Here is a 72,089-nt window from a genome sequence, read left to right on the forward strand (position 1 = left end):
CGGAGACAACTGTCCGGCTCCGTACATAGCATAATGGGCCATAACATCCGGTGCCCGGAGATAGCCGGAGCGGCTTAACGGTGCGGGGTCCGTGTGTCGGACCCGCACCGATGATATACTGATGACGTATCCGGTGGATAGGTCATCAGTTGTTCAGTAGTGGACAACCACTTTAAGTCCTGGTGGAAGACTATAACTTTCGCCTTCTTTTTCTATAATCCATATTACAGATGGATTTCATATCCAAAGTCCATAGTATGGAGAAAGTGCCAGATTATCAGATTATTGAGCCAGCGTTCGTAACTTCCAGAACTTCTTATCATCCCGTTGGAGTTCTCTGTAGGTTCCTGTTAACTGATCCAGCTTTTTTGTAAACTGTTAAGTTCTAATACTTAAAGAGTAAGTGCATTTTCGAAAAACTTTTGGTATGTCATAGAGACATATCAAACGTTTTTAACGGCTAAGACCCCCACCGTCGCTAAAACGATGCAGAAACGCTCAGCTGAGACTGTGATTGGCTCTTAGCTTTAATCTGAAGACAAGCTTATAAACGTTCTGTGAGCCATCTTCAGCCTAACAAGCGCAGCCAAGGGGCAGAGTTCTCAGTTGAGCACTCCCGCGTCTTCGTTTCAATGATCGTTGGGGGTCTCAGCACCCAGACCCCCCACCGAACAAAACTTCCGATATGTCTCTATGACATCAAAAGATTTTTGAAAGTGCAGATACTTTTTAGCTTTTTTTCTTGGGATGTTGTTCATCTTCAGACTATCCGGTGCCTGATTTAAATAATTGGTCCCATATTGGACATATTTCAAACTGGTAATAATGCAGAAATGTTGGTATGTCTGAAATGTAACTATATCGTAACTCGAACAATAACTCCTATCATTTCAGTACACTGCAGTCTGACCTCTGGCCAAGCTTCTTGACTTCATATGTGTAAATGAACGTGGGTGATCACTAGTAGCATGGTTTCAGTACCGAAACGATGGACGATCGTGAGCAACATCTTCGGTCTGCCATATTAAAAAAATGTGATCACACTACTAAAGATTGCTCCAACGCATGTTAACTAGAAAATTCAGCAACTTCGCATATTGTCCTGATTAAAAATAGTCTAGAGTTTTAGTGTTCACAGTTCCTATGCAAACCTATGTGTCTCCATGGTTACAAACTATAAACAAATCCTGTGTGTAGTGTGATCCTACAGTCATATGTTACTTTATTCCATCTGCCTGTTAGATTAGTCCAAAGACTAGGCAGAGAGAGCAAGGCCTTACTCACACGAACGGGTGGCAAAGATTTTCACCTGTGCGGGACCTGAGTTCACAAGATCCCTCATAGACTTGAGTCTATTGAGGGATCCGTGAAAACAGGCAAAAATAGAGCATGTCCTATTGTTTCATTGGCCATTCACACGGTCCTTAAAAAAAACGGCCATGTGGATACAAGTGCATTCATTTTAATGCAGCCGCGTGACGGACGTTAAAGAAATGGCCGCCACACGGCCGACTATAATTGCGCAGTCTGGGGCGATATTGCTCTAAAAAATACCCGATCTCGATGGACTCATTAAAGTCAATAGGGTCCATCAGCGTACAACGGAAAAAGGATTCGTACTGGCTTCCATTATAAATAAAAGCCATGATGCTATATTTTTTTCCGTTCCAGTTAATAAAGACTAGAAGAATGAGATTGCGCTTCACAATTTGCGCTCCGCCTCTCAAAACGTTTTTCTATTATTTTATAAGGGAGATGATGATTAGACAACTTTAATTCATTTCTAAGCGTTTTATTACGTTCACCTGTGATGTCACATGTAAATATTTGTATTTTCATAAAAGAAAAAAAATCATATATCTGGAATCCAGCAAATTTTCTTTTCTTTTTTTTTACTTTTTTTCAGGTTATAAAAATAATAAAACCTCTGATTTCTGTTGTTTACATTCGTGGAGATCTTTATTATACAAAAATATAAAATGACATACGGAGGGCTGCAATGTATTACAGCAAACTTCCTGTGACCACTTCTGCATATGTAACTACATGTAGGGAAATTGTAGTCTCCCATACAGGATGTCAGGTGGTTGCTAGGCAACTTAAAGTATCACAGCCTGAAGACTGCTACAAGAAGAAAAATATAGTGCTATGGAGCAATAGAGTTAGACCTCATTCAGACAACCGAACTTAGTAGATGATCATAGGGTTCAATGGTGATCTGAGTTCCGGTCTTGTGGCCATAATACGGACTCTAAAATGCAACTGTATTAGGACCATCAGAATGAGGCATATTCCAGGCAAGACAAAGAAAAGATAAATTAACCATGCTACTCATAGAAGCCTATAGAGCTTTGTCTATCATGTCCAAGACTAAATTATTCCCACTTCTGGTAGGTTTGTCATGCTCCACCCCTTTTGTCCTAAGCACTGTAAATAATAATCTTTTCTTCCCTCCTCCCTGCACAGACTCCGTGTTAAGGCCCTTTTACACTGGGCAATTATTAAACAAAATAGCAAACGCTCGATCATCTGCTGGTTGTATCGTTTTAAAAAACTGAAATAATATCGTTGTCGGCAGCACATCGCCCTGTGTAAACGGAGAGGCGCTGCCGACATAATAATAATTTATGGGGACGAGCGATCGGAGTAACGTATGCCGCGGATGACACTCCGCGGCCTTTCCATGCCGTAATCACGGACCGTAGAGACCGCTACTGCCGCGCGCAGGAGGCCTAAGGCTTGTCATAAGTCTATTATTGGACAGTGGGGTAGTCAACTGTTTTATTTATCAATCGAAAATTATTTTGCTCTACTGTTATGTGTATAGCCTTTAGGGATGTGCAACGTTTTTGCACGATTAACCTCCGGGACCCGACTGATCAGCTCGCTGAAGGGGGCCACGGCATTTGCAGTAATGTAGCTCATCCAATTCACTATTGTCTTTGGCTGCTGTGCCTATGTAATAGGGTCAAACTGCAGTACCAGGTACAGCCACTCATCTGGATGAGCCACTATGCCTTTGTAAACAGTGAAAAGGATGAGCGAGCGTCACTGCTCCTTCATTGTACTAATCGTAAGGAGGTCCCGGAGATCGGACCCCCACAATCAAACTTTGGTGGCATAACCTAAGGAGAGGCCAACAATTTTAAAGTCCAGGTGAGCTTCTTTAAGTTTACATAAATGTAAAACTTGCATGATTACATAACACTTAAAGCGCCAAGACCTAAGGCTCTGTTCACACTGGCGTTATTCGCTGTGGGCCGGTATTTTTTACAGTAAGAATAATGTAGTCTGCAGCACTATTCAAAAAATACCAGAAACCTGACAGAGCCAAAATAAACCAATGGGTTCTGTTTTAAAAATGATCCGCCATAGCTGTCATGATTTTGTTATGAACAGAAGCCATGTGTTTAATGTGAACAGAGCCTAACAGAAGAACCTAACCATATACAAAACTGGAAAAAAAACTACTATAAGTTTTGATTATTTTTTAATGTTTTGTACAAAGAGAAATTCAAAACCTAGAGCTTGTCTGTTCAATGTTACAGCAAACCTGGCACAAACAGATGAATAAAACATTCTTAGATGTCCCACTGAACATCAAACCAAATACAAGTCAAAGCCTGCTGACAAAAGAACCATAAAGGAAAACTGCCTCAGAATACAAATGTTGCACTGTTTAAATGTATGTAAAATGTTAAACATTATTGTATCTACTTTACTTATCTTCTCCATTAATGTCTAAAGCTAAATTCAGGGTTTTTCATGTCACCAGAGAGCAGTGCATTGTGGGAGCTCAGATGACAGACAGAACAAAAAGCTGTTAAGGTCACATGTCTGATGACAGCAGATAAACTGTTGTCTGTTTCGAAGGGCAACCAGCAGAATGTTGAAAGCAGCGTATATGAATGGAGAAATCAAACACAACTCAAATGGGTACAGCAACAGCAAAATTACCCAACTTTCTAAGTAGTAATTTTGTTATAAAGCTGAAATAGGCAGTATGGCAGTGGTTCAATAGATTTTCTGTAATCTGATTTCCATTTATGAAAACTAGTGTTGACGGGAACTGGAGGAGTAGCATATAGCAACCAAGCAGATTTCAGTTTTCATTTATCCGGTGCAGTTGAGAACATTATATCCATTATTTGTTTGGTCGTAATGGGCATCTCCATATGTCCAGAAACAGGGTATTCCTTCCCTTACAGCTTTGGTCTCAGTGCAGCACTTGATGACCAAACTTTGGGCACTACATGTACTCTTTTACTTCAGCTAAGCTATAGGATCCCTTTTAAAGAGGATCTGTCCTCTCTCCTAACATGTTTTAGTAAATACATGTACTGCCCATAAAGTAACAATTCCGGAGCATCTTTTCTTTGAATTCCGTGTTTTACCATTCCTCTGTTATCCCTCCTACAATTTAATGAATAAATTGACAACTGGGTGTTACTAGTTGGGGGGGGGGGGTGTCACCACATAGTTGGACACTGTCCAATCATAGTGTGTCTCTGTAGGGACACGCCCCTTTGTTGAGAGGAATAGTAACTCCCAGTTGTCGATTAATTCATACATTTTTAGGAGGAGTAACAGAGGAACAATGCCGAGTTCTAAGAATAGAGTCCCCAGAATTGTGATTTATGGGGAACACAGGTATTTACTCAAACAGACATGCTAGGGGAGCTGACAGGTCCTCTTTAAGGAGAGCGCCAGCAAAAAGTTTATAACATATTTCCATGCCAAATTATCAGCGGATGAAACTTCAGGACACCTGTGAAAAGTAGTTTGCTGGTTTGCACATCTGACAACACTTCTGGCAACACCTTCCATGTGCTCTATGGGATATCCTCAAATCATGACCTGTTTGAAGTACTAGAGGTTTGGAGTTGAGAAATTTTAGACTATCACTCCTTGTGCCCACTGAAATACGTGTCCTACTGTAATACATTCTTATTGCTGCAGACAAGGACCCACTGTGAACGCCTATGAGCAGTTTCCACGTCTTGTCCGTCCAATCTTCCTATGAGAATACTTTTGTCATGTCATTGTCATACCATCTAAAACTTCTTACATCAACCGTTGATAACTTGGCAAAAGATAAGATGTACATTTTCAAAATATGCTAAGAAGGTTCAGTTGTCCATTAATGTTAAGATCCTATATTTCTCATGGCTACCAGACTACAGCTTGGTCAATTTTCCATAAAAATGTCAGTCGTCCAAGTAATACATTGGACAAAAACTATTTCTATATTGTTTATAAAAAAATGTAGGACTTATTACTCAACAAGTGCAAAAGACAAAGGCCAAATTGTCCACGTTGGACTCGGTTGTCATCACTTCTGTGATCTTCAGAAGGAATCTAGTCGTCTTTGGTGGTTCGGAACTCTGGCAGACTCCAAACTCTTCGAGTGGGCTCAACTTCTCGTTCCACATCCTCAGATATGGTCTTAATGTCACTCATGAATGGGTAGATCCTGGCTCGAGACTTAAAGGTGCTGAGGGACAAGCTCATAGCTCTCCTTGTGTTCCACTGCCTGGCAAGTTTCTTTGCATCTTCTTCTTCTTTCATTTTCTCAGAAGCTTCTTGAAGAACTGCCCGGAAGAGACGGGGAACCTCCTGCACATCTGGTTCATACTCTGTAACCATCTGCCGGAATCTGTAAAAAATTGGGATCATTAGGAAAATCCATCAATTCTGGATCTTTTTGGAGTCATTTAAAATTAATTGGTCTGCATTTTTCCCAAAAATCCTCACCAATGGATTGTGAAAAACTATCCATGTGTCCATAAGGGGAGCTTAAAGGGATTGTCCAGTTTGGACAACCCCTTTTAAAGAGAACCTGTCATAACAGACTTTACATCAGATCAGTAGAATGTCCCAAAAGCGTTATACCAGTAAGTGTAGTTTCATCCATTGTAGCCCCCCTAAAGTGCCAACCAGAGGGTGATTAAATTAATTCACTTCCTTTTCAGGGAGGTATCATGTAATAGACCATGTGACTTCACAGACGCCGGTAATGCCTTCTCTGAAACCCCCAGTTTGGCACTTTAAGGGGCCATTTACTGCATGTGGTCATATTCATTTGTATATTTCTATTATGGTACCTTACTGGTTTTCCTATTATCCTCATAGTGACATTCTTTCAAGTGAATGTCCATCTTTAACATTATGTTGTTTTTAGGCCCAACATTCTTTGCTAATAGATTTCTCAATAAATCTTTATAAGTTTTTACTGATACAGAGCTCCAAATCCTCTGCATAGACATACAATTAAATGACATAATTCTATCTGCCTGCAGCCACCACTAGAGGGAGCTTAGGAGCTAACTGCATACAGTTTTGTTATGAGTTCAATATACAAACTTTATGCAGTGAGCTCCTAAGCTCCCTCTAGTGGTGGCTGCAGGCAGACAGAATTATGTAATTCAATTTTAAGTCTATTTAGAGGATTCGGAGCTCTGAGCGCACTAAAGATATATTAAGAAATTAATCAGCATAGAATTTTGGACCTAATTTGAAAAAAAAAAATAATGTTGAAATTTGAACAACATATTACACATATTACCAATTATTTAAGTTTTGGTCTTCCTGCTTTGCTATCAGAAGGCTACCGCTTATAAACGGAGTGATTTGAATAAGGCTCGGGAATTGTTATGTATGCATTCCCTAAAAAAAATGTGTGCTCTTTTGCTAAGCATTCAGTCTCGTATGTTGCTTTTTTTGATGTTGTGTAGCACATGAAAGCGAGGATCTGATTCTCAGAACAAAAACACGATTTGTCATTTGCATCAAATCTCATTAAAATGCCTAAAGGTGTTTTTGTTCTTTTGATCAATATACATCATTCTTACAAGTTCCATGATTTATGAGACTTTCATGTATTGTTCATCTCTTGAGATCTTAAACGTTAATTAACATTTCATTGAATGCATAATAAAATACATGATACAAACGGTAAAAAAAATTGCATTGAATATACAGGATCTTGTGAATCTGCCATTATGCAGATGATGGCAATAAATTCTGTGTTTGCAGAACTATGACTGTTGAAACAATGTCCTTCACAAGGATTCATTTATGTATATTTGATTAAAAAATTTGTTCAAAAGTTGAACTCTGATCGGATCGATCACAGATCGGATCGATCACATAGATCGGATCGATCACATAGATCGGATCGATCACATAGATCGGATCGATCACATAGATCGGATCGATCACATAGATCGGATCGATCACATAGATCGGATCGATCACATAGATCGGATCGATCACATTGATAGATCATAAAGCCGTATGTACCACAGAGGCCTTGCAGCTGCTGTAGGTTCCTTAGAGAGAGAGAGAGAGAGGGAACCCTGCCCTGGTTTATCCCATCCCCTCAGCTTGGGTGTAGCTAGGGGGACTACTGGGGATGCCAGCAAGTTACTTTGCCTTGGCCAGGTTATTTAGATACAGGGATAGGGGCAGCAAACGCAACCTTTGCCCCAGATGGACAGCCTAATTATGGCTTTGCCTTTGCTACTGGGTGGTGGAAACCTGCGGAGGACTCCCCTTTCCACAGGAACTGCATTTTTAACAAAGGAGTGGGAAACTGTCCAAAGAGTCATGAAGAGGTTGTGGGGGGAGAGAAACATACACGAGGCTCTTTTGTCCTAGATGTCATGACCAAGCACTGTAATGGGGGACTCATTTTGATTGATCAATCAGTTTTTACACATCTCTGAATTGCACTGCTTTATGCTTTGGTGCAGTAGCAGGTCGTCCATTCATGTAAATGCAGTGCTGAAGCTGCCAATGTCTGGGTCATTAGGTGTCATTTGCTCCCAGTTTAGAAAGCTGCGTGGCCTCTCTCTACAAAGCATGTCTCATTTTATATCGTATTTTCCTAGGCTTTCATAAAAGCTTCTCATTAGCAATTACTTTCTCCAGTGTCCTCACTTACAAGTGCTTTATAGCATGGCGTGCAGATACAAATCTAATTTAAAAAAGATATGGGGAGCCTGTGGGTGTTAAAGGGACAGCTGCCCAATTGTTGTAAACTGGAGCTTACACTCAATAGAATCACTGGGGAGAAAACAATATAGATTTAGTCGCCTTTTTAACCTGTTAGGGCTCCTGCACATGTAGCAGATTTTTTGCAGAATATCCGTCTGGATTTTCAAGCAGAATATCCACAGCGGAAGACTGTTGTAGGCAAAGGGATGAGATTGAAAAAATATCATCCACATGCTGCAAAACATTTTCTGCACAGAAATCCGCATCAGCGCTCAGTGACTGCAGTGTAGAGACGAGAGGCAGCGGTAATGATGGTGCCTTTATTGTGCCCGGCAGGGCTGGTTTTAGACAGTGTAGCCCTGGGAAAAGTTAAAAGTGGGTCCCCAAATGCTGAATGCTCAGTTGATTGCGCTATTGATTCCGTCCAAAACACGGTAATGTTACGGAACGGAGACAAACGGAAGCCACTTGCAACGGAAACATTACCATGGAAATCAATGGTAAGTAAAAGGAAAAGCTATGGTTTCTGTTTGGTTTGCATTCATGGGTTTCCCTGATGGAAAGGTCTGACGGAACCCATGAACGGAACACACCCTTACTGTATCAATAATGCAGTCAATTCAGAAGGCGGTGTGCAGAGAACTGCATAACTGATTTCTAGCGCGTCCAGGAGTGTTGCAAGCCCCAAAGCATATATCTCCCCTCACACAAAAAAATTATCTATATACATATACAGTTATTACATCATACCACTATACCAGATGAAATATTACCTGCATACCGTTACTGAACACAACTCACAATTCTAACAATTCTAAGAACAATATTACCAATAATAACACAATATAAAGGTCCAAATAATACTGCCACACCATAACCACATAGTGACTGAATGATACCCCCATACTATTACTGAATAATACCGCCACACCATAACCACATAGTGACTGAATGATACCCCCATACTGATACTGAATAATACCGCCACACAATAACCACATAGTGACTGAATAATACCCCTATACTGATACTGAATAATACCGCCACACAATAACCACATAGTGACTGAATGATACCCCCATACTGATACTGAATAATACCGCCACACAATAACCACATAGTGACTGAATGATACCCCCATACTGATACTGAATAATACCGCCACACAATAACCACATAGTGACTGAATGATACCCCCATACTATTACTGAATAATACCGCCACAAAATAACCACATAGTGACTGAATGATACCCCCATACTATTACTGAATAATACCGCCACACAATAACCACATAGTGACTGAATGATACCCCCATACTGATACTGAATAATGCTGCCACACAATAACCACATAGTGACTGAATGATACCCCCATACTGAATAATACTGCCACACAATAACCACATAGTGACTGAATAATACCCCCATACTGATACTGAATAATACCGCCACACAATAACCACATAGTGACTGAATGATACCCCCATACTGATACTGAATAATATCGCCACACAATAACCACATAGTGACTGAATGATACCCCCATACTGAATAATACTGCCACACAATAACCACATAGTGACTGAATAATACCCCCATACTGATACTGAATAATACCGCCACACAATAACCACATAGTGACTGAATGATACCCCCATACTGATACTGAATAATACCGCCACACAATAACCACATAGTGACTGAATGATACCCCCATACTGAATAATACCGCCACACAATAACCACATAGTGACTGAATGATACCCCCATACTGATACTGAATAATACCGCCACACAATAACCACATAGTGACTGAATGATACCCCCATACTGAATAATACCGCCACACAATAACCACATAGTGACTGAATGATACCCCCATACTGAATAATACCGCCACACCATAACCACATAGTGACTGAATAATAACCCCATAGCGTTACTGAATAATACCACCACACCATAACCACATAGTGACTGAATAAGGGTATGTTCACATGCTGAGTCAAAAACTTCTGAAAATACGGAGCTGTTTTAAGACCTGCACTTCTTTATCGTGCGCCCGTTTTTCAAATCGGCCGCGTAAAAAAGCGGCCCATCGGAACAGAATGCTGTTTTTCCCATTGAAATCAATGGGCAGATGTTTGGAGGCGTTCTGCTTCCGATTGTTCGGGTGTTTACGGCCCGAAAAATGGCCGAAAATAAGCCGTGTGAACATACCCTAATACTGTCACACCATAACCACAGTGATTGAATAACACCCCCATACTGATACTGAATAATACTGCCACACCATAACCACATAGTGACTGAATAATATCACCATACTGTTACTGAATAAAAACTACTATACAAAGAGCAATATTACCACCATGTAGTGACCATATAGTGGTAGATGCCAGTTATACACAGGAGCTCTGCCGACGATATTGTGATTACATCGCATTTATATCTAGTGACTCACAGGTGATGTTTCCTCTGATTAGAGTCGTTCACTTTCCCTTTTGTTCTCCAAGCGGCCCAGAGCACTGTGACAATTTATTCCAGCCATGACCCGTCACTGCAGAATTTGACACAGACATGTTGGTTTCTCTCTTTTTAAGCATCCTCCACACCTATACCCCATACTCTAAACAAACTCGTAATTTACAGTCCCCCAGATAGTAATAATGATCCCTCAGTGCTGCCCCCACAGTAATAATGCCCCCTGTGTACCTCCTGCAGATGGTGCCACACACAGCCCCCCCTTAGTAGATAGTGCCACACAACCGCCCCCCCCTTAGTAGATAGTGCCACACCGCCCCTATTGTATATAGTGCCACACAGCCCCCTCCCGTGTATATAGTGCCATATAGCCCTCCTCCCTTGTATATATATGCCACACAGCCCACCATCCCTTGTATAAATATGCCACACAGCCCCCTCCCTTGTATATAGTGCCACACAGCTCCCTCCCTTGTGTATATATATATATAGTGCCACACAGCTCCCCTTTGTATAGTGCCACACAGCCCCCCTCCCTTGTATATAGTGCTGCACAGTCCCTCCTTGTATATAGTGCCACACAACCCACCCTTTGTATATGGTGCTACACAGCAATCCCCCCTGCATATTGCCACACAGCCCCCCTCCCGTGTATATAGTGCCAAACAACCCCCCTTGTATATAGTGACACACAGCAATCCCCCCTGTATATTGCCAAACAGCCCCCTCCCTTGTATATAGTACCACACAGAATCCCCCTCCCTTGCATATAGTGCCACATAGCCCCCCTCCCTTGTATATATTGTCACACAGCGCTCCTCCTTGTATGTAGTGTCACAAAGCGCTCCCCCTTTTATATAGTGTCACACCTCACCTCCCCCATTGTATATAGTGTCACACCGCTCCCCCTTGTATATAGTGTCACACAGTGCCCCCCCTTGTATATAGTGCCACACCGCGCTCCCCCTTGTATAGTGTCACACAGCAGTCCCCCCTTGTATATAGTGTCACAAAGCGCTCCCTTGTATAGTGTCACAAAGCGCTCCCCCCCTTGTATATAGTGTCACAGAGCGCTCCTCCCTCCTTGTAAAGTGTCACAGAGTGCTCCACCCTTGTATGTAGTGTCACACAGCGCTCCTCCCTTGTATATAGTGTCACTCAGTGCGCCCCTTGTATTTAGTGTCACACAGCGCTCCCCCTTGTATGTAGTGTCACAGAGCGCTCCCCCTTTTATAGTGTCACACAGTGCTCTCCCCTTGTATATAGTGTCACACAGCGCTCCCCCTTGCATATAGTGTCACACAGTGCCCCCCTTGTATATAGTGCCACACAGCGCTCCTTCCCCCCTTGTATAGTGTCACACGGCGCTCCCCCCTTGTATATAGTGTCACAAAGCGCTCCCCCCTTGTATATAGTGTCACAGAGTGCTCCTCCCTCCTTGTAAAGTGTCACAGAGTGCTCCACCCTTGTATGTAGTGTCGCACAGCGCTCCTCCATTGTATATAGTGTCACTCAGCGCCCCCCCTTGTATATAGTGTCACTCAGCGCCCCCCCTTGTATATAGTGTCACACATCGCTCCCCCCTTGTATGTAGTGTCACACAGCGCTCCCCCCTTGTATGTAGTGTCACACAGCGCTCCCCCTTGTATATAGCGTCACACAGCGCTCCCCCTTGTATATAGTGTCACACAGCTGTCCCCCTTGTATATAGTGTCACAAAGCACTCTCCCCTTGTATATAGTCACACAGCGCTCCCCTTGTATATAGTGTCACATAGCGTTCCCCCCTTGTATATAGTGTCACACAGCGCTCACCCCTGGTATATAGTGTCACTCAGCACTCCCCCATGTATATAGTGTCAAACAGCGCTCCCCCTTGGATATAGGGTCACAAAGCGCTCCCCCCTTGTATATAGCATCACAGCGCTCCTCCATTGTATGTAGTGTCACACAGCGCTTCCTCATGTATATTGCCACACAGCCCCCCCAAAAGAAAATTGTACTTACCTTGCCCTGTTCCTGCGACAGACGGAGCGATGCAAAGCCTCGGGGCGAGGTGCATGCCCAGACCGGTGTGATGCAGTGATTTCATCATGCCGACCTGCGCAGGGATTCTTCACAGCACCTTATAGGCTGCAGGCCTAACATGGCCTGCAGCCTATAATATTAATTTGTATCAGCGCCCTGAGGACGCACATACAAGTAAATGTAGCTGTCGCTAGCACCGGGACCCCCTCCAGTGCTAGAGACGCCAACGGGCATGAGGGGGCCCATGCCGCCCGGCCCATAAATGTTATGGGCCGGGTGGCGCGAGCCTCATACCAGCTGCGGGCCCTAAGAGGATGGGGGGCCCTGGGGAGTTGCCCAGTTTACCCCCCTAATGCCGGCCCTGGTTCCCAGTGATCACGACCCAGGTCAGTTCTGCCAGTGACTGATGGGCCCACAGCGGGCTGTTTTCCCCTATACCTGGAGCTCGTATAAATGGAACACTGCATAATAAATACAATATACCTCTATATAGATAACACAGGATCCACCATTCATAATAGACTGATCCTTCCTGTTCTGTAGAGATCACTTCTCAGCATCATCTCATTATCATCACAGGCAGGATTACAATGACAGGAAACACCTCTCTATAGAAAACAAAGGATCCACCATTCATGATAGACTGACCGTTCCTGTTCTGTAGAGATCACTTCTCAGCAGTCATCTCATCATCACAGGCAGGATTACATTGACAGGTAACACCTCTATAAAGATGACACAGGATCCACATTCATAATCGACTGACCCTTCCTGTTCTGTAGAGATCACTTCTCAGCAGTCACCTCACTATCCTCATAGGCAGGATTACACTGACTGGTAAAACCTCTATATAGATAACACAGAATCCACCATTCATAATAGACTGACCCTTCCTGTTCTGTAGAGGTCACTTTTCAGCAGTCGTTTCATTATTATCACAGGCAGGATTACAATGACAGGTAACACCTATATATAGAGAACAGAATCCATCATTGACAATAGGTGACGGACACATCTCCCCTCCTCCTCCTCCTCCCTGCACAATGACCTCTACACCGATCACAGAGCATGCCTAAAAAACTCTTCCATAGAAGTCAAAGGGTCAGCTCCTGTTCACAGGTTTATCTTGTCCTTGTGGCTGCTGTAAAGCATATCTCTAAATGCTGTTAACAGCAGCTCAGGCGAGATGGATGCCACCATGATCATGTACAGAAAACAATAAAAAAAAAATCTAGCAAAAAATAAAAACAGATTATAAAAAAGAATTTGTGTTACTATCTGGTTTTAATTAGGAAAAAAAATGTAAGTGATACATTTTCTTTAAGAATTATATACTCCAATATACCTATTTTTGTGCAAATTTATCAATTTACACTACCGTTCAAAAGTTTAGGGTCACTTAGAAATTTCCTTATTTTTGAAAGAAAAGCACAGTTTTTTTCAATGAAGAGAACATTAAATTAATCAGAAATACACTCTATACATTGTTAATGTGGTAAATGACTATTCTAGCTGCAAACGTCTGGTTTTTAATGCAATATCTACATAGGTGTATTGAGGCCCATTTCCAGCAACCATCACTCCAGTGTTCTAATGGTACATTGTGTTTGCTAACTGCATTAGAAGGCTAATGGATGATTAGAAAACACTTGAAAACCCTTGTGCAATTATGTTAGCACTGCTGTAAACAGTTTTGCTGTTTAGAGGAGCTATAAAACTGACCTTCCTTTGAGCTAGTTGAGAATCTGGAGCATTACATTTGTGGGTTCGATTAAACTCTCAAAATGGCTAGAAAAAGAGAGCCTTCATGTGAAACTCGACAGTCTATTCTTGTTCTTAGAAATGAAGGCTATTCCATGCGAGAAATTGCCAAGAAACTGAAGATTTCCTACAACGGTGTGTACTACTCCCTTCAGAGGACAGCACAAACAGGCTCTAACCAGAGTAGAAAGAGAAGTGGGAGGCCCCGCTGCACAACTGAACAACAAGACAAGTACATTAGAGTCTCTAGTTTGAGAAATAGACGCCTCACAGGTCCTCAACTGGCAGCTTCATTAAATAGTACCCGCAAAACGCCAGTGTCAGCATCTACAGTGAAGAGGCGACTCCGGGATGCTGGCCTTCAGGGCAGAGTGGCAAAGAAAAAGCCATACCTGAGACTAATAAAAGGAAAAGATTAATATGGGCAAAAGCACACAGACATTGGACAGAGGAAGATTGGAAAAAAGTGTTATGGACAGACGAATCGAAGTTTGATGTGTTTGGATCACACAGAAGAACATTTGTGAGACGCAGAACAACTGAAAAGATGCTGGAAGAGTGCCTGACGCCATCTGTCAAGCATGGTGGAGGTAATGTGATGGTCTGGGGTTGCTTTGGTGCTGGTAAAGTGGGAGATTTGTACAAGGTAAAAGGGATTTTGAATAAGGAAGGCTATCACTCCATTTTGCAACGCCATGCCATACCCTGTGGACAGCGCTTGATTAGAGCCAATTTCATCCTACAACAGGACAATGACCCAAAGCACACCTCCAAATTATGCAAGAACTATTTAGGGAAGAAGCAGGCAGCTGGTATTCTATCTGTAATGGAGTGGCCAGCGCAGTCACCAGATCTCAACCCCATAGAGCTGTTGGAGCAGCTTGACCGTATGGTACGCAAGAAGTGCCCATCAAGCCAATCCAACTTGTGGGAGGGCCTTCTGGAAGCATGGGGTGAAATTTCTCCAGATTACCTCAGCAAATTAACAGCTAGAATGCCAAAGGTCTGCAATGCTGTAATTGCTGCAAATGGAGCATTCCAAGACCAAAGCAAAGTTTGAAGGAGAAAATTATTATTTGAAATAAAAATCATTATTTCTAACCTTGTCAATGTCTTGACTATATTTTCTATTCATTTTGCAACTCATTTGATAAATATAAGTGTGAGTTTTCATGGAAAACACAAAATTGTCTGGGTGACCCCAAACTTTTGAACGGTAGTGTATGGTTTTTACACATTTATTTGAGAAGTAGTGTTTTTTAGTAGTATTATTAGGGAATCCTGTTCATCGTATCAAGATTGAGCATTTTTAATATTTTTTAAATACTAGTCCTTGCATTTATGATGATGAATATAAAATAAAGCGCTCATAGCCAGGATGTTACTGGCAGAAATTTAATTACGTGTTCGCGACCGGCTCTTGGTTGTCATGGCGATGCTGGCAATTTATAAACCACAATTGTCTTGATGATTTGCAAGACAGATTTTTAAATCAGAGATTGTTTACTGGAGTCAAAAATAGCTCAGTATTACTAAGGCGTTCATCATAAAGTGGCGGGTGATGTATGATTTTTTTTTTATGTCTGAAAATACATGGAGTTTACCACTTATCCAACCAGTAAGGACTCTATGATCATTAAAATGGGGGACCCTCTTCAACAGGATGGTCTGCACATGCTTAACCACCGAACCATAAATTTCTCTCCCACCAAGGATGTTCTGATGGGAAGGGAAGAGAGACTTGACCTGGTTCTAGCGAAAATTTAGTGTCCCAGCAGTTGGAATGAATAGAGCAGCCTGCAGTGCTATTCTTAAATCAAAATGATGGATAACTCAACAGGCCCCCAATGGACCACATTATAGGTCAATAGGGTCCGCCGGATGCCATTTGGATCCGTCTTACGATGGATCCGGCACTCTCTACCACCATGGATGTGCTGATGAGGAGGGAAGAGGGAGTTGACTCGTTCTAGCGAGCATTGGGTGTCCCAGCAGTCGGCCCCCTACCAGTCTAGCAGCTCCATCACTGTTGATGGCATGAATAGAGCAACATGCCGTGTTATTCTTAAAGTCAAAATGATGGATAACTAAACAGACCCCCAATAGACCCCGTTATAGGTCAATGGAGTCTGCCAGTTGCCATTTGGATCCGTCTTACAATGGATCCGGCACAGTGTCATGGCTTCCATTATGAACGAATGACGCAAAAGTGAACAAAGCCCAAATTACAATGGCTTCTGCCGGTGGTTGAGAGTTTTTACCTGAGGATAACTGGACCACAGTACGATGGATGAACTGTGCTGCATGAATCCTCCAGCTGTAGCCGCTCTACGGGGCTGATGTCATAGTTGTGCTTTGGATAACTGACCAGCCAGCTGTAGTCCACTCCAGTCTTAATCTTTCTATATTCATTCTCCTTCTCTCGCTGCTGTTTCTCGGCCTGTTTCATTTGCCAGCTCAGCTCCATCATTAATGTCTCCACCACCATGTCGGCAGGATTCCTCTGGGAAAGTCTTACGTTAGGTTCATTCCACCTGAACCAGGACGTCAGCGCCATATCGCTCCAGAACCTAGAATAAGAAATAGATTAAAAAAAAGTGTTAGCAATTAATTTATTTGGGAAATCTCATAATGGGGTTAACCCTTTCAGGCCTTCAGATGCCTAAATGTCCACAGCAACATTTCCCCTTTTGGAAAGGCACTTTCTAAAGGTGAATAGAAATAGTTTTTTCACTTTTATTTGTGGCACAGGTGGGGCTCTAATGTGGTACCAAAACCAAACCAGTAATTTTTTTTTCCGTTTTATATTGGACAAAAATTTTATAATTACTTTAACCCAAAAACGTTAGAACACAATATAATCCTCACACTCTCCCGTGTTTAGCAATACCAAATATGTGTACTTTGCCCATGTATAGGGCAATACTACTAGTAGACCCTTAGAAAGGTTTGGGCCAGGGGTTAAAGGAAAAGCAGTCACTACAACGAAGAAATGAGAGGGGCGACAAGGCTGCCTGATGCCCTGCTGTGCCGGGGTTAGTTCAAAAGACCCCATCAGTCAGGATTCAGCCTCCCTAAACAGTTTAGATGATTTACACAATAATCACTTACCCACCCTAGACCACCAGGGATATACTCATTAACCACTTTACTGCCCAAGACGACCACAGATCATACCACCCTGCTGCCACTATTGTGTAAGTGTGTTATACTGGTGCTGTTTATATGGGGCACTCACCTGGCACTATTGTTTATGGGGGTATTGTGTTTGCAATCTCTAGTGCAGGGTGCCCTCTGCTGGCTTTGATGGTGCTATTAATGGGAGTATTTTGATGGCGCTGTTATGGGGCACTCTACTTGTCATTATATGGGCATGTTATTTGTGCACTGTATAGGGCCATTATTTGTATTGCACCATTATTGGGGGCATTTGTTATGTGTACAGTATGGCAGCATCGTCTATATATTGTGACATTATTCATTGACTAAATAATAAGGCCATTGATTGTGTATCAAGTGCGTGTGCATCTATTTATATATGTGCGCATATCCTGTACACTCCCCCCGACAAAAATCTGCCCCTGGACTTCTCCCCAGGACTGGATTTTAACTGGACTTTAACTTAGTTTACTAGACATTGTCAATGGAGACAGAGTCGTTAAGCTTCTTTGTGGGTTAGCTGCATACCGCCTAGAGAGATTTTCTTCCAGGCAATTGGAGCTAATCCTGGATTTCTATATATAACTGAAGTGTGGCCCCATTATTATATGTGCTAAGAACAATAAATCAAAAAACTTTTCCGCCTAATAGAAAAGAAAAAAAAAAGAAGTGGAATCTCCCTATTTACTGTATATAGTCATATAGAGCAGTGATTCCCCATCCACCGGGCTGCGGACCAATACCAGGTCGTGGATCATTTGGTACCAGGCCATGGTATCTGTTATCCGCCCCACTGGCCACAGGGAAAACCGCACTAAATTGCGGTGCAGTTTTTTGCCCGGAATGTTCGCTGCTGAAAACTGCTGAGCAGGCCGGCATCCTGGGATGACATTTTATAATCGTCATCCCAGGTATCCGGCCTGGAGGAAGAAACAGACTTCTGAGTAAGTATAAGATTTTTTTTTCTAATTTGCATTTTTTGCATTGGAATCGTTGCGACTCAACAGCAATAAACGGGACATCTGCTATTTGTTGCAGGTTTTAACTCCCCATTGAATTCAATGGGGAAAAACCGCAACAAATAATCAGCGTTTGCGCAAATACAATAGACATGCTGCGAGCATTTTTTCCGCTCACTATTTACGCAGCGCATGGATGAGATTTGTTCTATCTCATCCACTCTGCTGCTACTGTATTATGCTGCGGATATTCCGCAACCAAATCCATTGCGTAAAATCCAGAGTATTTACGCAACGTGTGAACTCACCCGAAACACCCCCGCCCCCTGCCGGTCCATGGAAAATTGTTTTGCATGAAACTGGTCATTGGTAAAAAAAAATTGGGGACCGCTGATATTGAGCAGAGAGATGTATTACGGCAGAATATATGGTATTTAATGGAGGGAAGCTTTCCCAAAACTGATACTACTGAGAAACCCCTAAATAAAATACATTTTAACCACTTGACAAAATAGGACAATAATTCATATTTACTTACATATTATACATTTTTCAAGAGTTTTATCTATTTTCTGTGATATATATTAAACATAATATGTGGAAGTAAGGTGGGTCCCGACACCTCTCGTGACAGGTCTATTTTTGTAAATAGTTGTATTCCCCAAGAAATAACAATTCTGGAACATCTCAGAACTCTGCATTGTGCAATTCCTCTGTTATTCCTCCTAGAAATGTATGAATAACTTGACAGCTGGGTGTTACCATTCCCCTTGTCAAAGTCTCACCTCGTCTCACTCTATCAGCGCTGATTGGACAGTGTCAGTCTGTGTAGGGACACACCCCCCGACTGGTAACACCTAATTGTAAATTTATTCATACCTTTCTAAGAGGAATAACAGAGGAATGGCACAACGCAGAGTTCTAAGAAAATATTCTCCAGAATTGTTATTTCATGGGGAATACAAGCATATACTGAAGCAAACATGTCAGGAGAAGTTATAGATCCTCATCCTATATGTATATAAATGTGATGTAGCTCTATGCTGTACACGCTGATAGAAGAATACTTGGTTGTATTACACTTGTCATGAACTCGGATTCCCTCATTTTCGGGAATGATGGGGGTCACAGAGGACCGATCTTCATCGAACTCATTTTTGGGACCTGGCAGATTGACGTCTTTGTAAGAAAACCCCTTTAATTCTATATATAAACTATATTGTGTTGTTCAAAGGTAGACATATACTTTAAAGAGGTTCTCCGGGACTATAACATTGATGGCCTATGATTAGGCACCGCCGATCAACACAATGGCTCGTCCGTATCACACACAGTGGCTCGTCCGTACGAGGGGCTATGTCATATACTACAGATACACTAAGAATAGGCCATCAATGGGATAGTCCTGGAGAACCCGTTTACAGACTTTTAATATATAAATTGACATATAAAGAGTAGAAAGGATCAGCGGTTGTATTTATTCATAAATATGCAGATGTAATAAGTCTGTGTACAGAATTCAGATCTCTAATGTCCTATTTTTTGAATGCCTAAGGCCTTATTCAGACGAACGGGAAATACGTCCGTGCAACGCGCGTGATTTTCACGCGCGTTACACGGACCTATATTAGTCTATGGGGCCGTGCAGACATGTCCGTGATTTTTACTCAGCGTGAGTCTGCTGAAAAAAAGGCACGACATGTCTGTTCTTTGGCCGTTTTTCGCGCATCACGCACCCATTGAAGTCAATGGGTGCGTGAAAACCACGCATGCCGCACGGAAGCACTACCGTGCGAACTGCGTGATTCGCGCAAGAGCTGTCAAAAGGATGAATGTAAACAGAAAAGCACCACGTGCTTTTCTGTTTACAAACATCCAAACGGAGTGTCATAATGATGGCGGCTGCGTGAAAAGCACGCAGCCGCGCATCATACGCTGATGCCCCACGGAGCTGTTAAGTGCCTTTTGCGCAGGCAAAACGCCGCGTTTTTTGCCTGCGCAAAAACGGCACGCTCATGTGAATCCAGCCTAATTCTTAGAAAGACCCCGACAGTCATAGCAATATGATCACAGATAGGATATGTCATTAATCTGAGATCGATGAGGGTCTTACTCCTGACCCCTACCAGTCTAGAGAATGATAGGACTGCAGTGGACCACCATTGCCCCTATGGATTTTTTCCAAAAACAGAGCTAAACTGCAGCGTCTGGACGAGAATGATACGGATATCCTAGGGAGGTGGCATCAAAGTTAAAGGTCATACAACGTCTGTACGCTAGGGCGATAGGGTGACGTTTGGTTGACCGTGAGTCGCGGTAATGCAGCCGTTTTACCTCAATGCTTACCTATGGGAAATAAAATTTCTGACTGCTGTAATGCTGCAATTTTACGGCGAAACTGGGGCAACAAACAGACGCTGTATAGCCCTGGCCTAAGGGATCTTGCACACGACCGTGTGTGCCGCCTGAGTCCCGTCCGTGATCCGTGGAAAAATAGGACATGTTCTATCTTTCCACCGATCAGAGAGTCCGGTCCGTTTTCACCCACTGAAGTGAATGGGGCCGTGAAAACTATCGGGTGGCACTCGGATACCGTGAAAAACAGCCCAAGTGGCACCCAGTCGTGTGCAAGGCAGATAAATGTGATTTCTTTTTTTTTTCAGTGAACCAGGTTATGGAGTGACCTAGTTCTCTCTAGTCATTTGTTACTTAGAATAATATTCAGACTGTGGGAACATTACATGCTTTGTCTGGAGAATTATAAGAGAAGAAATGTTATGTCGCTAGTTAAAGGACAGATCCGTGTCAAACAGCAGGTGGTCAGCGGACGGATGACAGCTCATAAATCCCCATTGCTTAGGTTCGGAAGATTTACTGTCTGACACATCTGCGGCCATGTCCCTAAAAGGACTAAGAGCTGCAAATCTGAAATCCAGCAAAACACAGAACTTGTGTAAGATCTGCCCTCAATTACCAGAACTTGACAACTAATGTCCTAGACTGGGTTCACACTGTGCGTTTTTAACGTGCATTTTAAAAAAAATTCTGGTCGATGAATTCCCTTCAAGAGACATTGGAGTTAATCTACGCACAGTGAGAACTAGTAGTATTCTCAAATTAAGGCCTTATTCACACGAGCGTATTTCACGTCTGTGTTACACGCGTTAAAACAACGGACGTCACACGGACCTATGCAATTCAATGGGGCCATTCAGACATTCAGAGTTTTTCACGCAGCGTGTGTCCGCTGCGTGAAACTCACTGCATGTCCTATACGTGTGCGTTTTTTGCGCATCATGCACCCATTGAAGTCAATGGGTGCGTGAAAATCACGGACAGCACATGAACGCACATCCGTGTGCTGTCCGTGATTCACGCAACAGTTGCTAAAGAAATGATGAGAAAAAGAAAACCCCCTCCTTCAGTTGTTTTTGCTGATGTAAAAAACGCGTGAGATACAGATGACATACGCACGTAAAAAACGCAGACGCGCACCGTACACGGATGTCACACGGAACTGCAATGCAGGAAAAACGCTGCATTTTTTGCGCGTGCAAAACGGACACGTTCGTGTGAATAAGGCCTAAAGGGTAACTAAACTCTCAACAAACATTTGACATGTTATAGTGACAGGTTAGAAGTTTTGATTGGTGGGGGTCCGAGCACTGAGACCCCCACCGATCGCTAAAACGAGGCAGCAGAAGCGCTCGTGTGAGCACTCTGCCGCTTCTTTTCTGTTTGGCTTTTTCCAGAAAGCCGATCTAGCGGAGTACAGGCTCATAAACTTTCTATTGAGTCCGTACGCCGCAACAATAAAGTTGAGGTACATTTATATTGTGCGGGAAGGGGGTAAAGGGGAGCTCCAGTTTTGCCTTTGTATTTATCCAATAGGGAGTCCTTGCTGTTTGTGGCCAGCACGGGTGCACCATCCATGAGTGTAAGTGAGAACTTCTCTTCGGCCCCTTCTCTGATTGCAGGGACAGCATTTTGCCAGATATTTAGTCAATTTCTGCAACTTACCAGCCCCAGTTTGGAGAAGGGGGCATTACATTTTTTTTTCATTTGACAAGTACCCATGACCTGATTTTAAGGACCACTTTTTGATACTTAAGAAATGACTTCAGGACTCCTCTATATACTCCACCTTCAAAGGCCATGGGTCTATTATTCATAGTCACATCCATTAGATGATGTAGTGTCCCAGCTTTTAGGAGCACAAGCCTACTAACAATCTTGAATTAGTCCAAAAAGTTACCCCACATAGTAAACTGGCCCACTAAAGGGTCATGTAGTGACAACAAAATGGTGCAACTCTCGAATGTCTTTTAGGAATGTAGATTCAACAATGAAAGGGAAACTACCACAGTGCCCCCACAACAACAGCCGTAGTGCCCCATAACAAAACAGTAGACTAAAATGACAGCCACAGGTCCCCCATACTGTCAATGCAGTGCCCCTATTTTGGTAGCCACAGGTCCCCCATAAAAGCAACAGTACCCCATATCAACGACAAAAGAAAGACACATTGCCCCCAAAATTACAAAAAAAAGTTTCTCCATAAGAATAACCACAGTGTTCCCAAAATAATAACCACAGTTCCCAACACTATTAAAGATTACAGGAATAAAAACGTGAAAAACTAGCTTTTTTACCTTTTTCAGATTTTACCTCTAATAATGTTAAAAAAGACAAAAACTGTTTAAAAACGGTACAAAAAAAACGTGTGGATAGCCTAAAAAAATAAAAAAAATATATTGCCTATTGTGGACTAAGTCCTGCTACATTTTGCCAGGTCTTTAAGGACAGAAATTTTTAGTTCCTTAAGGGATTGTACAAGATTAGAAAAAAATGGCTGCATTTTTCCAAAAACAGTGCCACACCTGTCTACAGGTTGTGTCTGGTATTGCACGTCAGCTACTTTTAAGTGAATGCACATGCAACCTGTGGTCAGGAGTGGCACTGTTTATGGTAGAAAGCAGACATATTTTTCTAATTCAGGACAACCTCTTCAAAGGGTTAATAAAGGACAGAATCCTTATATACATCTGTGATTACACCCGCATGAGTTACTATCTGCATTATATTATGCATTAAACATCTAGAATTGGAATAACTGTATTATAAGAGCCCTAGACTCGAGGGTCAGCTCAAGAGTCCCTATTGGTTGTTGTACATAGTCACAGAGGTACAGAGGTGATTATTTTTCTCATCTTGGGGGAATAGTAAATTGAAGGCGAAGACAAAGGATTAACAGACAAACAACAGTTCGCTAAATATACATACAGTATCTTCCAGCACAATCACAGCTCCGAAAAGCAAGATTCACCTTCCTTGTTTTACTGCCTAAGGGTATGTTCACACGGCCAAATTTCAGACGTATACGAGGCGTATTATGCCTCGTTTTACGTCTGAAAATACGGCTCCAATACGTCGGCAAACATCTGCCCATTCATTTGAATGGGTTTGCCGACGTACTGTGCAGACGACCTGTTATTTACGCGTCGTCGTTTGACAGCTGTCAAACGACGACGCGTAAAAATACAGCCTCGTCAAAAGAAGTGCAGGACACTTCTTTGGACGTTTTTGGAGCTGTTTTCTCATAGACTCCAATGAAAACAGCTCCAAAAACGGACGTAAAAAACGCAGCGAAAACGGCGCGAAAAACGCAGCGAAAAATGCGAGTTGGTCAAAAAACGTCTGAAAAGCAGGGTCTGTTTTCCCTTGAAAACAGCTCTGGATTTTCAGACGTTTTTGGTCACTACGTGTGCACATACCCTTAGGCCACTTTCTTTCAGCCACGGCCATTGAGCGCCACGGGCAAAAGATGTCGTAAAAAAATGCTTTCTCTGCTCACGGGAAAAAACGCCTCCACCTCCCATTGAAATCAATAGGAGGCGATTTTGGCCGGTTTTTGGCGTGGTTTCCACGTCAAAAACAGCGTTAAATTTTTTTTAAAAACTCTGTGTGAACTAGACCTAACATGGCTTTACAACTTTTTTTTTTAATGCCTCAAAAAAAAGAAAATTAAGCAATTTTGTAAATATTTTTGATTATATCATCTTGTGTTTACAGCTCCTATGCAGACCTATGGCTCTCCATGGATACAGACTACAACCAAACCCTGTGTAGTCTGATCCTACATCCTTCCTCTAAGGGTATGTTCACACGCACTAATTACGGACGTAATTCGGGCGTTTTTGCCCCGAATTACGTCCGAAAATAGCGCCTCAATAGCGCTGACAAACATCTGCCCATTGAAAGCAATGGGCAGACGTTTGTCTGTTCACACGAGGCGTAATTTACGCGCCGCTGTCAAATGACGGCGCGTAAATAGACGCCCGCGTCAAAGAAGTGACCTGTCACTTCTTTGGCCGTAATTGGAGCCGTTATTCATTGACTCCAATGAATAGCAGCGCCAATTCCGTCCGTAATGGACGCGGCGTTCAAGCACCTGCACATGCCGTTACGGCTGAAATTACGGGGATGTTTTCAGCCGTTACGGACGCCCTCGTGTGAACATACCCTAATACTTGGCTCGTTCATCTAATGATCGCTGCCCTGTTTACACAGGGCAATTATCGGCAACGAGCGTTTTATGAACGCTCGTCTGCCCGATAATCGTCCAGTGCAAAACCCCCTTTAGTGAGGTATTCCAGTTGTAACAAGTTATCACCTATCCACTGGGTAGGTGATTACTGCTAGACCGGTGGTGGTACGATCGCTGGGACCACCACCGATGACCAGAAAAGGGGTCCCAAATCCTCCGTTCCCCCCAGCAGAAAGAACGCTCGTCTGGAGGAGTTGAATGGAGCGGTGGTCGAGCATGCGCCCTGCCGCTCCATTCAAAGTCTATGGCACTGACGGAAACTGTCGAAGAAAACCGTCACTGCCATGGACTATGAATGGAACACAAAGGCACATGCTCGACCACCGCTCCATTCAACTTCTCCCGACTGCCACAAATGTTTACTTTGTCTGGCGGTATTTCGAGCACTCTTATTAGATTACTTTATGTATGGAGCTGTTGTTTGGCACAATAGGTTGATATTATTTGTACACTATATGGTTGTAACGATTGATACATTGCATGGTATTTCTATGTGTACACTGCATGACTAGAGTCTATGGAGGGATGCATGAAAAAATAGGACATGTCCTATTTTCTCACGGACCCTTCACACGGTCCGTTGAAACAACGGCCGTGTGAACGGCCACGTCGAATTATATGGGTCCGTGTGACGGCCGTTGTTTAACACGCTCGTGTGAATCTAGCCTAATGTTGTGACGGAAGAGACTCAGATAAAATTGATGATCAACCATCTAATTCTCTGCATCTTTGGAATGTGCCATAAATAGCAAAATCTTAATCTGAAGCCTTATGAGCTGAAATAATCGTCCCTCTTTATATTCTCTGATACCCTAAGGGCTCGTCCACACGTAACGGAATTTCTGCATATTTTCTGTCCGGAATTGCGAATGGAAAATACGCAGCAGAATACAGTAGCAGCAAAGTGGGTGCGATTTTACAAATCTCATCCACACGCTGCGTAAAATTTCCGAGCAGAAATTCACCTGCGGTGCGTATTTTTCGGACCACAGCACGTCAATTCCTGCTGCGGAAAGTGGACTGAATTGCTGCGTTTTTCAGAGGAGATGTCACCATCTCCCAGCATCGAAAAAAACGCAGCAACTTCCGCACCACTTTCTGCAGTAAAAAATGCAGGAAAAGGTGCGGTTTTTCTGTGGTGCAAATCCTACTACTTTCTGCGGAATTGCTGCAGAGATTTTCTGCAGCAATTCCGTTACGTGTGGACAAGCCCTAAGGCTACATTCACACGTTGCGTATTTTTCTGCGGAAAATTCGCACTAAAACTGCAGCAATAGGCAGGAAATTTGCAGGTAAAAACCGCACCTTATCGTGAATTTTTCTATGCGCTTTTCGGTGCGGTTTTTACGTTTTGATGAATTTTTCATGCTGCGGATTTTGGTGCGATTTTCCTCAGCGCTAGACATGTACAATTCGCAAGCATAAACACAAGATAAATTGACATGCTACGGATTCTAAAAAACGCACCGCAGGTCAATTTCCGTCCTGAAAAATACCACAGCGTGTACATGACATTTCCTGGAATCTCATTGTCTATGCTGGTACTGTATTACGCTGCAGATTAGCCACACGCAAATCCACGTGGCAAAACCGCACGTAATACGCATCGTGTGCATTGAGGCTTCCTGGCGGTTCTGGCCACATACCTGAGGTTTATCGAGGACCTGTACGTTGCTGGGCACCATTATCTATAAATAAACCCAGGATGTCCTCATTGCAGATCATGAAGTCATTGTCTCTCCCAATCTTGTTGAGCCTGTTCCCACGTGCGGTTTCTTAATCTTGTCTGCTGTCTTCCATTTTTTCATGTTGTCTGTGTATAATAACTTTATTGTTGAGCCGAAGAATATTGTTTATTCCAGCTCAATCCTGCTATGTATATTTGCATGCTATAGCGAGTGTACAGTAGACATTCTTGTGTATATATATATTGTATATATACTGTGTGTGTATGTATGTATATATATATAAATATATATATATATGCTTATTTCTGAGCTACCTTCTCTACCAAACACACGTCTTCCATTACAATGCTCCGAGCGCTCATGCTACACCACCACCAACACACACTGTATATCAATGGGCCATTTACAAATATGTAGGAAGACATTTTTAAAAAAAAGTTTGGCAGGAAAAATGAACGCAGCTGACTTTATTCACAAGAATGAGTCTTAGGACAGTTTCAGCACAATATGACCACATTTTAACATCCGTATTACGGAAAGAGGGATTTATGGTGACTTAAGTTTAGTAGAACCTCAACTATAATACAAAAATTTTGAATGTGGCCATATTACGGCATTCTGAATCCAGCCCCTGGTGACCCCAGTGATCAGCTCTAATCTGTGGAAGAACATGGCAATAGATGTTCAATTTTCCTGCAGTGCCACCACAGGGGAAATGAAGCATTACACCATTCCCATCTAAATCAATAGGCGTTCATTGTAGTACATGGACATGTTGGGTCCTCCAGAGCAAGAACACAGAAGCAAATGACCAGCACCTTATAAAACCAGGAGTAAAATATCAGATGTATTCACGATGGAAGCAGGAGTGACAGGATAGACCATATGTCCCACCATGACTGATCCTCAGAGTATAAACACAAATCAGATTAAAAAGAATAATCTGAAACAATGGTGAAGATCCCGGATTGAAAACTATATGTCCCAGAAACGGACCCCAACCAATAATAATAATAATTACAAAATAAAATAAACTGTTATATTCTCTGTGGTCCATTCCTAACACTTTTTCATTATTGCTGGGATTGTAGCATTTAACAGCAATGAGCCAGGTACAGGGACATGACCCATAATCCGGAAATCTGATAATCCAGCACTTGTTTTCAGCACAGACCTGCAATATCATGTGGAATTTTACAAAGTCAGAAGCAGATGATTGGGTAGAGAAATAAAAATGAGGGCAGGCGCACATGCAGCGATTCTAACGCTGTGATAAATTACCACACGGCCAGATGTTACACTATAGTAAGGGCGGGTTCACACATGGCGGATTTTCACTTAAATTCCGCTGCGGACACTCCGCAGCGTTAATCCGCAGCGGAGCCGTTTCTCCATTGACTTTCACTTTAATTTCGCAGTGTTCGTTTACACGATGCGTACAATTCCGCTGCGGAGCATAGGCTGCGGAGCGGAATGTGGTGTCCGCAGCATGCTCTGTCTGTTGCGGAGCAGTGGCGGACTGGTTGCGGACTCATGGCGGAATTTCTCCATTGACTTCAATGGAGATTCTAAGTTCCGCAATGAAGTCCGCAGCTGTCATGCACATGTTATGTGTGGTGCGGAGCGTATTGGTTTTTTAACATGACATTTCTTCATTCTGGCTGGACCTATGTATTTCTAGGTCTACAGCCAGACTGAGGAAGTCAATGGGGCTCCCGTAATGACGGGAGCGTTGCTAGGAGACGTCAGTAAATAGTCACTGTCCAGGGTGCTGAAAGAGTTAAGCGATCGGCAGTAACTGTTTCTGCACCCGGGACAGTGACTACCGATCCCAATATACATGTATCTGTAAAAAAACATATAAGTTCATACTTACCGAGAACTCCCTGTTTCTGTCTCCAGTCCGGCCTCCCAGGATGACGTTTCAGTGGAAGTGACGGCTGCAGCCAATCACAGGCCAAGCACAGGCTGCAGCGGTCACATGGACTGGCGCGTCATCCAGGGAGGTGGGGCTGGATGCCGAAGGAGGGACGCGTCATCAAGACAACGGGCGGTAAGTATGAATTTCTTTTACTTTCACTAGGGAAAGTGCTGTCCCTTCTCTCTATCCTGCACTGATAGGGAGAAGGGAAGCACTTTTCCTGCAGTCCGCAGCGGCCAGTCCGCATCAATTTTCTGCACATTTTGTGCAGATCCGCAGCCGTAATCCGCAACCCGGATTAGGTGCGGCATTGATGCGGACAGTTGCGGAGGAATTCCGCCATGTGTGGTCATGCCCTTTATGGGATTTTATAATTTTTTTTTAAAGGGTTTCCAATCCCAGAAAGTGATGGCGTATCCCCAGGTGCCCTCCAGCGATCATTTATCCTTTAACCTATGGATAGGTGATAAATGGTTGGTGGGAAACCCCTTTAACATCTTCATCAACTTAGACCACAAGAAATACACTAAATACCTGCTAAAACTTTCTTGGACACTCAGGAATATTTCACAAACACTATTCTTCACCCATAAACCATTCTCTGCAAAAATGTGTGATATAATGTATGTAAAAAGTCGTCAAAATTAGTATAATTGGGGGGCATTTTGCAGTCTCCAACAGCAACACGCAACCCAGCTTGAAAAATCTTGTGTTTTCTCCTGCGTCTACATGAAGGACACGTATGTAAGTAAATATTAACATCCCCATTTTCCGCAGCTGTGGTCCCTGAGATCAGCGATCAGGGACTGCTTATAACAGACGATAATATGTTAGGGCACTATTAGTAGAGCCACAGTTGCTAAAAACTATAAAGCCCCTTTAAGTCTACATAGGCTAAAAGAACAGTATAAAGTAGGACTTGAGCATAGATATAAATGCGCTGTCACCACCGACTACCACGGGTTCGTCTTAAGAAGCGAATATTAATTAAGAAATCCTTTCTTCAGCCCCAATTAATTCTCTGAAACACAATGTATACACCGAACCACAAGGTTAAACCAAGTCTATCAACCAGAGATTGACCTATTTCCGACCAGGATAAGCACAATACGTTTTTACTGATCTGTTATGCAAATGCCATATAAAGTTGTAACAAATCTTTAATTTACCTAATTATAGCAATTTACTTAAATCGCTGAATTTTGAATTCTATCAATTAAAAAAATTATAATTTCAATTTCTGTAAATAAAAACGTGCAAATCAAACAATCAGATTTTACTTACTTTTGATATTTGGGCGCTCAGCCAGTGATGATGACGGTGATGAAGAAGGGGATGCCGCTTCCTCCAGGGTAAGGGTTAATGATCAGAGACCTGGCACCCTGGTTGGGTTCGGCCCTGGCACAGCGGAATATTTGGAGTGATCTTTAGTGTGACATGCACATGATGGAGATAAGGTACAAGCTCTTCAGGTTATTAAGCAGCATCTCCAGACTCTGCTAAGGTGTTGGGAACCTGAGCTCAGACAGTATAAGCCCAGCTCTGGGAGGGTAGGAGGACCCCCTTGTGGCTTAGTAGGATTCAACTGGAGTCTGTAAGAGTAGCCAGCTGGGTGTTTGCAGTTGTCACAGGATAACGTGTAGTCAGGGTGAGTCAGCTGGGGAAATAGTGTCTTCTAATGCAGATTAGTGGTGGGCAGGGAGAAGTGTGAGGATGACTGGGGCAGGTCACAGACTGAGCTCTGCTGCAAGGCTTGGACTAGTATCCGTGTAATAACGCGGCTGAAAGCCTCTTCTGTAGTGTCCCAGATACCAAACTACCATTGCGACTGCAGAATATTTCCAGTTTATTGCAGTTATATAACTGGAATATCTATATCTATGTGTGTGTGTGTGTGTGTGTGTGTATATATATATATATATATATATATATATATGTATATATATATATATATATATATATATATATATATAATATGTGCAATACATAAGAGAAAAGAAAGTTTGATCAGCACATTCCAACAAAAATGAAACAAAACGTGTATACAGGTGCAAGAACGCCTGTGACTGCAAATTTATACAGCACACAAGAAAATGCCGACAGCACGCTGCGAACACTAATGCCACCTAAGCCACTGAATATAAATAAATATGCATTACTGCTAAATCTACTTACAATAGGGAGGTTCCTAGTGCACATTTTGATCAAATTGTGTGAGCCCACCTGCCACGACAAGGCAATCTCTACGAGGTGGGTCCTTACGCTGATCATACACCCAGAACTGGGCCCAAACCTACATATACTTGGGTATATAATGGGTGTATGAGCAGGGTAGGGACCCACCTCATAGAGTTCACCTTGGCTTGGCGGGTGAGCTCACACAATTTGATCAAAATGTGCGCTAAGAACCTCACTATTGTAAGTAGATTCAGCAGCAATGCATACTTATTTGATTATAGTGTTTAGGTGCCATTGGTGTTCGCAGAGTGCGGTCGCCATTTTCTTGTGTACTGTATATATATATATATATTTTTTTTTTTAAATTATATTTATTATATCTATTTTTTAAGATAGTGGATATTGACATAATTTCTTAAAGGGCCTTTCCTGTTTTCTATAAATAAAGCGTAACCACTATATAACCACTATATAATACAAATGTACTAATATACTTTGTATTTTAATTTCTCACAATTTTTCAGAACAATCTGGTTTACATCCAGAGGCTGAAGAATTGTACAGACCTAATGCTAACAGCTTGCTACAAGGTATCAGTATATCAATATTTAGCTCACTGGATTGTCTAGACTGTATACAATTGTAGAAAGCTTTAAGCTCTCAGAAGTATTTAGTCAGAGCTGGTTCTCAGCCTCTGGATGTAAAGGAGGATTTTCCCATTCACTGACAGCAATCAGAAATCTTGAAAATGATGTAGAACTGATACACAAAGTATATTAGGGTCTGTTCACATCAGCTTTGGCTTTCCGTTGTGGGGTTCCGTTGGGAGGTTTTTGTCGGTGGAACCCCTCAACGGAAAGGCAAACGGAAACCTTAGTCGACTGCGCTATTGATTTCATTAAAAAAAACGGAAACATGACGGAATGGTGACAAACGGAAACCATTAACAATGTTTCCGTCACCATTTATATCAATGGTGATGCAAACGGAAGCTAAGGTTTCCGTTTGGCTTTTCGTTGAGGGGTTCTCCCGACGGAAACCTCAGACTGAACCCCTCAACGGAAAGCCAACGCTGATGTGAACAGGCCCTTAGGAGCTGTGGCTGCAGTGGCATGATTATAGGAGTCAAGAGGTTGCTTGGCCCTGGGGTCACATACACTGTGTGTATTATCCATGTGCGATGACATCACTGTGGTCCTTCGCCTTTAGCTGTGAATAACTATGTTCATTATCTGGTTTGTCACATTAACCCCCCCGTGACATCATGGTGTAAAATAACCTTTTCCTATATTTCAGTGTTCATATACCGTGACATCACTGTAACTATAATCACTGTGCTGTTACTTCACTTTATTATCCCTGCGCTGTGACAGTTTTCTTTTATCTCTGTACTGTGACATACATCACTGTGTCTATTATCCCTGTACTGCGACGTCACTGTTTATTATTCTGTACTGTGACGTCACTGTGTTTATTATTCTGTACTGTGACGTCACTGTGGCTATTATCCCTGTACTGTGACGTCACTGTGTTTATTATCCCTGTACTGTGACGTCACTGTGTTTATTATTCTGTACTGTGACGTCACTGTGTTTATTATTCTGTACTGTGACGTCACTGTGTTTATTATTCTGTACTGTGACGTCACTGTGGCTATTATCCCTGTACTGTGACGTCACTGTGTTTATTATTCTGTACTGTGACGTCACTGTGTTTATTATTCTGTACTGTGACGTCACTGTGTTTATTATTCTGTACTGTGACGTCACTGTGGCTATTATCCCTGTACTGTGACGTCACTGTGTTTATTATTCTGTACTGTGACGTCACTGTGTTTATTATTCTGTACTGTGACATCACTGTGTTTATTATTCTGTACTGTGATGTCACTGTGTTTATTATTCTGTACTGTGACATCACTGTGTTTATTATTCTGTACTGTGACGTCACTGTGTTTATTATTCTGTACTGTGACGTCACTGTGTTTATTATTCTGTACTGTGACATCACTGTGTTTATTATTCTGTACTGTGACATCACTGTGTTTATTATCCCTTTGGTATATATATTATTGTTTTCATTAGCCATATTCTGTGACATAACTGTAAGAATTATTCCTGGGCAGTGACATCACTGTGTGCATTTTTAGGGGTGTAAATACATGAGAGGCAAAAGTTGCAATGGCACCTGAGAACTGGTGCCTGAAGTGACCCAATGGTTGTCCCATAAGAGGATACTAGTACTATAAATTACAATGAAAAGTTGGCGGTCTCTGTTACGGATTTTGCACTAAGTCCCAGGAACTTGAATATACATTTCTGATTGTTTAAGGTTTCCTTAATTTGGAACAAGAGTGCCATTGATGCTAATGCATTATCTTGCATGCATGACACAGCGCTACTGAAATGCATGGCAAATATGAGCACTGCAGCCATGTATTTCAATAGGAAAAAATGCAAGCTGGGAAAGCACAGTTCTATGTGTGGTATCACAATGCAATTTTCCCAGAACTTACACAGACAGCCGATTGATTTCCATATATGCCATGTAATGCTTTATTTGCCCTGTAGTGGCGCTGTAGAGGAACACTTGCTGCCAGTTTCTCTCACAGCTTACAGCTGATGGTCCAGCAGTGGAAAACTCTGTGTTCAGCTTATTGTGGAAAAACCATTTAAGAAAAAAAATATTTGTTTGTTATAGAACCAAGAAAGTTTCAGTTGCAGAGATGTGATATATATATATATTAGTAGATGACATTGGTGACATTTGTGTCAGGCATCTCATTTGTTTATTTAATGCCGTTTTCCGGGACTATAATACCATTGGCCTTTCCTTATGATAGGCCATAAATATCTGATCGGTGGGGGTCTGACTACTGGCACCTTACCGATCAGCTGCATTATTTGGCTGCATCGCTCCATTGTTTACTCAGACTTTACATTTGATTGGACCCCCACAATCAGATATTCATGGCCTATCTTAAGGATGTGTACAGTCCGTTAATATTACATTCCCAGAAAACCCCTTTAATCATTTACATAATCCACAACCGCACTGATTCCTTTTTCTCAGCCTGAGGTTTAATAACAGGCAATTTTTTCTTTTTCGTTTTTGTTTTTTTTCCACCCTGCCTTTCAAGAGCCATAACTTTTAAATTTTTCTTTCAACATAGCCCTCTGAGGTTTTTGTTTTTTTTGGCGGGATTAATGTTTAGTTCTTAATGACACTATTTAATGTACTATATAATGTATTGAAAAACGTTCAAAAATTATTTTGGGGAGCGTTCACCTTGTAGTAAAAATGACATGTTATAAATGCTATACTTTTTTTTATTTCTAGGTCCCTTTTTTCTGTACATCCTGTTTTATTAATTGTTCAGAAACTCCTCAATGGAGGAAAAGGTTCCTCCATAGAGGAGTTTCTGCACAAATAATAAAATACTGTTTTTTTAAAAAAAGAGGACGTGCTAACTTTATTCTGGGGGTCAATACGATTACGATGATACCAAATTTATATAATTTTACTACTTTTCAAAAAAAAACAAATGATTGAGATAGGGGGCGTATCCCCGAAACATCGCATCGGGTGTTGTGAGACGCCGACGACATCCTCCACGTGAAGTCTCTGCTGCTAGACCTGGAAACCGAAGAAATCTAACCGGATCCTCTAAACGGACTATGGCACAATGGGTGATATCACTTTTTGCTATACATTTTTAATCAATAGTATGTTCTTTTGATACTACTTTTTTCTGTGAATGAAATATATTTTGATAAAAAGAAAATACAGCTAAGAAATATTTCTCCGTGCTTTCCTCTTTATACGACAATATCTGTACTGCACTGTCGAAAATGTTGGCGCTATATAACGAATAACTAATGAATAATGATTAGAGTATTATTTCTTTTTATTATTACATTAGTATTATATTATGAACTCATTCATTCCTAAGTAGCTCAGTTTAGTATAATAAATACTGTTTTTTAGCAGCTAATATTCTTATTGTTATATCATTTATTCTTATTATTATTTATGTTTGTATCGTTTTTTGAACATCCTTTTATTTTTCTAGGACGTTACGAAGCTTTGAACTTTAGCAGAAACTTCTCACATTTTCAAGAAAATTTCAAAAGGCTATTTTTACAGGGACAGTTGAGTTGTGAAGTGGTTTTGAGAGGCCCATACAATACAACCCCCCCATAAATCACTGAAGCACCGGCCTCCGAAGCAAAGGAGCACCTAGAGAATGTTGGGGCCTCTTATTTATTAGATTATATTTTAGGCACCATGTCAGGTTTGAAGAGGTCTTGTGATGCCAAAACTGTGGGAACAGCCCCCAAAAGACCCCATTTTGGAAACTACACCCCACAGGGACTTCATCTAAAGGTATAGTGAGCATTTTCATCCCACAGGTGTTTTATTGGAATTTGGACGTGAAAATGAAAATTTAAGTTTTTTCCAATAAGATGTTGTTTTAGATAAAAAAGTTTCCACAAGGAATAAAGAAGAAAAAGCCCCCCCCCCCCCCAACATTTGTAACGCAACTACTCTGGAGTATGTAAATACGTCATATGTGGTCATAAACAGCTGTTTGGGCACACAGTAGGGTTTAGAATAGAAGTAGCGCCATTTGGCTTTTGGAGTGTAGATTTTGCTGGATAGGTTTCTGGGCGCTATATTTAATTTGCAAAGCCCCTGTGGGACCAAAACAGTGGAAACCCCAGAGAAGTGACCCCCAATTTGGAAACTACACCGCTCAATGTATTCACCTAGGGGTGTAGTGAGCATGTTAACCCCGCAGGGGTTTTCCAGAAATTAGTGTGCACTCGATGTTGCAGAGTGAAAATGGGATTTTTCAATAGATATGCCAATATGTGGTGCCCGGCTTGTGCCACCATAACAAGACAGTCCTCTAATTATTATGCTGTGTTTCCCGGTTTTAGATTCTTCCTACATGTGGCCCTAATCTTTTGCCTGGACATTCGACCAGGCTGAGGAGTCAAAGAGTACCATGTAAAATTGAGGCCTAATTTGGTGATTTACAAAGTATTGGTTCACAATTGCAGAGGCTTTGATGTGAAATAATAAAAGAAACCCCTGAGAAGTGACCCCATTTTGGAAACTATACCCTTCAAGGCATTTATTAAGGGGTGTAGTGAGCATTTTCACCCCACAAGTCTTTTCCATAAATAAATGCGCTGCGTATGGTGCAAAGTAAAAATGTCAATTTTTCCCTAGATATGCCATTTCAGTGGCAAATATGTTGTGCCCAGCTTATGCCACTGGAGACACACACCCCAAAAATTGCTAAAAGGGTTCTCCCGGGTATGGAGATTCCATATATGTGAAAGTAAACTGCTGTTTGGGCACGCTGTAGGGTTCAGATGGAAGGGAGCGCCTTTTGGAGCGTGGATTTTGCCTGGTAGTAGTTTTCTTTGGAGTTTTACTGGTATTTCAGTTTATAATGTGGGGACACATGTAAGCCGGGCAGAGTACGTCAGGGGCATAATAAGAGGGTACAATGCGGTAGAAAAAAAAAATATAATAATAAATAGATGTTTTACGCTGTGAAACAATCCTTTCTGCACAGGCCGGTGTCGCACTGATATATGGCGTCCTTCATTATCCCCCTTTTGGCCCACACTCCGCGCCTTTGTAGTTTGTGGAATTTTGCTGGGAAGTGTTGTCCTGGTATAATACGGGCGCTCTCGCTTCCAGCAGATATGTTTGGACCCCCCCCCCCTTCCTGGTTCACTAATTTTACGCCTCTTGAAACAGAACAAATGTTCCCCTCGGCCTGCACAACTGCATATTTTTTCTTTCTTGACTTGGAAGCCTTAAAGAGGCTCTGTCACCAGATTCTCAAATCCCTATCTCCTATTGCATGTGATCGGCGCGGAAATGTAGATAACAGTAACGTTTTGTTTTTTTTAAAACGTTCATTTTTGGCCAAGTTATGAGCTATTTTATATATATGCAAATGAGCTTTGAAATGGACAACTGGGCGTTTTTTTTTCGTTATGTCCAACTGGGCGTGTATTGTGTTTTTAACTGGGCGTGTTTACGTGTATGACGCTGACCAATCAGTGACCAGTCAGCATCATACACTCCTCTCCATTCATTTACACAGCAGTGATGTGCAGCCACATACACAGAGATTAACGTTAATCAAGTGTCCTGATAATGAATACACATGAAATCCAGCCTGGACGTCATGTGTATTCAGAATCCTGACACTTCTGACTCTTTTCTGTGAGATTTCTAGCAAGGGAATCGAAATCTCGTTTACCTCCGTAATATCGCGAAATTACGAGTAGCTTGCTGGAATCTCACAGAAAAGATTCAGAAGTGTCAGGATTCTGAATACACATGACGTCCAGGCTGGATTTCATGTGTATTCATTATCAGGACACTCGATTAACGTTAATTTCTGTGTATGCGGCTGCACATCGCTGCTGTGTAAATGAATGGAGAGGAGTGTATGACGCTGACTGGTCTAGGCTTGCGTATTAGGTCTCCTGCCGCCATTGGAGCCATTGGCACCCCGGCGATCTCGTCGCTGGGGTGGCGGTTGGCTGCAAACACCTTAAATGCAGCGGTCGCGTTTGAGCGCTGCATTTAAGGGTTTAATGGCGGGGATCAGAGCTAATTTCAGTCCACGCCAGTACAGTAGGGCGTCAGCTGTAACATACAGCTGACACCCGGGGATGATGGCACAGACTCAGCTTCTGAGCCCGTGTCATCCATTTATCGTATGGATACGGCAAATGGCGGGAAGCTCTGGCTTTCCATGACGTATACTTACGACAAATGTTTGGAAGAGGTTAATATATCTACAAAGCACCATTTAGTGTAATAAATACTGTTTTGTAGTAGCTAATATTTTTATTGTATTTATTAATATTTTTGTTATTATTATTATTAATATTGGATTATTTCTCTATGCAGCACATTTTAGTGTAATAAATACAGTTTTCTAGCAGTTAATAAATAAACAAAATTATTATTGCATGTTTATTATTTACATTTTTTTATTACATTATTATTATTATTAACTCATTCATCTCCATGCAGCACAGTTTAGTGATAAGTTTGGTAGTAGTTGTGTAGGATATAATGTGAATCCAGAGCTCCTATATATTATATCTGCTGTGAGAGAATAGGGAGGGGAGTTCTGAGAGCGAGTATCTCCCTATAGTATAACCTGAGAGACCCAGAACTCCAGTTTATCATTCCCAGCTACCATGGAGACCAATATAAGCCTATTTACCCACTGCGAGTATAATCTTCTGAGGGAGCATGTATAACACGGCTTCACGTGAAAAAACACACAGGATCAGATTAGCGGCACAGGAGGCGGCTTAACCTCTTCATGTTTGTCACTGACTATGTCAAATGCTGTATTATTTTCATCATATAGTCCACTGATTATATAAACTTCTTTTATAATAAACTAAATGTTAAAGAACGCTGTTGGGAACAGGAAAAAATTGATTGCACAGAAATAATCTATCCACATATGCAAATTGAGCAAAGCGGATGACAACATTGAAGAATAAGACAGATGTCTATCCTGTATGAGATTAGAATAAAGGGTCTGATTTGCTTTCCGAAAATAGCGCCATTTTAGTCCATGGGATGAGTCTGGTATTGCATCATTTGAAGCTGCAATACCAGACACTGCCATGGACAAGAGTGGCACTGTTTCTGGAAAAAGAAGCCAATCTTTTTGGTTTATTTCTTACCACCCAATTAAAGTGTTTTGACATGATCATTAGTCCATCACATTTAGTCCAATAGTCAATTAGGGATGGGACATAGCAAACTACTTCCTGCACTTCTTTCGTCCTCCACTAGTGGAAGAGGCTGTTCAGTGATCTCCCTATAACTTCCCTTTCTAGGTTCTGATGGCACTTAACAAAACTTCCTGATTTCTTCATTTTATCAGACCAGGGCCTCAGGAGTTAATATTAATGGTATAGCACTGTTATTAGATCATGCATGGAGATGTTATTTGGTCACTGTATGTTAGTATTTGAGCACTGTATGGGGGTATTGTGCGGCACTGCTATTTGGGCACTGTACAGTACATTATTTTTGCAATGTATAATCAGGTGTGGGATTAACATTTTTAAGAACAGGTTCTTTGTTTTGCCGACAAAGACATACGCACCGGGGGGGGGTTGCTTTGTATCGTGCCACGGAAAATCATTCTAATAATCAAAAAATACGCCTACAATATTCCAAATGCACTCTCTATTAAAGTGGACTCTAAATAAAAAAATTCCCTGTCCAGAATGTTTAACTTGATTTCCACACTATGTGTATAATTATATAATCGTACCCGCCTGCCTACCCACACATTATATTAACCCCTTCCCGCCGCAGCCCTTTTTCCCGTACATACGGTACTATGAGGGCTTGATTTTTGCGGGGCGAGTTGTAGTATTTCGTAGCCCCATTTATTTTGCCATATAATGTACGAGGAAACGGGAAAAAATTATTTGTGGGGTAGAAAATGAAAAAAAACATTGATTCCTCCATGGTTTTTTGCGCGCCGTTTTTACGGAATTCACTGTGCAATCAAAACAACATGTTAACTTTATTCTGTGGGTCAATATGATTACGGCGATACCAAATATATATAGTTTTTTTCTATATTTTACTACTTTTACAAGTAAAAACCTAAGTGTAAAAAAAAATTATTTTGTGTCGCCAAATTCCGGGAGCCATAACTTTTTTATTTTTCCGTTTATTAAGTGGTACGAGGGCTTATTTTTTGCGGGATAAGCTGTAGTTTTTATTGATACTATTTTGGTGTACATGCGACGGGTTTGATTGATTTTTATTTCATTTTTTGTGCGAGATTAGGTGACCAAAAAATAGAGATTCTGGCGTTTACAATTTAATATTTTTTACGGTGTTCACTGTGTCGGCTAAATAATGATATATTGTGATAATTCAGACTTTTACGGACGCGGCGATAGCAATTATGTTTATTTGTAATTTTTTTTACTATGCTCCAGGGGGGAAATGGGAAAAGGGGGGTTTTTTGAACATTTAATAAAAAAAAAAATACAAAAAAAACTTTAACTAATTTTTACTTCTTTTATTAGTCCCCCCTAGGGGACTTCAACCAGCGATCGTTAGATCGCTTGCACGATATACTGCAATACTAATATATTGCAGTATATCGTGATACTGACAGGCAACTATTAAGTCCTGCCGGAGGCATCATACACTTCTCTCCACAATGCCCACTTGGTCAAAAAGTAAAAACACGCCCAGTTGGGCATTAAGAAAGTCATTAGCATAAGGGCAGATACACACGAACGTTGCGTTTTTTGCGCGCGCAAACAACGCTGCGTTTTGCGCGCGCAAAAACCATTTGACAGCTGCGTGTGTCATCCGTGTCTGATGCGCGGCTGCGTGATTTTCGCGCAGCCGCCATAGAGATGAGGCTAGTCGACGGCCGTCACTGTCCAAGGTGCTGAAAGAGCTAACTCTTTCAGCACCCTCGACAGTGAATGCCGAACACAATATCGAAAAAGTTCGTACTTACCGAGAACTTCCCGGCCGTTGCCTTGGTGACGCGTCCATGGTGACGCGTCCTTGGTGACGCGCCTCTCTTGACATCGGGCCCCACCTCCCTGGATGACGCGCCAGTCCATGTGACCGCTGCAGCCTGTGCTTGGCCTGTGATTGGCTGGAGCTGTCACTTGGACTTAATTGTCATCCCGGGAGGTCAGACTGGAGGAAGAAGCCGGGAGTTAGCGGTAAGTCAGAACTTCGTTTTTTTTTCTACAGGTTCATGTATATTGGGATCGGAAGTCACGGTCCATGGTGCTGAAACAGTTTAACTCTTTCAGCACCCTGGACAGTGACTATCTCCTGACGTCGCGTAGCGATAATTTTTTTGCCGGGTTCGGCCAAAACGAGTTCGGCCGAACCCGGTGAAGTTCGGTTCGCTTGTCCGGCTTCGCTCATTGCAAAGACACTCCGTTTGGATGTTCGGAAACAGAAAAGCACGTGGTGCTTTTCTGTTTTCATTCATCCTTTTCACTGCTGCTGCGCGAATCACGCTCGTCCCACGGAAGTGCTTCCGTGTGGTGCGCGTGATTTTCACGCACCCATTGACTTCAATGGGTGCGTGATGCGCGAAATACGCAGTTTTTGAACCTGTCGCGCTTTTTGCGCAGCAGACAAACGCTGCGCAAAAAGCACGGACTGTCTGTACTGCACCATAGACTTGTATTGGTCCATGCGTGCCGCGTGAAAACCACGCGGCCCGCACGGACCGAATACACGCTCGTGTGAATCCCCCCTAAAGCATATAGGTCATAACTCCGTCAAAAATTATAGTTTTTCTAAATAAAAAACACTGCTGTTATCTACATTACAGCGCCGATCACATCATGTAGAAGATAGGCCACTTATAATGTGGGGACAGAGCCTCTTTTGTGTCTTCATCAGATGCCCAGTGATGTGCCAGTTTCTATTGCTATAAAAGGTAAAAATAACAAACTTTTTAATATACTTAACATTGCCCTATAGCCCCTCCCCCACCATCGGCCCTCTGTGTCCTCCAGACTGATGACATGTCATCTAACATGACGCGGAAAACCGCAGCCCGGTTATTCTTTACGTTTATTCTTTGGCTATTACAATAAGACTAACGCTTACTGTTTATCCTTCAGGACATTTTTGTTTCGCACTCACAGCAGAAACGTTTTTATAGTCATTATAAGTTGTTGATATCATTTACCATAAAATGGAGTTGAGTCTTGGAGCTGCCGGTAATTGCTGGCAAGAGATCGGTCTGGACACGTTGGTTCAGTACCTGACAACACAGAAGATGGAATCACTTGAGGGACTTGTTTTGTGCTCACGTCCATAGAGAAATCTTCTTGGCTTCCAGGTCTTTCATACTAATATACATCACACCCAAGACATGAATATCACTCCCGAGAGGCTGTAGACGCGTTCTCAGTACTGACTACCGTAGACAGACGGCTGGGATATTATAAACATTTGAGGTTTGGTCAATACTATTCTATATATTTCCTTGTTTCAATATATATATATGTGGGATTTTCCTATGATATTTGGGATCTAATAGCCCAAATATATAATTCAATAGTGAATATATGTAAACTATACGGGCTGATCCTAGGGGGTATACCCAAAAAGCATCAAAAATAAATATATATATAACCTAGAGAAGACAGATGCTAAGAAGACAAGGGAATATGCAAAAATAGAAAAAATCTTTATTGAGTTACATGATAAAAGACAATAAATAAAATGAGGAATCCATAAACCAGCAGATAAAAAGGACGATAAGCTGTGTGTCTAACAGATAAACAAAAAGTACAAAATTGTACCAATGACACGCCTTCCAAAAAGTTTTGATATAGACTGAAGTGAAGAAACCATATATACATACAACGATGTGCTGCATGAGCACAAAGACTATAAATATATGGGGGTCAAGACGAAGGCATTAGCACCGAAACGCGCGTTGGTGTAAAGGATCTGCCAGGCACAGCTTCGGGGTTAACTCCCATAATTAATCAGTCAGCACCTGAATCTACATCCCTGAGACTGACTCCAGCTTCCACCACTCAGGCTGGCAGGCTTAGGAGTGGGAGAGCCTATCGCAACCTGGCCAGACTCAGCTAGCTCCCGCCATCGGTCTATTTAAGCCTGCCCTTCCTGTCCCTCGGTGCTTGTGATTCTTTTCGTGTGGTTTCCTGGCCCAGCTACAGCTCCTTCTATTTTGATCCTGCTCCATACAGACCCTGGCTTACTGACTACTCTTCTGCTCTTCGTTTGGTACCTCGCACTCTCCTGGCTTGACTCGGCTCGTTCACCACTCTGGTTGCTCACGGTGTTGCCGTGGGCAACTGCCCCTTTCCCTTGCTTGTATTCCCTTGTATGTTTGTCGTGTTGGTCGTGCACTTACTGAGCGCAGGGACCGCCGCCCAGTTGTACCCCGTCGCCTAGGGCGGGTCGTTGCAAGTAGGCAGGGAGAGAGTGGCGGGTAGACTAGGGCTCACTTGTCCGTTTCCCTACCCCCCGTCATTACATAATCACAAGCCCATACCTAGTCTACCCTGGTCCCTGACACCACTATGGACCCCCGTGAGACCCTGGCTCAGCAAATGCAGGGTCTCTCCCTACAGGTCCAGGCCCTGGCTCAGAGGGTCAACCAGCCTGATGCTACCTTGGTAGTTCCCCTCACCTCACCTCTTGAACCCCACCTCAAGTTGCCCGACCGGTTCTCAGGGGACCGGAGGGCTTTTCTCTCCTTTCGGGAGAGTTGTAGGCTTTACTTTCGTTTAAAGCCTCATTCCTCAGGTTCTGAGAGCCAGCGGGTGGGTATAATTATGTCCCGGCTCCAGGAAGGGCCCCAAGAGTGGGCCTTCTCCTTGGCTCCTGACGCCCCTGAACTTTCCTCCGTTGATTGTTTCTTTTCTGCTCTCGGACTTATTTATGACGAGACTGACAGGACTGCCTTTGCCGAGAGTCAGCTGGTGACCTTACGTCAGGGTAAGAGACCTGTTGAGGAGTATTGTTCTGACTTTAGGAAGTGGTGCGTAGCTTCTCGGTGGAATGACCATGCCTTAAGGTGCCAGTTTAGGTTGGGTCTGTCGAATGCCCTGAAAGACCTGCTAGTTAGCTATCCCTCTTCTGACTCCCTAGACCAGGTTATGGCTTTAGCGGTACGACTTGACCGACGTCTCAGGGAACGACAACGTGAACGTTTATGTGTTTTCTCCTCCGACTCCCCCATGATGCCTCCCGAAGCTCCGTTGCTTCGTTCCTCCCCGAAAGACTCAGAGATACCTATGCAACTTGGGGCCTCCGTGTCCCCCCAACAACGTAGAGAATTCCGCAGGAAGAATGGTCTCTGCTTCTACTGTGGGGATGACAAGCATCAAGTGAACAACTGTCCTAAGCGTAAGAATGCAGCCAGAGAACTTCCGCGCCTAAGTGATCATCGGGGAGGTCACTTGGGCGCACAGGTATTTCCCGTAAATAGGAAACGTACTAAGATCTTGCTTCCCTTTCAGGTCTCTTTTGGTGGTAGGTCTGCTACCGGCAGTGCCTTCGTGGATTCAGGGTCCTCTACTAATATCATGTCTGTGGAATTTACTATGTCTCTTGCTATGCCTCTGATTGATTTGCCTAAACCTGTCCCGGTAATGGGTATCGACTCCACTCCTCTTGCTAATGGTTATTTTACACAGCATACCCCTGTTTTTGAACTCCTTGTTGGCTCCATGCATTTGGAGCAGTGCTCTGTACTGGTGATGCAGGGATTATCGTACGATTTGGTTCTAGGCCTTCCCTGGTTGCAGTTGCATAATCCCACGTTTGACTGGAATACTGGGGAGCTAACCAAATGGGGTAATGAATGCTTGACGTCATGTTTTTCTGTTAATTCTATTTCTCCCCCTGAGGAGGCGAACACGCTACCCGAGTTTGTTCAGGACTTCGCTGATGTTTTCTCTAAGGAGGCCTCCGAAGTGTTACCTCCTCATAGAGAATACGATTGCGCTATCGAATTGGTACCAGGAGCTAAGCTTCCTAAGGGTAGGATATTTAATCTTTCTTGTCCCGAACGTGAAGCCATGAGAGAGTATATCCAGGAATGCCTGGCCAAGGGTTACATTCGTCCCTCTACTTCTCCGGTAGGTGCTGGCTTCTTCTTCGTAGGGAAGAAGGATGGTGGTCTTAGGCCATGCATTGACTACCGTAGCCTGAATAAGGTCATGGTAAGGAACCAGTATCCCCTTCCTTTGATTCCTGATCTCTTCAATCAGGTTCAGGGGGCCCAATGGTTCTCTAAGTTGGACCTACGGGGGGCGTATAACCTTATCCGCATTAAAGAGGGGGAAGAGTGGAAGACTGCGTTTAACACGCCCGAAGGCCATTTCGAATACCTCGTCATGCCCTTTGGGTTGTGTAATGCCCCTGCGGTCTTCCAGAATTTCATAAATGAGATTTTGAGAAATTACCTGGGGATATTTCTTGTAGTGTACCTTGATGACATACTGGTGTTTTCCAAGGACTGGTCCTCCCACATTGAGCATGTCAGAAAGGTGCTCCAGGTCCTTCGGGAAAACAAACTGTTTGCCAAAACCGAAAAATGTGTGTTTGGGGTACAGGAAATACCATTTTTGGGTCAAATCCTCACTCCTCATGAATTCCGCATGGACCCCGCCAAGGTTCAGGCTGTGGCGGAATGGGTCCAACCTGCCTCCCTGAAGGCGTTACAGTGTTTTTTGGGGTTCGCTAATTATTACAGGAGATTTATTGCTAACTTCTCGGTCATCGCTAAGCCTCTTACGGACCTCACTCGCAAAGGAGCTGATCTCCTCCACTGGCCTCCTGAGGCTGTCCAGGCTTTTGAGGTCCTTAAGAAGTGCTTTATCTCGGCCCCGGTGCTGGTTCAGCCCAACCAAATGGAGCCATTTATCGTGGAAGTTGACGCATCTGAGGTGGGAGTGGGGGCTGTCTTGTCCCAGGGTACCAGGTCCCTCACCCATCTCCGCCCCTGTGCCTACTTCTCCAGGAAGTTTTCGCCAACTGAGAGTAACTATGATATTGGCAACCGCGAACTCTTAGCCATTAAATGGGCATTTGAAGAGTGGCGCCACTTCCTGGAGGGGGCTAGGCACCAGGTAACGGTCCTTACCGACCACAAGAATCTGGTTTTCCTAGAATCTGCCCGGAGGCTAAACCCGAGACAAGCTCGATGGGCGTTATTTTTTACCAGATTCAATTTTTTGGTTACCTATAGGGCTGGGTCTAAAAATATTAAGGCTGATGCACTGTCGCGTAGCTTCATGGCCAGCCCTCCTTCGGAGGAAGATCCTGCTTGTATTTTGCCTCCAGGTATAATCATTTCCTCGATCGATTCTGATTTAGTCTCTGAAATTGCTGCTGATCAAGGTTCAGCTCCCGGGAACCTTCCTGAGAACAAGCTGTTTATTCCCCTGCAATTCCGGCTAAGGGTACTTAGGGAAAATCATGACTCCGCACTATCTGGTCATCCAGGCATCCTGGGTACCAAACACCTCATTACTAGAAACTATTGGTGGCCTGGGTTGCCTAAAGACGTTAAGGCCTACGTCGCCGCTTGTGAGGTTTGTGCTAGGTCCAAGACTCCCAGGTCCCGACCAGCGGGCTTACTGCGTTCGTTGCCCATTCCCCAGAGACCTTGGACACATATCTCCATGGATTTTATCACCGATTTGCCTCCATCCCAAGGCAAGTCGGTGGTGTGGGTGGTAGTAGACCGCTTCAGTAAGATGTGCCACTTTGTGCCCCTCAAGAAACTACCCAACGACCAAGACGTTGGCTACCTTGTTTGTCAAACACATCATCAGGGGTCTCCCCCTTTTTCTGTAATTTTGGGTTTAATCCACGGTTCTCTTCCGTTTCACCTGGTAGTTCCAATAATCCCGAGGTAGAGGTCGTTCATCGGGAACTGTGCACAGTCTGGGCGTCCCAGAGCGTACAAAAAACTCAGGCTGATAGAAAACGTTCTGCTAACCCCCTGTTTATGGTCGGGGATCTGGTGTGGTTGTCGTCTAGGAACTTGCGTCTCAAGGTTCCGTCCAAGAAGTTTGCTCCCCGGTTTATTGGGCCGTATAAGGTCATTGAGGTCCTCAATCCTGTCTCCTTCCGGCTGGAGTTACCCCCGTCTTTTCGTATACACGACGTGTTTCATGCCTCTCTCCTTAAACGCTGCTCCCCGTCCTTGGCTCCCTCGAGGAGACCTCCTGTTCCCGTCCTCACCCCTGAGGGGGTGGAATTCGAGGTGGCCAAGATTGTGGACAGCAAGATGGTCCAAGGCTCCCTCCAGTACCTGGTCCATTGGAGAGGATACGGGCCCGAGGAGAGGACTTGGGTACCCGCCCGGGATGTTCACGCTGGGGTATTGGTCAGGAGGTTCCACCTGCGTTTCCCCAGTAAGCCAGGTCCACTTAGAAAGGGTCCGGTGGCCCCTCATAGAAGGGGGGGTACTGTAAAGGATCTGCCAGGCACAGCTTCGGGGTTAACTCCCATAATTAATCAGTCAGCACCTGAATCTACATCCCTGAGACTGACTCCAGCTTCCACCACTCAGGCTGGCAGGCTTAGGAGTGGGAGAGTAAATCGCAACCTGGCCAGACTCAGCTAGCTCCCGCCCTCGGTCTATTTAAGCCTGCCCTTCCTGTCCCTCGGTGCTTGTGATTCTTTTCGTGTGGTTTCCTGGCCCAGCTACAGCTCCTTCTATTTTGATCCTGCTCCATACAGACCCTGGCTTACTGACTACTCTTCTGCTCTTCGTTTGGTACCTTGCACACTCCTGGCTTGACTCGGCTCGTTCACCACTCTGGTTGCTCACGGTGTTGCCGTGGGCAACTGCCCCTTTCCCTTGCTTGTATTCCCTTGTATGTTTGTCGTGTTTGTCGTGCACTTACTGAGTGCAGGGACCGCCGCCCAGTTGTACCCCGTCGCCTAGGGCGGGTCGTTGCAAGTAGGCAGGGACAGAGTGGCGGGTAGACTAGGGCTCACTTGTCCGTTTCCCTACCCCCCGTCATTACAGTTGGGGCGGATGTTCGCTGTGTCTCTTCCTGCATCCATTATGGGTATGATATATCCCTTTGATATGCCTCAGTATTTCTGGGTATAACTGCTTTGCTCCACGTTTATATGGACTTTATACATGTTTAATCACTATTTATATTCTTTGTGGTTATTCAGCACATCGTTGTATGTGTATATGGTTTCTTCACTTCAGTCTATATCAAAACTTTTTGGAAGGCGTGTCATTGGTACAATTTTGTACTTTTTTTTTATCTGTTAGACACACAGCTTATCGTCCTTTTTATCTGCTGGTTTATGGATTCCTCATTTTATTTATTGTCTTTTATCATGTAACTCAATAAAGATTTTTTCTATTTTTGCATATTCCCTTGTCTTCTTAGCATCTGTCTTCTCTAGGTTATATATACGGCATATAAACTGGATATGCCGTAAGAAGGTGATCAATGGGGGCCCAACCACTGGACGGTCCCAGAAGCCGGACCCCACTGATACTTCATGGGGAAATTCGAGACTTTCTTCCTGGTGGGACATTATAAACATTCCTCTTGGTGCCAGCTGTACCCTCCTTTAGGCCCTTTATAGCTATATTAAGGATAACGGGGGTAATTTCTTAGCATTTCTACTGCCGTTTCCTGGCGTAGAAAAATTGCAAAAGGGTTTTTTTTACGCCACCTTTGGCCACGAGACCTGACAAATTTATTATAATTTACACCAGAAAGCTGTCTTTAATTATAGTGGAAATCTACACCAGCTCCTAGCCCCACTCTATGGGACATAGCAAAGTAGAGGCCCGTGATAGATAACTACCTTGCCCCCCCAAGCTGACAACCCCCCCCCCCCCCCGCATTAGAGATTTAAAATGAAAAACTAATTATAACCGCTCCTCTTTTCCCCTCCGGCTCCCTCACCACTCCAGCGCCGGTCATGTAAGAACCTGACGCCGGGCAGCGCCAGCACGTCGTATGTGATGCAGCACTGATAACGTTGAAGTGCTGTGTCGCATATAAGGCCCTGACACTACCTTATTTTTGGCCGGTCCACTCCAAGTCCTGCAATACCACTTCTAGCTCATTTTAGTCCTTGATATTATAGGTGCCGGCATGATATTGCTGCCAATCTCTGCATTGTCGGTATGGTTGTATCCTGACCTGGGACACAATGCCATGGAGGATGGAAATACTAAACCATAGAAGCGGCAAACTTGCTTAATCTTCCTTCTCACCCACACTGCTTTCTGCAATTTGTCTTTACCAGACAGTACACTAACCCCGCCGGCTCTCTTCCAAGCGCAGTTTATATAACGACATTCAGGCATTATCCTGATGAAAAAAATAACTCAGTGACTGGAATAAAAAAACAAGTATGGATTACGTCTGTACCTTTAGTATTCAGTTTTTAGTGTTCCCGTGCCGTATGGTAATGAGCATAAAAGAGTCAGATCTTCATTCCTCAATCCTTTTCGAGTTAACCCTGCCTCCTTACTTCTGATTGACAGCCCGTCACTTCCCTCTCTCCAGCACACGCGAAATCCAGAACGTGCTTAGACGAGATTTCGGCATTCTGTGCGGGCCAGTTTTTGGCGGAGGGCAGGCATAAGAAGAGGAACGAACAAGACTGACAGATTATTACCATAAAAGGCGCAAAATGTTTGCAGACCGTTATTTACGGTCAGTGGAGGAGTTTAATAAAGGGGATGACAGCAATGAACTTTTGACAGCAGCGGCCAGTGAGGGGTGAGGAGAGTTCAATAGGTGAAATGCTGCTGACAGGTTCCCTTTAAGGGTAGAGATACAGAGTCATCAAGGGGAAATCTTATGATCGAGTGAAATTTCACTTTATCGTTCAGTTCTATCGCTGAGTGCTGAGGCGCATAACGCATAAAGGTCGCCAACGCTCTGCTGACTCAATAACTGCACAGTCCAAGCCCCCTCTGGCATTAACATCCTCACGAAAACTGCGCCGTGGTAGCTTCATGACATGAGTTTCCATGGCCGAGCAGCTGCATGCCAGCCTTACATCACCAAGCACAATGCCAAGCATCGGATGGTGAGGCGTAAAGCCGCCGCCACTGGACTGGAGCAGGGGAAACAAGTTCTGTGGAGAGATGAATCACGCTTCTCTATCCGGCAGTCTGATGGATGAGTCTGGGTTCGGTGAATGCCAGGAGAACGTTACCCGTCTGACTGCGTTGTGCCAGCTGTAAAATTTGGTGGAGGAGGGATAATGCTATGAGGGTGTTTTTCAGGGGTCGGCCCCTCAGTTCCAGTGAGGGGAAACCTTAATGCTTCAGCACACAAGACATTTTGGACAATTGTAGCTTCCAACTTTGTGTTCCAGGATGACTGTGCCCCAGTGCACAAGGTCCGGCTGGTTCGGGGGAGTTTGGTGTGGAGGAACTTGATTGGCCGCACAGTCCTGACCTCAACCCCATCCATCATCTTTGAACTAGAATTACAAGCCAGACCCCCTCCCCCAACATCAGTGTCTGACCTCACAAATGTTCTTCTGGATGAATGGGAAAAACTCCCACAGACACCTCAAAATCTTGTAGAAAGTCTTCACAGAAGAGTGGAAGCTGTTTTAGCTGAAAAGGGGGGGGGGGGTGCAACTCCATAATAATGGATTTACAATGGAATGTTATAAAAGCCCCTGTAGGTGTAATGTGTAGGTGTCCCAATACTTTTGTCCATAAAGTGTATGGTCTGTGGATATGCCATGAATGTCTAACATGGGAATAACGTCTCAGCTCTAAGTACATTGTCCACAACTAATATCCTAAAAGATATCTCCTCGTTTTACTTTTGGTTCTTTATTATTGTAGATTCCTGGTCAAGAAAACCAGCTCTGGTTGCTGTCAGTGTTGCCTATTTATACTCTAGTTACTTGGGTCATCCCCATAGACAGAATAGAAAAGCAGGGCAGGGTGGGGGGTTAGGTTAAGTAGACAACACATAGGAATCCATTGGGGGAAGGGATGCAATTTTTGGGATAAAAATAAAACAAAAAACATCTCTCTGCCTTTACATTTCTTTGTACAACCAGAAAGACGCTGGAGCAGCGGACAAAGATCTATTTTATTGAATGATTGTCCATCCGACAACTGTAATGCTGGACTTCAGGGACGAAGGGTGAAGTTCCCCCTTTTTGGACAGTTAGAGAGCTTGTCCCACCCCTGCGGAACAGGTCTGACAGTGAATGCAAATATCCTTTGATAATTCCAGAAGAAGAGCTCGGGGCTGCTTGTATCCTGCCAGAAACAGACATTCAATCTCCAGATGGTTGGTGTCCTGAAGAGCGGTGACAGGGGAGTTTGGAGTATTGTGTCTTGACCAAGTAATGGAAGAAGGATGCTCAATCAAGGGTTAATGACGTCATCAGATAAGGGCATGAAGCGGGTTTGATTATCTGGTGCACAGCTAGTGGGGAGTCTTGTGGGCATTTGCCACTGGTGCTATGGTGGGTTGCCAACAAGCCACACTGCTTTGGCCAGGGTATTTAGATACAGAACTAGGGCAGAGAAATTAGTAATCGTCCCAGGTGAAGGAAAGCCTTGCTTTAAGGGTATGTTCACACGGCCTATTTACGGACGTAATTCGGTCGTTTTTGCCCCGAATTACGTCTGAAAATAGCGCCTCAATAGCGCTGACAAACATCTGCCCATTGAAAGCAATGGGCAGACGTTTGTCTGTTCACACGAGGCGTATATTTACGCGCCGCTGTCAAATGACGGCGCGTAAATAGACGCCCGCGTAGAAGAAGTGACCTGTCAATTCTTTGGCCGTAATTGGAGCCGCTATTCATTGACTCCAATGAATAGCAGCGCTAATTACGGCCGTAATTGACGCGGCGTTCAAGCGCCTGCACATGCCGGTACGGCTGAAATTACGGGGATGTTTTCAGGCTGAAACATCCCCGTAATTTCAGCCGTTACGGACCCCCGCCGTGTGAACATACCCTAATGCATTATTTTCTGCTCCAGATCATATCATGTGTTTTAATAAGTCACTGCGCCTGCATGATGATGTCACTAACCATTGCCCAAAACGCAGAGACTTGTAGGTTTGCCCCTGGTAAATATTTCTTACATGTGGCTGTCAAAGGCATGTTAGGAGTTGTAGTTTCCCAACAGCTGGAGAGTCACAGGTTGAAGGTTACGTCTTTAGACCATGTTCACACGGCATATGTTTCTTCTGAAAAATACGAGACTGATTTGAAGAATAAACAGCTCTGAATCCAGGCGTTCATCGAGCTGATTTTATAAAGAGTTTTTGATTTTTATAGCGTTTTTGAAGCGTATTGTTTATTTTGAGATGTTTTTTCAACCCGTTTCTTGAAGTTTCAATCGGAAATGCGAAAAATTAGCTTCAAGATGTGACATGTCACTTATTTTTTATGAAGTTTATTTTTACGAGGCATTTTTTTTAATTCAGCAGATGCCTCAAATGAACTCCACAGCATATTTCCCATCGAAATCAATAGGACGCTGTTAGCAGTTGTATTTCAAGTGTATTTCGGAATGTAATATCAGCGTTTTACACACCAAAATACATGGCCTTAGAGTCTATGGCCTTTTAGATTTGTGGGGCTGTCGATTCTACATCCGAGTTGAAGACCAACTGTACTTTATGGGATGATCACCTAAATTGAGATGTGAAGGCCATTGTTCCTGTGCTCACACGGTAAAAGAGATGCGATAATAGGTTATTTCACACCATAGACATAATAGCCCAAAGTGCAGCTTAGGCGCTGGATATGACAGGATGATGGCTGTTTATTAGGATGGAATTCAATCCGTAAGTATTAGTGAAGTCTGAGATCTGTCTCTAGTCTTTCAGTATAATTGACAGTACAATAATGGATGCAATTTTACTCCATCAAGGTAAGGCTGGAGCTAGACAGACACTTGTTGCAGGCGAAATGAATGACAAGATGTGGCCGCAGAGTTAGCTGACTTATTCTTTAAATAAAAGGGATAATCTTGGCTGGACATCCCCTTTAAATGTTAATCCTGTAATTCTTCTTTTTTCCTGTGGTGGCGCTGCAGGGAAATTGAAAAGTTGCACATTAATTGTTTGGTGGGAATTTTATTATACTATGTTCCTAATGGTAGCTGACTACAGAAAGTTGCAATGGTGCAGGTAGACAATGGTCATAGACTTTCTGGGACTTTCTCAAGATTTAAAGTTACATCATGGTCTCAGATCCTTCTTTCACTATAGCCTAGATTTAGCAATCATGGATTGAAACGGGGGAGGTTCTAGTAACAGGAGCCCTAGAAAAGTTTAATATTGAACTATTATATGTTTGAATTTACCCACCTACCCTAGCTGGCATCATGTCATAAAACTGACCACTGGCTGGAGGAGACCTTTGAAATGTAGTTGCTGTTGAGATAGTAGGGATCGTAAATCTGCAAAAAAGGATAATCCTAGAAAAGGTTTTAAAGGGAAACACTGCATTAATGTATCTTCCGAGGTGTCATGAAGACAGGCGCGTATACCAAACTTTTTGATGCCCCACCTGAGCATTTACCAGCTCCATGTGAAAATTAGGTTGAGGGCACCTATTAATTAATTCAGACCCCAGATTTTAATCAAACTTCAAACAAGTCACCAACATGAATTTAGACCTCAACCAGACCCCTTAATTAATTTAGACCCCAGATGCTTACATTAATTAGACCACAAAATGAATTCAGACCCCGGACTAGACCATTGAATTAATTATTAACCCCAGAGCAGACCCCAAAATTAATTTAGAGCCCCGACCAGACCCTCTTACTTACCTCTCTTCGCTCCCGGCTTCTTTCCTCTTCTCTTCCAGGCGACCACTGCACACAACCTTCTGATGCTGCATCGTATCAGAACCTTGTATGCTCCACCAGACATGTTGGCCAGCGTCAGGATCATCTTGTGTGTTGGGTCCTGAATGGCTTGATGTGGCAGAGGGGCCAGTGACTGACCCCTGACTCAAACCCTCGAAAGCACTGTGATATTCTGTAAATTAGCGAGTTCCATTCTGTTTGGAGCTTTCCTAAACTTCTCAGCTCCATAGCTCTTAGCTCCTTCATTTTGGAAATTAGTGGGTGCCATAACATCTTCAGCCATCAGTAGAGAGACTTAAAGGGGTTTTTCACATTCTGACAACTGATGACCTATCCACCCGGACCCCACACCGACCAGCTAATACGGCTGACCCTGGGCACCGGATGTTTGAAACGGGATGCAGTAGTTAGAGTCACCGACCACTGCATAGCGGCCATTCAGCAGAACTGCGGCCCTGCTCCTATTCACTTGAATAGAAGCAGAGCTGCGGTACTGCAGTTCGACCGCTATTCTTTGGTTGGAGCATCTGCTTCCGGCAATATCGTCCAATGCCTAAAGACAGCCGCAGCAGCTGATTGGTGCGGGGTCCGGGTGACCCGCACTAATCATTTACTGATGACCGACCTATCCAGGGGAAAGGTCATCAGTTGTCTGATCGTGGAAAACCCCTTTAACCTGTACAGTTAATATGATTTTAGGAGATGTTATATTATTTTCTTACATCTTCATATCTAATATTCCAATAAGGCCTTTCAGACTCTAAAGGGTTAGATAAGTTTCCTGTGTCTGAAGGACAGATAAGATGTTTGAAGTTCAAGAGGTTTTGTCTCTCCTCAGTTATCGGCCTGTGAAGCAGATATAATCCACAGATGCCACACTTTCATGTATACTATATTCGCGCTGAACAATTTGTCTTTTTTAGATAGTACTGAATGTATCCAGGTAGTGAAGAGTGAAACCCCCAAACATACATATATACATACACACATACATACATACATACATACATACACACATACATACATACATACATACATACATACATACATACATACATACACACACACATACATACATACATACATACATTAGACTGCCAGAAACAGATACGCAAATGATCCCAACCTCAGGGATCTTAGAGGAAAATCAGGTCAGTCATGTTTGTGTTTCTACACTATAACTCATCTGTTATGTATATATTGCTTTGCAGTTTATTAGACATATAGGTAAATATAGTCAGGGGCATAGCATAGAGGGTGCAGAGGTTGCGGTTGCACAAGGCCCTGGAGCCTAAGGGGGCCAAAAAAAGGTTCTACTGCCCCAACTAAGGAGAACAGTAGAATAAATTACTTTTGATAGTTGAGGAGCCCTCTTACAGATTTTGCATTGATTGTGCAAAATTTGTACCGGGCTCCCATCTATCATATGTCATTTATAATACTGGTGACTTCTTATGTGGCAGAGGAGGCTTTGGGCCTCCTCAGGCATCTGGGCCAGAGCGTGACTGCTACCCAATACACCAGTCCAATTGGGTCACCCTCTGCTCACGATCCCACTTTTTCCTATAGGTACAAGCTCTATGGCTTCTTTAGGCCTAAGAGGTTAAGTGGTAAGAAAATGAAAGGTGGTAGCCATTGGGAATCTCTGATTGACAATGCCTCTCGTCAGGAGAACAGCCACTGACTATGAGCACTAACTTCACCTACCTTGACTATTGCTGCCACTTAGTATCACCTAGCCGGACAACCTGGTTTCTCTGCTTCTTTGTAAGTCACGCTTGTAGGGGATTATTCCTGGGATGAGCAGTCCATAACTTCTTTTAGAAAGTAATGGTAAAAAAAACGGACGTTACCCTAGACCAGGGGTCTCAAACTCGGCCGGGTAAGTCGGCCACATATAGAAAATTAGTGAAGTTGACGGGCGGCATTACTTTCAAATTTGATACAATACTAAATAATTGTTAATCAATTAGTTATTTGAACTACTATAACACTATATTACTATAATAATACTACATTACTATAACAATAACTACATTACTATAATGCTACATTACTATAATAATACTACATTACTATAATAATACTACATTACTATAAAAATACTACATTACTATAACAATACTACATTACTATAATACTACATTACTATAATAATACTACATTACTATAATAATACTACATTACTATAATGCTACATTACTATAATAATACTACATTACTATAATAATACTACATTACTATAATACTACATTACTATAATAATACTATATTACTATAACAATAACTACATTACTATAATAATACTACATTACTATAATAATACTACATTACTATAATAATACTGTATTACTATAACAATAACTACATTACTATAATAATACTACATTACTATAATGCTACATTACTATAATAATACTACATTACTATAATAATACTATATTACTATAATGCTACATTACTATAACAATACTACATTACTATAATAATACTATATTACTATAATGCTACATTACTATAATAATACTACATTACTATGATAATACTATATTACTATAATGCTACATTACTATAATAATACTACATTACTATAACAATACTACATTACTATAATACTACATTACTATAATAATACTACATTACTATAATAATACTACATTACTATAATAATACTACATTACTATAATGCTACATTACTATAATAATACTACATTACTATAATAATACTACATTACTATAATACTACATTACTAGAACAATACTACATTACTATAATAATACTATATTACTATAATAATACTACATTACTATAATGCTACATTACTATAACAAAACTACATTACTATAATAATACTACATTACTATAATAATACTACATTACTATAATACTACATTACTATAATACTACATTACTATAACAAAACTACATTACTATAATAATACTACAACACTATAATAACAATACTACATTAGTATAATACTACATTACTATAGCAATACTACATTACTATAATAATACTACAACACTATAATAACAATACTACATTACTATAATAATACTACAACACTATAATAACAATACTACATTAGTATAATACTACATTACTATAACAATACTACATTACTATAATAATACTACATTACTATAATAATACTACATTACTATAATGCTACATTATTATAATAATACTACATTACTATAACAATACTACATTACTATAATAATACTATATTACTATAATGCTACATTACTATAATAATACTACATTACTATAATAATACTACATTACTATAATAATACTACATTACTATAATACTACATTACTATAACAAAACTACATTACTATAATAACACTACATTACTATAACAATACTACATTACTATAATAATACTATATTACTATAATAATACTACATTACTATAATGCTACATTACTATAACAAAACTACATTACTATAATAATACTACATTACTATAATAATACTACATTACTATAATACTACATTACTATAACAAAACTACATTACTATAATAATACTACAACACTATAATAACAATACTACATTACTATAATAATACTACAACACTATAATAACAATACTACATTAGTATAATACTACATTACTATAACAATACTACATTACTATAATAATACTACAACACTATAATAACAATACTACATTACTATAATAATACTACAACACTATAATAACAATACTACATTAGTATAATACTACATTACTATAACAATACTACATTACTATAATAATATTACATTACTATAATAATACTACATTACTACATTACTATAATAACACTACATTACTATAATAACAATACATCACTATAATAATACTACATTACTGTAACAATACTACATTACTATAATAATACTACAATACTACATTACTATAATAACACTACATTACTATAATAACAATACATCACTATAATAATACTACATTACTATAATAACACTACATTACTGTTAAGGATCTGCCAGGCTCAGCTTCTGTGTATACGCCCATAGGTAATCAGTCTGCACCTGCTTCTATGTCTGTGAGACTGACTCAATCTTCCACCACTCAGGATGGCAGGCTTAGGAGTGGGAGAGCCTATCACAGCCTGGCCAGACGGAGCTAGCTCCCGCCCTCTGTCTATTTATACCTGCCTTTCCTGTTCCTCCTTGCTTGTGATTCTTCTCGTTTGGTTTCCTGGCCCTGCTGCAGCTTCTTGAACTATTTGATCCTGCTTCATATTGACCCTGGCTTACTGACTACTATTCTGCTCTGCGTTTGGTACCTCGTACACTCCTGGTTTGACTCGACTTGTTCACCACTCTCCTGCTCTGCGTTTGGTACCTCGTACACTCCTGGTTTGACTCGGCTCGTTCACAACTCTTGTTGCTCACGGTGTTGCCGTGGGCAACTGCCCCTTTTCCCTTGCTTCTGTGTACCCTTCTCTGTTTGTCTGTCGTGCACTTATTGAGCGTAGGGACCGTCGCCCAGTTGTACCCCGTCGCCTAGGGCGGGTCGTTGCAAGTAGGCAGGGACTGAGTGGCGGGTAGATTAGGGCTCACTTGTCTGATTCCCTACCCCCATCATTACATAATCACAAGCCCATATACCTAGTCTACCCTGGTCCCTCACACTACTATGGACCCCCTTGAGACCCTGGCTCAGCAAATGCAGGGTCTCTCCCTACAGGTCCAGGCCCTGGCTCAGAGGTTCAACCAGCCTGATGCTACCATGGTAGTGCCCCTCACCTCACCTCTTGAACCCCACCTCAAGTTGCCTGACCGGTTCTCAGGGGACCGGAAGACTTTTCTCTCCTTTCGGGAGAGTTGTAGGCTCTATTTTCGCTTAAAGCCCCACTCCTCAGGTTCTGAGAGCCAGCGGGTGGGTATAATTATGTCCCGGCTCCAGGAAGGGCCCCAAGAATGGGCCTTCTCCTTGGCTCCTGACGCCCCTGAACTTTCCTCCGTTGATCTTTGCTTTTCTGCTCTCGGACTCATTTATGACGAGACTGACAGGACTGCCTTTGCCGAGAGTCAGCTGGTGACCTTACGTCAGGGTAAGAGACCTGTTGAGGAGTATTGCTCTGACTTTAAGAAGTGGTGCGTAGCTTCTCGGTGGAATGACCCTGCCTTAAGGTGCCAGTTTAGGTTGGGTCTGTCGAACGCCCTGAAAGACCTGCTAGTTAGCTATCCCTCTTCTGACTCCCTAGACCAGGTTATGGCTTTAGCGGTACGACTTGACCGACGTCTCAGGGAACGACAACTTGAACGTTTTTGTGTTTTCTCCTCTGACTCCCCCATGATGCCTCCCGAGGTTCCGTTGCTTTGTTCTTCCACGGAAGACTCGGAGGTACCTATGCAACTCGGGGCCTCCGTGTCCCCCCAACAACGTAGAGAGTTCCGCAGGAAGAATGGTCTCTGCTTCTATTGTGGGGATGACAAGCATCAAGTGAACACTTGTCCTAGGCGTAAGAATAAGCAGCCGGAAAACTTCCGCGCCTAAGTGATCATCGGGGAGGTCACTTGGGCGCACAGGTATTTCCCGTAAATATGAAACGTAATAAAATCTTGCTTCCCTTTCAGGTGTCTTTTGGTGGTAGGTCTGCTACCGGCAGTGCCTTCGTGGATTCAGGGTCTTCTGCTAATATCATGTCTGTGGAATTTGCTATGTCTCTAGCTATGCCTTTGATTGATTTGCCTAAACCTGTCCCAGTAGTGGGTATCGACTCCACTCCTCTTGCTAATGGTTATTTTACACAGCATACCCCTGTTTTTGAACTCCTTGTTGGCTCCATGCATTTGGAGCAGTGCTCTGTACTGTTGATGCAGGGATTATCGTCCGATTTGGTTTTAGGCCTTCCCTGGTTGCAGTTGCATAATCCCACGTTTGACTGGAATACTGGGGATCTTACCAAATGGGGTAATGAATGCTTGACGTCATGTTTTTCTGTTAATTCTATTTCTCCCCCTGAGGAGGTGAACAAGCTACCTGAGTTTGTTCAGGACTTCGCTGATGTTTTCTCTGAGGAGGCCTCCGAAGTGTTACCTCCTCATAGAGAATACGATTGCGCTATCGATTTGGTACCAGGAGCTAAGCTTTCTAAGGGTAGGATATTTAATCTCTCTTGTCCCGAACGTGAAGCCATGAGAGAGTATATCCAGGAATGCCTGGCCAAGGGTTACATTCGCCCCTCTACTTCTCCGGTAGGGGCTGGCTTCTTCTTCGTAGGGAAGGATGGTGGTCTTAGGCCATGCATTGACTACCGTAACTTGAATAAGGTCACTGTAAGGAACCAGTATCCCCTTCCTTTGATTCCTGATCTCTTTAATCAGGTTCAGGGGGCCCAATGGTTCTCTAAGTTTGATCTACGGGGGGCGTATAACCTTATCCGCATAAAAGAGGGGGATGAGTGGAAGACTGCGTTTAACACGCCCGAAGGTCATTTCGAATACCTCGTCATGCACTTCGGGTTGTGTAATGCTCCCGCGGTCTTCCAGAATTTCATAAATGAGATTTTAAGAGCTTACCTGGGGGTATTTCTTGTAGTGTACCTTGATGACATCCTAATGTTTTCCAAGGACTGGTCCTCCCACATTGAGCATGTCAGTAAGGTGCTCCAGGTCCTTCGGGAAAACAAACTGTTTGCGAAGACCGAAAAATGTGTGTTTGGGGTGCAGGAGATACCATTTTTGGGTCAAATCCTCACTCCTCATGAATTCCGCATGGACCCCGCCAAGGTCCAGGCTGTGGCGGAATGGGTCCAACCTGCCTCCCTGAAGGCGTTACAGTGCTTCTTGGGTTTCGCTAATTATTACAGGAGATTTATTGCTAACTTCTCGGTCATCGCTAAGCCTCTTACGGATCTCACTCGCAAGGGTGCTGATCTCCTCCGCTGGCCTCCTGAGGCTGTCCAGGCTTTTGAGGTCCTTAAGAAGTGCTTTATCTCGGCCCCGATGCTGGTTCAGCCCAATCAAATGGAGCCATTTATCGTGGAGGTTGACGCACCCGAGGTGGGAGTGGGGGCTGTCTTGTCCCAGGGTACCAGGTCCCTCACCCATCTCCGTCCCTGTGCCTACTTCTCCAGGAAGCTTTCGCCCACTGAGAGTAACTATGATATTGGCAACCGTGAACTCTTAGCCATTAAATGGGCATTTGAAGAGTGGCGCCACTTCCTGGAGGGGGCTAGACACCAGGTAACGGTCCTTACCAACCACAAGAATCTGGTTTTCCTAGAATCTGCCCGGAGGCTAAACCCGAGACAAGCTCGATGGGCGTTATTTTTTACCAGATTCAACTTTTTGGTTACCTATAGGGCTGGGTCTAAAAATATTAAGGCTGATGCACTGTCGCGTAGCTTCATGGCCAGCCCTCCTTCGGAGGAAGATCCTGCTTGTATTTTGCCTCCAGGTATAATCATTTCCTCTATTGATTCTGATTTAGTCTCTGAAATTACTGCTGATCAAGGTTCAGCTCCCGGGAACCTTCCTGAGAACAAGCTGTTTGTTCCCCTGCAATTCCGGCTAAGGGTAGTTAGGGAAAATCATGACTCCGCACTATCTGGTCATCCAGGCATCCTGGGTACCAAGCACCTCATTGCCAGAAACTATTGGTGGCCTGGGTTGCCTAAAGACGTTAAGGCCTACTTCGCCGCTTGTGAGGTTTGTGCTAGGTCCAAGACTCCCAGGTCCCGACCAGCGTGCTTACTACGTTCTTTGCCCATTCCCCAGAGACCTTGGACCCATATCTCCATGGATTTTATCACCGATTTGCCTCCATCTCAAGGCAAGTCGGTGGTGTGGGTTGTAGTAGACCGCTTCAGTAAGATGTGCCACTTTGTGCCCCTCAAGAAACTACCCAATGCTAAGACGTTAGCTACCTTGTTTGTCAAACACATCCTGCGTCTCCACGGGGTCCCTGTCAATATTGTTTCTGACAGAGGGGTACAATTTGTTTCTTTGTTTTGGAGAGCCTTCTGTAAAAAGTTGGAGATTGATCTGTCCTTCTCCTCTGCCTTCCATCCTGAAACTAATGGCCAAACTGAGAGGACTAATCAGTCTCTAGAACAATATTTAAGGTGTTTTATCTCTGACTGTCAATATGATTGGGTCTCATTCATTCCCCTCGCCGAATTTTCCCTTAATAACCGGGTCAGTAACTCGTCAGGGGTCTCCCCTTTTTCTGTAATTTTGGGTTTAATCCACAGTTCTCCTCCGTTTCACCTGGTAGTTCCAACAATCCCGAGGTAGAGGTCGTTCATCGGGAACTGTGCACAGTCTGGGCCCAGGTTCAGAAGAACCTAGAGGCGTCCCAGAGCATACAAAAAACTCAGGCAGATAGAAGACGTTCTGCTAACCCCTTGTTTATGGTCGGGGATCTGGTGTGGCTATCGTCAAAGAACTTGCGCCTTAAAGTCCCGTCCAAGAAGTTTGCTCCCCGGTTTATAGGGCCGTACAAGGTCATTGAAGTTCTCAATCCTGTCTCCTTCCGACTGGAGTTGCCCCCATCTTTTCGAGTACACGACGTGTTTCATGCCTCCCTCCTTAAACGCTGCTCCCCGTCCTTGGCTCCCTCAAGGAAACCTCCTGTCCCCGTTCTCACCCCTGAGGGGGTAGAATTCGAGGTGGCCAAGATTGTGGACAACAAGATGGTCCAAGGCTCCCTCCAGTACCTGGTCCATTTGTGAGGATACGGGCCTGAGGAGAGGACTTGGGTACCCGCCCGGGATGTTCACGCTGGGGTATTGGTCAGGAGGTTCCACCTTCGTTTCTCAAATAAACCAGGTCCATCTAGAAAGGGTCCGGTGGCCCCTCATAAAAGGGGGGGGGTACTGTTAAGGATCTGCCAGGCTCAGCTTCTGTGTCTACGCCCATAGTTAATCAGTCTGCACCTGCTTCTATGTCTGTGAGACTGACTCCATCTTCCACCACTCAGGATGGCAGGCTTAGGAGTGGGAGAGTGCCACAGTGGGAGGATGTTACAGTGCCACAGAGTCCTCTGTAGATAATGCCACAGAGCCCTCTGTAGATACTGCCACAGTGCCCTCTGTAGATAATGCCACATCCCCCCTAGGTAATGCCCCAGTGTCCTCTGTAGATAGTGCCACACACCTACCCGTAGATAATGCCATGGTGCCCTATGTATATAATGCCACAGTGCCCTCTGTAGATAATGCCACAGTGCCCTCTGTAGATAATGCCACAGTGCCCTCTGTAGATATTACCACAGTGCCCTCCGTAGATGCTGCCACACTGCCCTCTGTAGATGCAGCCACAGTGCCCTCTGTAGATGCTGCCACAGTGCCCTCTGTAAATAATGCCACACACACCCCTTATAGATTGGGGCTCTCTCTAGGAGTGGAATCCCCAGCCAGAGCGATGTCGACGCTGTGGCCGGGGATTCCTCTGCTGGAGGAGACCCTGACGTTACTGTTCATATAAAGTGATGTCAGGAGATCCTCCTGAACCGGAATGTGATATCAGGGGCAACCCCAGAACTCTGGGGAAGCCACTGACATCAGTGTCCGTATATGAACAGTGATGTCAGGGGCTTGCCCAGATCCGCTCTGCTTGGGACTCCAGCTCTGCTCCTGACATCACTGTCCATATATGCACAGTGATGTCAGTGGCAACCCCAGAGCCGGAGTCCCGGGCAGAGCGCTAGCGCTCTACTCTGGCTTTGGGGAAGCCCCTGACATCACTGTCCTTATATGGACAGTGATGTCAGGGGATTCCACAGAGTCCCGGAGCAGAGCCTATACTAGCACTCTGCCCGGGACTCCAGCTCTGGGGAAGCCCCTGACATCGCTGTCCATATATGGACAGTGATGTCAGGGGATTCCACAGAGTCCCGGAGCAGAGCCTATCCCAGCGCTCTGCCCGGGACTCATATATGGACAACGATGTCAGGGGATTCCACAGTGTCCCAGAGCAGAGCCCATACTAGCGCTCTGCCCGGGACTCCGGCTCTGGGGAAGCCCCTGACATCGCTGTCCATATAAGGAGAGCGATGTCACGGGATTCCACAGAGTCCCGGAGCAAAGCCTATACTAGCGCTCTGCCCAGAACTCTGGTTCTGGGGAAGCCCCTGACATCGCTATCCATATAGGGGCCTATATACTAGCGGCTCTGTGTCCCGCGTGCTGCAGATGACAGCCTCAGGTGCCACATGTGGCTCGCGTGTTTGAGACCCCTGCCCTAGACCCTAGGTGCTTGATTAAGCCAGTACCAGGGCCCACATATGGGTATATTATAATGAGTTGTGTGCTTTTTCCACGGTCCAGTTAAAATCTTTGACCAAAAGATCAGGGTTCATGGCCTAGAATAGTATTATTCACTGATACCACCTCACTTACTCAGGCCACCTGCACATGGCCTTAGCCGTAATCACGGGGCCGTGATTACGGCTATGACTGGCCGCGGACACCCACCCACATTTATGGGAGCTTGGTCCGTAAAAAGCAAAAAATAGGACATGTCCCATCTTTTGCGGAGCCTTTTTACGGCACGGACAACTTCCTGTAAATATAGTGTCCGTGGGCAATAGAAATGACTGGGTCCGTAATTACGGATGAATTCTACGGTCGAGTGCATGGGGCCTTATAGAAATAGTTGTATTCACATGTAATCATCTGGTCCGAGAACAGACATGTAGCTATTATCCACTATCACACAGGGGCTTGGAGAATAACATGTCCCAGCCTAGTATTGTACCAGAAGAGGATGGTGGGTCACAATGGACTGAAATGTAGCAACACACAGTGAAGCAAGGTCAGAAGCAATATCGAAGTAGACGGAGAAGTCATTACGGGTTGGCCATACAAGACATATCGAGATACCAAAATTCAGATAAATGTTTCTTTCCGAAAAGGGTGCAGGTCAGCAATGTTAAAGGCAAAAACTTACAGAGGACCTGTCACATCTCCTAACATGTGTGTTTTAGTAAATACTTGTATTCCATATGAAATATCAATTCTGGAACATCTTTTCTTATAAATCTGTAATCTGCCATTAATCTGTTATTCTCCCTAGAAATGTATGAATAAAATAACAAGTGGGTGTTACCAGTTGGAGGCGTGTCCCTACTCAGACTGACAATGTCCAATCAGTGCTGACAGTCCCAGACTGTGTAGGGACACGCCTCTTTGACAAGGAGAATGGTAACACCCAGTTGTCAATTTATTCATAAATTTCTAGGAAGAATAACAGAGGAACGGCATAACACAGCGTTATAAGAAACAATGCTCCAGAATTGTTATTACATGGGAAACACAAATATCTGCTAAAACAGACATGTCAGTTGAGGTGACAGGTCATCCATAAAAGGACCATCAATGTAATGCCAGTAAGTGTGTGGTGCCACCTCACTGGTCTTCTTGTGGGTGGTTCAGTGATTCCTTCTGTTTTGATGTGATGCTCTGTTCTGCCTGCAGGGGGAGTAGTGATCTTTTTTGTTTTTTATGCAGTGCTCTGTTCTGCCTCTGGATGGAGGACCGATCCCTTCTGTATATTCTTATTATAGACTGCAGAGGCGTAGCTAGGTTCTCCTGCACCCAGGGCAAAGATTCAGATTGGCGCCCCCCCCCCCAACTTATTTCCCGACATCTCCTACCCCCTCGCCATGTTTTCTTTCCCTACCAATCAATGAGATGTAATTTTTTGTTCACAATTTTTTTAATGTAACTTGAGTATAAAAGCATTTCTACATTTTACAAGCGGTATAGTTCTATAATGTAATTAACATAAAAATAAATTAAAAGAAAATATATTAAAGAGGCCACACACAGCCCCCTGTAGATAGCGCCACACACAGCCCCCAGTAGATAGTGCCACACACAGCCCCCAGTAGATAGTGCCACACACAGCCCCCCTTGTAAATAGTGCCACACAGCCCCCCTTGTAAATAGTGCCACACAGCCCCCTTGTAAATAGTGCCACACAGCCCCCCTTGCAAATAGTGCCACACAGCCCCCCTTGTAGATAGTGCCACACACAGCCCGCTGCCCCTTTGTAAATAGCGCCACACTCCCCCCCCTTGTACTTAGCGCCACACTGTGAACAGACCGGTGAGCAGTAGCCTAACGCTACCACTCTCCGCTCTGCCTGGTGTGACTTACCGGAGGAGCCGAGGAGGTCATTCGGCGCAGGCAGCGGCAGAGTTTTTCTGACGAGGGTTGGTGACAGCCAGGGCCGGCCTTAGGTTGGATGGCGCCCTGTGCAGGACTCTCTATTGCCGCCCCCTACACAAACCAAAAATGAACCACATATATGGACACGCTGGAACATATATACTGTACATACATAAAGACAGATATTTAGACATACAGGCAAATATACATACACACATCTGGAATATATACATACAGGTAAATATATAGACGTACAGACACATATACACACACACACACACACACACACACACACACACACACACACACACACACCGGCAGATAAATACACAGAACGGAACATATACAAATACATAAAAGGCACAAATATAGAAGCATAAAGAAACATTCACAAATATACCCATACATACGCACACAGGAACATATGTACACAGCACAGATAATGTAGATGTTACCTGCAGTCCTATGTAACACCACAGATAACACAGTGATAACTCTCTGAGTACAGATAATGTAGCAGATGTTACCTGCAGTCCTATGTAACACCACAGATAACACAGAGATAACTCTCTAAATACAGATAGTAGTGTTACCTGCAGTCCTATGTAACACCACAGATAACACAGTGATAACTCTCTGAGTACAGATAATGTAGTAGCTGTTGCCTGCAGTCCTATGTAACACCACAGATAACACATTGTAGCAGAGCTGAGATTGTAATTTAGCACAATGTGTTATCTGTGGTGTTACATAGGACAGTCGGCACGGCCCCATAGAGTAACATAGGTCCATGCGAGGCGCGTGAAAATCACGTGCGTTGCACGGATGTATTACACGTTCGTCTGAATAAGCCCTAAGGCTGGGTTCACACGTGGCGGAATTTCACTTAAATTCCGCTGCGGACACTCCGCAGCGTTAATCCGCAGCGGTGCCGTTTGTCCATTGACTTACACTTTAAATTAGCAGTGTTCGTTTAGACGAGGCGTAAAATTCCGCTGCGGAGCATAGGCTGCGGAGCGGAATTTGGTGTCCGCAGCATGCTCTGTCTGTTGCGGAGCAGTGGCGGACTCATGGCGGAATTTCTCCATTGACTTCAATGGAGAGTCAAAATTCCGCAATGAAGTCCGCAGATGTTATGTAGATGTTATGTGTGCTGCGGAGCGTATTCGTTTTACTACCATGACATTTCTTCATTCTGGCTGGACCTATGTATTTCTAGGTCTACAGCCAGACTGAGGAAGTCAATGGGGCTCCCGTAATGACGGGAGCGTTGCTAGGAGATGTCTGTAAATAGTCACTGTCCAGGGTGCTGAAAGAGTTAAGCGATCGGCAGTAACTGTTTCTGCACCCGGGACAGTGACTACCGATCTCAATATACATGTATCTGTAAAAAAACATATAAGTTCATACTTACCGAGAACTCCCTGCGTCTGTCTCCAGTCCGGCCTCCCAGGATGACGTTTCAGTGTAAGTGACGGCTGCAGCCAATCACAGGCCAAGCACAGGCTGCAGCGGTCACATGGACTGGCGCGTCATCCAGGGAGGTCGGGCTGGATGCCGAAAGAGGGACGCGTCACCAAGACAACGGCCGGTAAGTATGAAAATCGTTTACTTTCACTAGGGAAAGTGCTGTCCCTTCTCTCTATCCTGCACTGATAGGGAGAAGGGAAGCACTTTTCCCGCAGTCCGCAGCAGCTAGTCCGCATCAATGTACTGCACATTTTGTGCAGATCCGCAGCAGAATCTGCAACGCAGATTCTGTGCGGCATTGATGCGGACAGTTGCGGAGGAAATCCGCCACGTGTGGTCATGCCCTAACAATAAGGCCCAGTTCACAGAGTTTTTGGGCCTTGATATTGACTCGGACACTGCGTCAGAATCAGCACCAAAAAACTTCCAAAACCGCCTCCCATTGATTTAATCTGAAATCAATGGGAGCCAGTCGCGGAAAAAAGAAAAAGCAGCACGTCCTTTCCTGCCGCGGTTCCGCCTCTGACCTGCCATCGAAATCAATGGGAGGCAGTAAATGCATTTTTCGCTGCGTTTTTTGTCTGCTGTCCTCAATCGCAGCGGGCAAAAAACGCAGCAAAAAACGCGGCAAGATAGTGTGGGCAGGTCAAAATCTGCCTCAAAATTCTTTAAGGAATTTTGAGGCAGATTTTTTCGGCCTGCAAAATACTCTGTGTGAACAGGGCCATACATAAACAGCACTTTGAGACACTTTACTCACCGTGTCAGAAGAGCTGCTCCCACTCCAGTCCTCTTCAGGCGATGTCTTCGGTCCAGATGTCGTCCTTGACCTCCAGGCTCCAGAAAATGGCGGGGATCGTAGAACTCCTGCCGCCGCGCAACAACTAGACTCCTCCCCCTCTCCTTACGCAGCTCCGCTCTGGAGAAGGAGGACGAGGCGGAGTCGGACGAGGAGGACGAGGCGGAGTCGGACGAGGAGGAGTCGGACGAGGAGGACGACGAGGAGGCGGAGGACAAGGAGGCGGAGTTGGAGGCGGGCCAGCAGGTAAGTAAACTTTGCGCCGCTGTCCCTGTGTGGCTGTCCTTCCCCGTAGATCGGACTTGTGTTGCGGGCGCACCGCCTCCCTCTCGGCGGCGCGCCTGGTCGTTGCGGTCATGCGCGCGCGGGTGCGAGCTTGCGGTCGTTCGCGCGCGCAAGCGGTGTTTCGCGGCGGTGATGAGAGGGGGGCCCGCAGATCACGGCGGTGTTTCAATTAAGTTTGGCCGTGCCCCCTACACTAGTACCCCTAATACCCCCCTGATGGCGGCCCTGTGTAGCGCGAATCACGCGCGTCACCCGGAAGTGCTTCCGTGTGCCGTGCACGATTTGCACGCACCCAATGACTTCAATGGGTGTGTGCTGCGCAAAACACGGGCAAGTATATGACATGTCGTGAGTTTTACACAGCGCACACACGCTGCGTGAAATTCACTGACAGTCTGAACGGCCCCATTCACTAACATAAGTCCGTGCGACGTAATAAGTATCACGGACGTATAACACGTTCGTGTGAATAAGGCCTTATATTGTCATTTGTAGTGAATTTTCAGTGCACAATCCGCACCAAAAATAGGAGGCAAGTAAGTGGCTTATTCAGATGTCCATGTTCGGTCTGTGATATACGGAGCGTGTATCGGCCATATTTCCCGGACCGACCACAGTTCAGGGAGCCGGGTTTCTAGCATCACAGTTATCTATGATCATAGTCCCTCCCTTCCCGTGGGAATACTGTCCCCGGTCCCGTACTGAAAGCATCATTACAGTATGGGACAGTATTCCCGCAGAGAGGCAGGGACTCCCAGCAACACTGATAACTATGATGCTAGGAGTCCGGCTCCATGAATTGTGGTCAGCCTGTGAGATACAGCCGATACACGCTCCGTATGTCACGGACCGAATGCGGCCGTCTGAATAAGGCCTTAGTCTAGTTACACAGTGCGGTGAAATCCCATTTTTTTGCCACAATTTTTGCAAAAAAACGTGACTTGACCGCACTGTGAGAATATAGCCTAACAGCACTTTTCATGTTTTGTATCTTTTTTTTATGCAATTTTCGTAATTGCGGCACAAATCACGCGGTTTTGCCGCGATTTTTATATAATCGCGGCAAAACTGCGCCATTTTTGCCGCGATTACGAAAATCGCGGCAAAAAAGCGCTAGGAAAACGAAAAAATACCCAAAAACTTTTTAACCAACTTTATACAATCTACAAATGGGGTCAGGGGGATGGGAATCAGAATGGATAGGGGAACATACTCACCAGCCTGCAGGTCCAGGCGGCAGTGTAGAGGAGCTGGGGGGCGGGATCTCCACACGCAGCTTCAGCACATGCTGCATCTTCCCCTCCAGTGAAGCTACAACAGGTATGCAGGGGCTGCCGCGAGTGTTGCTAGGGGAGTGTCGCTAGGGGGGTGTCGCTAGGGGGGTGCCGCGGGCGTTGCGAGGGGGGCCCGTGAGCGTTGCAAGGGGGGGCCCGTGAGCGTTGCGAGGGGGGGGGCAACAGTCCGAGGGGGGGGTGGGCGACGGCAGCCCGGCGGGCCCCTTTTACTTCATCCATGTGGCCGGGCCCCTGACGGGAGTACCAGTAATACCCCCCTGATGGCGGCCCTGGGGGCAACAGTCCGAGGGGGGGGGGTGGGCGACGGCAGCCCGGCGGGCCCCTTTTACTTCATCCATGTGGCCGGGCCCCTGACGGGAGTACCAGTAATACCCCCCTGTTGGCGGCCCTGCACACACACACACACACACACACACACACACACACACTCACCATGTCTACTTGCTGACAGGTCAGGACGGGCTGTGTGTGGGCGGAGCTCCCTCTCTGCTTCTCGGCGTGTGTGCAGAGCACAGAGTAGAGGCAGATGCTGGAAGGCTGCAGCACGGGAGTGGACCTGTCCCCTGACCCGAGTCATCTGACCTCATGTCACCGACGTGAGGTCAGGTGACTGGACTGGTCCACTCCCTGGCCGTGACAGACCCCAGTCAGAACGCCGTAATGTCCTGGCTCTTCCTAAGCTGCTGCAGGTGTCCGACATACGGGACGCCAATCAGCAGCGATCAGCTGCTCTTCGGCGCCCCCCTTCCCTATCCTCCGGGTTGCGCCCGGGGCACATGCCCCGCCTGCCCCCCCCTAGCTACGCCCCTGTAGACTGCATTGGGCTTATCAGGGTAAAGAGCATAATCCTAGCTGCTGCCAGTTATAGTTGATTTTATTCCCCAGTTTTGGATCTTCTGTTTGGTCACTGTTCTACCCTGAATGTAGCCTGCTTCATAGTGACTCTGACCCCATCCAATTTGTTTGTTAATTATTCTGACCTTTTAAATTTTGTTTTCTTACAACTAAATATGGGTTGTCCATTGGAGTCATAGTAGTTTCTTCTTGAGAAAGGAATAGGACAAATTGTGTTGATTGTTGTGCAAAAACATCATGTGAGTCTTTTTCTGTCCTTAGCACAGTAATGAACGACCTCCAAATGCCAGACCCAGATCCAATTTCATAAATACTATAGACACCGACCATACAAATTCTATTAAGCCCTCAGAGAGAGGGGGCCGAGTCCTAGTTCGTCCCATCCCCTATGCTATTACATGAGAAAAAAATCTCACCCTCCAAAGGAACGGCGTTGTTACATTTGTGAGGTCAGCTTTTATATATATATATATATATATATATATATATATATATAATTTTTTATTTGATTTTTTTCATTGATTTATTTATTTACACTCACACATGATCACAAAATACAATGGCTTAAATATAATTTCAGAGAATATATGCAAAAATCTATTTACTACTATTTGGGAACATTAGTCACTTAGCAGATGAAGACTTTAGTGACTGAAAAAGAAAACTTTCTATGACAATATGATATACTGCAGACTAATGAAAATATGGCAGGACTGGAAAAATCATTGTACTGGTTATAGTTCTTGGAGATGGAGCAACAAGGACATCTAGTGGTGAGTTATATGTATCGCACAATAAAATTGCAGACAATTTCAAACGATTATATTTGAAGCAACAGCAATACATACAATTCTCTCTCTTAGAATAAAGATCATATAAACTCCTACATGTGTGCACCCAGTATGGGTAAAAAGTTAAAGTAAAGATAAATGGCATTGGAATAATGGTACCCAAAAAACTGTCATACAATCCCACATAACAGTGACATAAAGTGCACGCATAATACTGCCATATAGTGCTTATATAATAGTACCATACAGTGCACACATAATACTGCCATATAGTGCTTATATAATAGTGGCATACAGTGCTCACATAATACTGTCATATAGTGCTCATATAATAGTGGCATACAGTGCTCACATAATACTGTCATATAGTGCTCATATAATAGTGGCATACAGTGCTCACATAATACTGCCATATAGTGCTTATATAATAGTGCCATGCAATGCTCACATAATACTGCCATATAGTGCTTATATAATAGTACCATACAGTGCACACATAATACTGCCATATAGTGCTTATATAATAGTGGCATGCAGTGCACACATAATACTGTCATATAGTGCTCATATAATAGTGGCATGCAGTGCACACATAATACTGTCATATAGTGCTCATATAATAGTGGCATACAGTGCACACATAATACTGTCATATAGTGCTCATATAATAGTGGCATATAGTGCTTATATAATAGTGCCATGCAATGCTCACATAATACTGCCATATAGTGCTAATATAATAGTGCCATACAGTGCACACATAATACTGCCATATAATGCTCATATAATATTGCCATACAGTACACACATAATACTGCCATATAGTGCTTATATAATAGTGCCATACAGTGCACACATAATACTGCAATATAGTGCCCATATAATAGTGCCATACAGTGCACATGAAATACTGTGATATAGTGCAAATATAATACTGCCATACAGAACACACATAATACTGCCATATAGTGCTCATATAATAGTGCCATAAAGTGCACACATAATACTGCCATATAGTGCTCATATAATAGTGCCATGCAGTGCACACATAATACTGCCATATAGTGCTTATATAATAGTGCCATGCAGTGCACACATAATACTGTCATATAGTGCTTATATAATAGTGCCATGCAGTGCACACATAATACTGTCATATAGTGCTTAAATAATAGTGCCATGCAGTGCACACATAATACTGCCATATAGTGCCCATATAATAGTTCTATACAGTGCACG

At 43.6% G+C, this 72,089-nt stretch overlaps 1 protein-coding gene across 1 annotated transcript; it reads right to left on the reverse strand.

Moving 5' to 3' along the window:
- Positions 1-3,507: 3,507 nt before the first annotated feature.
- On the reverse strand, positions 3,508-30,232 carry RD3 (RD3 regulator of GUCY2D). The gene is made up of 3 exons (XM_075863287.1): positions 29,891-30,232; positions 16,534-16,842; positions 3,508-5,656 (listed from the first exon to the last, which is right to left on the reverse strand). The coding sequence occupies exons 2-3, from the start codon at positions 16,827-16,829 to the stop codon at positions 5,359-5,361; spliced, it is 594 nt and encodes a 197-aa protein (XP_075719402.1). The 5' UTR covers positions 16,830-16,842; positions 29,891-30,232; the 3' UTR covers positions 3,508-5,358.
- Positions 30,233-72,089: the final 41,857 nt, after the last annotated feature.

Source organism: Rhinoderma darwinii, chromosome 4 (assembly GCF_050947455.1).
Source record: "Rhinoderma darwinii isolate aRhiDar2 chromosome 4, aRhiDar2.hap1, whole genome shotgun sequence".
Lineage (NCBI taxonomy): Eukaryota > Metazoa > Chordata > Amphibia > Anura > Rhinodermatidae > Rhinoderma > Rhinoderma darwinii.

Excerpts from the sequence above, each read along its gene's own strand:
- RD3 (XM_075863287.1), bottom strand. The coding sequence starts at position 16,829 with ATGGCGCTGACGTCCTGGTTCAGGTGGAATGAACCTAACGTAAGACTT. Across the intron at positions 5,657-16,533 it reads TGTGGTCCAGTTATCCTCAG|ATTCCGGCAGATGGTTACAG; the intron begins GTAAAAACTCTC and ends AATTTTTTACAG.